At 33.1% G+C, this 63,700-nt stretch overlaps 1 protein-coding gene and 1 long non-coding RNA gene across 2 annotated transcripts; one reads left to right on the top strand and one right to left on the bottom strand.

Moving 5' to 3' along the window:
* The first annotated feature begins 3,033 nt into the window (after positions 1–3,033).
* On the top strand, positions 3,034–37,601 carry LOC148605976 (nitric oxide synthase 1-like). The gene is made up of 26 exons (XM_088544447.1): positions 3,034–3,378; positions 3,646–3,791; positions 5,609–5,771; positions 8,648–8,739; positions 9,517–9,658; positions 10,540–10,679; positions 11,817–11,991; positions 13,215–13,316; positions 13,496–13,690; positions 14,691–14,788; positions 16,408–16,552; positions 16,791–16,895; positions 18,407–18,447; positions 19,877–20,165; positions 20,381–20,525; positions 21,035–21,113; positions 24,034–24,230; positions 24,877–25,046; positions 26,310–26,520; positions 27,397–27,478; positions 31,696–31,829; positions 32,002–32,159; positions 32,436–32,627; positions 34,304–34,447; positions 34,970–34,990; positions 36,176–37,601. The coding sequence occupies exons 1-25, from the start codon at positions 3,274–3,276 to the stop codon at positions 34,970–34,972; spliced, it is 3,453 nt and encodes a 1,150-aa protein (XP_088400573.1). The 5' UTR covers positions 3,034–3,273; the 3' UTR covers positions 34,973–34,990; positions 36,176–37,601.
* Positions 20,400–26,375, bottom strand: LOC148605977 (uncharacterized). Its single transcript, XR_015915027.1, has 3 exons — positions 26,240–26,375; positions 24,132–25,005; positions 20,400–20,531 (listed from the first exon to the last, which is right to left on the bottom strand). It is a non-coding gene; the product is annotated as an uncharacterized LOC148605977 (long non-coding RNA).
* Positions 37,602–63,700: the final 26,099 nt, after the last annotated feature.

Raw genomic sequence — 63,700 nt, 5'->3', positions numbered from 1 at the left:
CTTTTTTTCAAAACTACTCAGATGAAATTAAAATTAAAATTGCAATTAACGAGTTTCAATGAAAGTAACAAACTCACTATACATGTTATAAAACATAAAATTATAGAAAATTCACGGGATGGGAATCCACAATTTGGGTTTGAAATTGAGTTCAAGGCTACCATATGATAATTTTTATTCACCTACGTTTTTTTTTTGTTGAATTTGTGCTGCTAGTCTCTTTTTTAATTTTGTACGTGCCAGAGCGTGTTTTGTTCTTGACAATTTATGTGTACCCGGTCGTGTTTTTGTCGATGTATATCCTATTTTCATGCCCCTTTTTAATGGCCCCTGGGTATTTTTGCTTTGCTTTCCATTTGATAATTTTTTTTAACAAAATTTAACTTGAATAAACAATATTTTCTATCAAAACCCAGGATCCCCTCCCCCGCAGCTGTGTTGTGGGTACAACATTTGTAGTCCGCCGTCACGTTAGTGCAAGGGAGTCTCTTCAGATCGATTCGATCGATAGTGGGCCATTCTACGACGCTTATGAATACCAAATTTCCTGATTACTGTACTTTTAATTTAATTTTAGGTCATTTGTTGAAAATATAAATTTTGTGAATAACGGAACTCCTAAGACTTCCTCGTTACATAAAAAAATAGGCGGAATAATCTGTCCGGACTTTGACCAATCCGATCAAAAAATATAGTTAAACTGGTTGATTTTTTACTATTACTTTTTTTCTAAGCTCTTCTCGCTTCTCGCCAAAATTCTTAAAATAGTTATTGTTCTTTATAACTAAATTTTTAGCGCCACCTGGTGGATAGAACTACTTTGATTCGTGTATGCCTACAATTCCTGCAAGTTTTTCATGAGGAAATTCTCCTTTCTGCATCCGAGGTTATTTTTTTAGTGTAACAGATATGGCCGAGTAGTTCGATTGTTTTGCGAATTGAAAAACTGGTGCCAATTGTATTGTAAGAATCATACAAAACAGTTTAAACGTCGATTCTTTGAAAATTTTAGAATTGAGATCGTTTTAGAAAGTTATCGAGTTTGTTCTGTTTTTTAAGTAAGACCCTAGTTTAATTAGTTTTGGCACATCACTGTAGGGTACAGAAAATAAACTCATCAAAAATAAGTTACTTTACAGCAGCCAGGAGTGGTTCTAATAAAAATCTAGGTAGACCACTTTAGAGCAGCCTGAATAGGAGTGGTTCCAATACAAATCTAGATAGACCACTGCTCTAGACATTTGCCATATGTAATAGCAATGTGTCCTACTTCATAACCACTGAACACCTGTGTAATTTTTTGGACGCTGTCTTTTATATTATGTTCGAATAGCTGTCAATGATTACCTTAACCTTTCCCTTTCCATCCACCAGCGTGTTTGAGTAGAGTCTACATTCAAGTGATTTACTTGTTTCTGATTTGATTATTTAAATTTAAGTATTCAAAATGGGTTGGAAAATTCCATTTTATGGAATGTGATACTTTGGACCTTTCTTTAGAAGAACCTTACGAAGAGATTCATTTATATGGTTTAAATTTCCCGTAATGATGTGACCGGAAAGACCATATTTGAATAGAGAGTTTTTACAAGGACAGTCAGGTGGTTTAACCTTGTAGTCCTCAATCTCCAGGTTCTGCAATAGCCTTTTATAATTGAAAATTTTGGATATATTAGGTGAAGTATAGTAATATGAAATAATCGGTATTGATTTGTCAGCGGAATTCGATTGTGACGTTTTTTTTGTGTTGGAGTATCTTAGCCAAATTCATTGCATCTATACTTTTGTTGACAAACGGTAGTGGAAGAAATGATCGTTTTTCTTCATTTTAACCTTAATCACAAACTGTTTTAAAGAGTTTGTGGAAACCAATGTCAAAAATGATAGTTAGTTAATTATCCACATGTTGAGCACTTTTGGTACATATGCACGTGTGTCATACCTGATAATAAGAATTTGTCCATTTAGTCTGGTTTTTACAATATCTAGTACATATAATTTACATACATGTATATGCAGTTGTTTATGGCATTAGATTAGAGATATTTTTGGTTGGGGGTGTACATGTTTTACGTTTACTACAAACTTTTGCAATAGCCTGTCAGCAAATGAAAATTACATATTCATTTTCTAGCAAGTGTGCTCGTGGTGATTGGGTTTGGTTTACGATTCAAACCTGACCACTTTTAATCAGCAAGTCTGTCTTAAGAAAAGATTATGATTCTAAATCTCTGTTTTACCTGACCTGGAGTTTGTTCTCTAAAGACAGATTTGATTGTATAAGAATTGCACATTTTGCTGACACGCAAATGTGTTATAGGGGTATATATTATAATGTGTTAACGGCTTTTATTATCATATTTTCACAATTACAATACCTGCCCAGCTTTTCAAACGTACATGAAAAGTCATTTAGATCTAGAAAATAATGTCAAAATACAAAATAATACCAAAAGTTTGTCTTGTGATTGCTTCAACGTGTCATAGATTTCCTTTCCCCTATCGTTTACCCCGGACTTGACTTTTTATAAGCAACTCGGCGGGTGTTTCTAGAAAAGCAGAGGACGCTTACCCCACCGATGCACCTAGTCAATGCTCCCAGTGTTTAGTGGAGTCCGAGTTGCTCACTTGCTTTTGTTACTTTGTATGTATGATTTTAGTTACTTCGTGTTCTTTGTTGTGTATGTCTGTTTTCCATGGCTGGTTTTTGTCCCTGGATTACATTCTTTTGATTACCGCTATAACCTTGGTTCCCTTGAGCCAATATTCTTCGGTTACACTAAACAAGTTATGCAATATGGATTTTTGACTGTATTTCTTAAAGCCACGTCCATAATCATCTAAAATTACTACAGATCGAGGAGTCCCCACGTATATGGAATCCCGAAATATGAAATCAACTATGGGGCACACAGTAAAGATAAATACAAAATGAACTTGTCAATATATCTACATTTTTTTTTTATAAAGGACAGTTTTATCCCTTTTTAATTGCAGGATATATTAACAGTACTAAGTTATCGAAAAATACAGATTGTATCTGCACTCGAAGCCTGGTATTTTACCCCATATCAAAACCTGATACACAACTCTTCCTTTTTGTCATAAACTGTTCGATTTCAAATTCAAGCTGAAAAGTTGACTTGGTTATGAAAATCCAACACAAAACATGCTCAGTTAAATGTGACATCACTCCCATATTCAATGGTGCAGAGAACGCAGTAGAAAAAGGCAGGGTTACCGAAAAGTCCTTCATTGGAACCGGATCGGAGCATGGCGCACAACTTAACTAGTCAGCAGAGGAAATACGTCAAACTCAGAAATGTTGCCGACAGCAAGCTGGTGTATACTGATACATTGCATTCTAAAGTCATCGAGGTTTGTTTTAGCATCATACTTTGAATACCATTATATACATTTTATAGAAAAGATGGGTTCTTTTCAACACAATCAAAAATGTAGCTTATGATAGAAGAAACACAAATTTTAAACTGTTTTAATCATATTCTTTATTATCCCCACTTATTTTGGCGTAATATGCACTTTCGAATATGTTAAATGTATAGTCGTAATATGATCTATTATGGAAATAAAATGGAGTTGAGCATGTCGTATTTATTGTGTATCGCGAACATTATTTTTAAGGCTTCACCCTGCAATAACAAGGCATGTTTGGGTTCATTAATGGGGACGAGTGTGGTTGGGCGAGAGCCCGGGACTTGCAGACCGAAAGACGAAATGATGACTCATGCCAAGGATTTCTTCGACCAATACTTTTCTAGTATCAAAAGGTAATTTCTATAGTTTTTAAACGATGTTGATGCATGGAATATATTTTTTTCTTATTATTGTGTAAATAGTTTTTTTAATGTATAGACATGCTTCTATCCTGAAGTTAAATTGTTACTACGGAATGGCCATTCATGTCGCATTGTTTTACCCGAGCGATAGCAAGGAGTTAAATAACGACAGCCCATGGTAAAACAATGATAAAATGGAGTTTCTGTGATTCATTTCGATTCTAATAGGACTGGTTTCTTCATATTTTAAATAGACACAGCCTTTGTGTTGCACGAAATACTGGTCATATGCTTTTAACTTTTTTTTTTCTAAAGAGCTTTGAAGCACATCATAATAGAATTCTTAATTTTATCTAAACAAGAATCAAGATGTACAAGCATGCGCTCTGTGTTTCTATCAATCGAACTTTTTATTTATTGTAAGTTTTGTAAGAATCAGGCAAAATATGAAAAATCAGAAACATGCATGTCAAAATCCCACCGATCTGACAATGTAAGGGTGCTTTCTCTATTTGAAAAGACCATTATTTGATCTCTGCATCACTGGATTTGATCAAATTTTTTTCGATAGAATGATAGAAATTGTGGTTTCTGTGTTAGAAATGTTCATTTTCAGTGCATTTCAATCAAATTATAACTGAATTTACTGAAGTGGTGTGGAAAATCTTGTTTTTATCCTTGATTCTAAAGGTCAAATAGTCAAATTAATCTTTCGGTATTTTTTTTTATACCAACCACTGCCTGATTTTTATAGACACTTAACGTTAAAGGGGACACAGCAGTTTGTTTATTTATCGACACTTTTTTTACCTTTTCAAAAATCATGTTTTTTTTAGCTAATTTTTACTACTATGCAAACTAATTGTATTGGATTTGAACGAGATATGTACGCATTTTCACCGCATTTTCACGACATGCAATTTTGTAGCTGAATGATTGAAGAGTATACAATTACAAAATTGAATCTAAATACGTATTTCCAAAGTAAAACATTACCGATATGATATTTTTAAAGTGAAAAAATGTCGATAAATTAACAGACTTATTTCACCTCTGTTTACTTCCCGTTTACTTCAAAGTTAAAAAAAAATAGCAAGGCGCGTTCGGTAAATTGTAGTGCATTGCGTTTCTTGCACTCCCTGAGAATATAATGATACATGAAATATACAGCTTTGTTGCTTTTTAGTAACTAAATCTTTCAATGAAAAGAATAACGACGGACAACCGTCGACAGTAGAAATGACTTGTCTACGATACAATTTGATTATGCTCACTTGTGGTTATCATTCCCTGATATACATCTATGGTACACGGTTGGGTAAATTGTTGTTCCTTATTTTGAATTCAAGAAAGTGGTAAAAGTAATTACTTCGCTTCATTTTTCATGGATATCAATACATACTAAAGTCTTGACGTTAAAAATGAGTAACTAGTAATGCATGTACATCGAACTTACAAGTTACATGTACAGTCACATATCCTTACCTAACAAAGTTTAAAATAAAGTGCATCGGATTTACAGTAAATCTCTCATCGCCTGACGATTTTTTCCCTTATGTAGGTGTTCAGTTTATACTCATCGACTGACGGTTATGTCCCGTTTATATAGGCTTTTTTGTTCCGATTATATATATGTAAGGAAAAGTACAGTTTATTCAGGTACGGTTTAAGGGAAAGTTCAGTTTTATTAATGGTGCGGTTTAGGTAAAGTTCAGTTAAATGTAGAGTACGGTTTTAGGAAAAGTTCCGTTTTAGTCAGGGTGGGTACTGTTTAGACAGTTGTTTTCCGTATTGTGCATACATTTCAGACAGAATACACCAGCTCACCAAACAAGATTAACGGAAGTGTACAACTCCATTGAAAATGCTGGTACATACGAACTTACCTTCAGTGAATTGACGTATGGAGCGAAGTTAGCATGGAGAAATGCCCCAAGATGTATTGGCAGGATACAGTGGTCAAAACTACAGGTAAGTGAAACATAGTTAAATTGTATCAGAATGAAATATATTCAAACGGCATAACAGGAACTCAGAACATATCTGATGGATTCATTGTGTGTGCTGAACATATGCAATTCTGGTAGCAACAAATGACCGAGAGGGACTCTATTGCACCCGTATATATATGCATTGCCGCGACTCATATTTTGCATAAAATTAATTCACTATGAATTTGACCCAGCTACCGATAAGCTATTGTTCTCGACAAGTTAAGTAAGTGTATTTTCAAAATTTTTAACAGAAAAGTATATAACTGTAAGACAGGGCCGAGCACCCATTAACGAAATGAGACAGTTACCTCACGAAAATTTTGAACAAATATGATTTTCATACTTCATAAGAATAAATTCAAACGAGTTCATGGAGTTAGAACTATACTTGACGAAAACTGTCTGATTTTTAATCGATCAATAAGTAAACGTTATTGAAACAATGCAGTAGTTAATTCTCCACATGGATTTTCCTCCACATCCGTTCTTGTATACAAAATACCCATGGATAAATATGGAAGATATGAAAAAAAATATGTGGACATGGTAAATGCAACTAATTAGCCATCAAATTAATACAAACTTGAGAAATATATTCATTAATGTTTTGGGAATGTTTGTATTTATCTTTTCTAAGCTGTGTGCAAGCATGGACAAATAGGGGAAAACCCGGTGTACTCCCCCATAAATTGGGAACAAAAGATTTGCACGAATCTTGATTTTTTACAAAGTCCCCCCAAAAAGAAATGTTTCTTACCTCGCTTCGCTCGGCATTTAATTCTAGTTACACCTTAGCATGTAATCCGCCGATGGCTTGACTTAAGCCAGTGGACCACATAAGATAGGCAAATTATACTTACTAAATACTAGTCACTAAGTCATTGAAATAAGGAAATAAGTTTTTTGTCATTGAAAATTGAAAAAAAAAATCATGCAAAAATGCCAGGACTTTCAAATTGAACTATACTAGGAAATGGCCAGAATGCAAGATTTTGCACCATTTAATTAAGAGCATATTGGGCTTTGTGCAGCCTCCAGACACTCTGCACATGCCGATTTTATTTTCATCTCGCTGCGCTCAGCATAGGTAGTTTGCCTCATTATATATAGGAAGGCCTTAGCTACCTCCATGTAAATTATTTATTAAGAAACAGTCCATGTAGGAACAGGCAGATCCTAAAATATGGGGACTACAAAGTAAATCTTAGCCCACCATTTTCTTTGTTCCACTTTAATATTAACTCCGTTAGTGTCGAAGTGAACAGGAATTTTCTGAATAAAAAGTGAATGACTTAGAATACGTTTTGAAAGTCCCCTGACAAATCAACTAAATTTTGAACGGATCAGAGAGTTATTTCCCTTTATGTTAATGATGTAAGTGGTTAATTTGTAATTCATTTCATTCTGATCATTTAAGTTAATTAAAATAACATTTATTAAAGTTATTATTTATAATCTCTAGCGGATGACAAACTTTCGGAACATTTGGCGTGTGCCACCCATAGACTGGGTTTTCTATGGACACCTTCTTAAGCAGCTGGAAAATTCATTACACAGATTCCCTTCAAAATATCTGTTTGTATCGATGAAAGTATGATTACAATATACGTGTATTGAATATTATGCCTTAATATGAAGAAACTACTGCGTTGTTAATTGTTCTTCTGAACTCTTATTTAACGACCAGCCCTAATAGTATGTTTTTTCATAAGAAACTCGTGTCCTAGCCAAACCGCACAAGAAAAAAAAATCTATATATTATACTGAAGTCAAAATGTAGCATGATGTGGCACCTTGGAGACGTTACTTTAGCTACAACATATTTAAAGTCAGTATGTTCCCGTAGTTATTTTAAATTTTATATTCAGTAGCTTTTCATTTCATACAGATTGTTGCCGGTATATTAGTAAGTAAATAATTTTATGGCCTTGAAGCAATGAGTTGAGCACATGGCCACAAAAGAAGTTGTTTGCTTAATTTTTTTTCTGAAACTGTTTACTTACAAATTTCAATATTGACACCATATGTGAGCGGCAATTTGGAAAAAAGCCTCCCGTTAAAGTTTTTAATGCACCTACCTAACATATGGCTAATTTTGGTATGGATTGAAAGAAAAGTCATCATAGGCGTAAGATTCGATTGGTTGTAAAAGTTTCCCATGGTTACGTTTCTTAAAAATCTCGCGGACGCAAGGACACAGGTACGGCGGGGCGGACAGATACTTGAACGGACCAAAACATCAAATATCCGTAACTTTTCGATGTACAATGTATATAATAAATCTTTAAAACCTTTTCCCGCTTTTTTTTTGCGTTTAAAAAAAAACAGCATTTCGAGCAATACAGGGAGAATCAACTACGATCTTAGGTTTACAAAAATAGATAAAATAAGTTTTTTTAACGTTTAATATGGAAAACCCCCAAAAGTTTTGTTTTTTTTACAAAATAATGCATTTTTCCCTAAATTCTAAAGAATTTCTAGAAGGTAAATTTAAAAATAAATAAAGCTAAGATTTAAATTGATTAAAAACCAATATTTATATAATTTTAAAATATGATTTATTTTTAAACGACGTTTTTATTTAAATGTTATATGATTTTGAAATACTCATTTTTCTGTTGTTTTTGCAGTATAAAAAATTGTGACTACTTCCCATTTTTACGACCAAGTAATTCTGAAAGTACGATAAAAGACCTTTCCAAAGATATATAATATCGCCGTGTGTTAGGTAGGTGCATTAAAAACCTCGAAATCCCCTGTTCGGTACTCGCCTACCGATTTTGACTTTGTTATTAGGAAAACAGCACAAGTCATCATTTGTTTCTACTGGAAAGCTTTATTATGATATTCCAGGTGTTTGATGCAAGACATATTACAACTGCAAGAGGGATGTTTGACGCCATCGTCAACCATATTAAATATGGCACAAACAAAGGCAACATAAGGTAATTTTAGAACTCAGCAGAGCCTAGAAGCTGGCTTATCCATGTTACGGAGATGTAGCCTGGGTCAATTTTAGGCGTGTTTTATTTTCTTGAAAGATTAACCTGATTCAACTAAGATTAATGTTTAGATGTATTTGTTTCTGCTCTCAACCATTAGGTTATTTGGTTAAATAAACCTTCAACCAGAGTTGAGAGCACCTTTCAGCCCTTTCAAAAATGGTAACTACATCTTTATTGCATATTTTATCTTGAAACATCATTTGTTTAGTGTTTAAAGTTCAAGATTTACCTTTTTGTTGGCTTTTCAAAACCTATAACATGTTTGAGGAAAATAAAACACGTCTTATGGATTATGAGTTTTTTTTACGGCGACAAAGTGATTCGTCAATGGGAGGTACATTTATATGGGTACATGGAAGTTATAATAAAGTTGTTGATTGGTTTGGGGGTTATCTCAGCCCATATACTACTTGCCCCTAAAGAGATTGTCTTCGTTTAAACAACAGGGCGACTCTCCGGGCATTAAGATCGAGTGTAGGCATTACCTGTTGCAGCATACGTGTTACATATATTGAAGAATAAATGCACTGGCTGTGATAAATCATAACCGAGATTTAGTTGAAGTTTCACATATGTAACGAAAAGACAAATAATTATGTAAATACATATTTAATGATGGATTTCAAAATTCGAACAATATTTGCTAGATGATATTGAACTAACTTAAAGGCTCAGACGACAATAAATCACAAGTGAATAATATTTTTTCCTTTTTAGGTCTGCAATTACAGTGTTTCCTCCACGAACAGATGGCAGACACGACTACAGAGTTTGGAACCCTCAACTGATAATGTATGCCGGGTATAGACAGCCAAACGGCTCTGTCATTGGTGACCCCTTAAGTATTGATTTTACTAATGTAAGCACAGTAATGCTAGGTCGGTATATATATATAGATCATCAAATTTAACGTTTTGCCCTCAATCTGTCTATACCGAACTTTGCATAAACTGTGCTGAAGCATATAGTGTATTATACACTTTTGTAACCAGTCCGAACAGGAGTCAAGTGAGATCGGTTTTCCGGTCATTTAAGAAATAAATCACGTAAACTCAACTTTATCATTGTTTTACCACGGGCTGATCATTTATGACAATCGGAACTCCTAAGACTTTCTAGTTACACAAAGAAAAACTAGGCGAATCTGTCCGGTATTTTGCCCAATCCGATTCTAAAATTATAGTTTTACTGGTTGAAATTTTTACCATTACGTTTTTCTTAGCTTCTGGCTTCGCACCAAATTTTTGACTGAGTTATTGGTCTTTATTTCTAGTGATAACTAACCCAATTTTCTAGCGCCACCTGGTAAATAGAACTACTTAGTCGCGTATTACTACAATTCTGGCATTTTTTCAAGAATAAATCCCCCTTTCTGCATCCGAGGTTATTTTTAAGTATAGCGGAAATGGCCGGTTTTAAACCTAATATAAAATCCTGGATCCCCCCGGATATAGAGTGAAGACAGGATAAGGCGATAAATAGTGATGTATCTGGCGCAAAGGCTGTTGCTTCTAGGTTACAACTGGACAATTATATCTTCTCGGTATTCAGACATATCTTTACCCAACATTAAGCCCAGAAGAAAATATAAAAACAAAAAAAAGTATCACCCTTTGTGCGCCTTCGGTGTTTTTAATTTCAAAATTTAAAAACTATAGGGTGTATTTTAGCAAAGCATGAAATACCTGTCATCGACCACAAACGATCAATCTTAAATGAAATGCTGAATTCACTTTTTAGTTATGCATAAAAATGGGATGGAAGCCGAAATATAGTACATTTGATGTCCTTCCACTTATTCTACAAGCCAATGGTATGGATCCCGAGTTATTTGAAATTCCTCCAGAACTAGTTCTAGAAGTCAACATTAAACACCCAAAGTATGTAACTAATTTGGTGTACCTAGGTTGGGGTACCCAGCTTAGTGTACCTAGTTTGGTGTAGGATTTTGTATTTGGAAAGTATTTTATATCATGAGAACGAGACTCAGATTTACATGCTGTAGCTGTTTAAAAAAAAATATTTTGTAGTTTTAATTCGTAGCAAAGACTTTAAAAATTGGTATTCACTGTTAGATAGATTTCTCGGCATGAGGACTGCGTAACGGGTGAAGAGAAACACAACTCAGTGACTACAAAAAAGTCGGGTTCATCTTGATAGCACGAAGTAGGATCAATCGTGAAAGACCTGCAAATTATAAAATTTCAATCAATCAACCAGTCTTATCAATCTTAGTTAAATGTCATTTACGTTGTAAAAGTCTCTTCCGCACGTCTATACTCGTTTATAGTTTTTCTCGTTTCAGCTGTTTATATGAATTCTGCAGAAAAAATAACAGATTTTTTCCCGTTTTTTGTAATGTCCATAAGTAAAAAAACTTGAAATGCTAATTAAAAGTGTAGTAAAAACTGTCAAAACTATTTTAAAGTCAATATATTTAAAAATAGGAGATGTGGTTTGATTGTCAATGAGACAATCATCAACCAAAAGCCAAGCAACGAACGATCAAACTTCTACAGGTCACCACGTGGTCTTTAGTGATGGACAACCAAATTTCTACAGGTCACCACGTGGTCTTTAGTGATGAGCAAAACCCATACTATAATGCAAGCTGTAAAAGACCCCAAAATTAATCAAATGAAACTAATAAAAAAAAAACGAAAATGTGTTAGTGAGTGCTCAACCCTCCCCTTACTTGGGGCATTGGTGGGAAAATACAATAATAAAACGAACTTCAAAATATCTGTCAGTTTCTATGCAGTACCTCAAACATTATTAAAAAGAAAGCTTAACACTTACATGAAATGGATACATTTTAGTATTTTCAACTAAATTTACGTTATTACATCTAAATTATCATTACATGCACTTACATTGTCATTACGTGTACCTACATTTTCATTACGTGTAATTACATTGTCATTACATGTGCCTTCATTGTCTGGTTAGTATGGTTTATGATTTTCATATTAATTCAAGCGTTTTTAAGACACCAAAATATCTTAATATACTTTCAGGTTCCCTAGTTTTGAAGAACTAGGTTTAAAATGGTTTGTACTACCTGCCGTTTCCTCTATGATGTTTGATTGTGGTGGTCTGGAGTTTACTGCCAGTCCGTTTAATGGATGGTACATGGGAACTGAGATAGCCTCAAGAGATTTTCTTGATGCCCACAGATATAATCTCATTGAGGTATATATTGTCATAATTGTTAGGTTTCTCTTCTGTCGTTCCGCAAATAATTTTAGAACAGTCGCATGCTCCTGTACACTTGAAACTGAATTGAATTCTGGAATAAAATAATATAAAGAAGTTTCATTGTCGGAATTTGTAAACAAATTTCCAAAAAAAATATTTGAATTGTAGAACATATGAAAATAATTAAGAAGGCAAACACGAGTGTTTAAATTAATTCATTGAAGTATAAATTTATAAAAAAAAATACCAGACCCATTATTTTTCTTTTTTTCTTTCTATCTAACAGGAAAGATAATGTTTAACGGCCTTAATTTTATGGGTTGGAAATACCCTAAGTTTTTCTTCATATATCTAAACGTTCCGATGAAAGTAGATAAGGTGTATACCGCCCGCTGTTTCAGAGCATTACTCGACATAGACTCGTGCTTAGGTTTTCGACGCAATTCGAAAAATTGTCTAGTGAACAAGAAAACGCAATTTAGACTATTCCCAAGAAAATCATGTCACATGAGATGATCCAGTAAACCTTGTGAACTTGCTGCGGACAATAACTTACTACATTACAGTACAAAGGGGAATAACTCAATACAACTCAATACAACTAAATCCAATAGTATATGTATGATAGTAACTAAATATGATTTGTACTCCATGAATTTTTCTTTCTGATACATGTTATACATGTTCTTTTCATGCACAGTTTTGACGAATGTCACCGTATATAAGTGTTTAATTGCTTATTTGCATAAAACGCTGTTGCAAGTGTGATAAATGTATCTGCTATCGTATTATCATATGTCTCATTCGTGCCACATCAATACGCTATCGTATTATCACCTGTCTCATTCATGCCACATCAATACGCTTTCGTATTATCACCAGCATCATTCATGCCACATCAATCTGCTATCGCATCATCACCGGTATTTTCCATGCCATACCTATCTGCTATCGTATTATCACCTGTCTCATTCATGACACACCTATCTGCTATCGTATTATCACCTGTCTCATTCATGACACACCTATCTGCTATCATATTATCACCTGTCTCATTCATGACACACCTATCTGCTATCATATTATCACCTGTCTCATTCATGACACACCTATCTGCTATCATATTATCACCTGCCTCATTTATGCCAATCTCATTGTCGAACGGCAGATATCAAGATTAAACAATGTACAAGTATATTTACCTATCTGATTTTCAGAAAATCGCAGATAAATTAGGTTTTGATACTAAGAAGAATTCTTCGCTATGGCGGGACAGGGTAGCCATTGAGACTAATATAGCTGTTCTACATAGTTTCCAGGTAAGATAACAAATGGAGATATTTTTGTAATAGGTAATTGTTCCTTCCAATTCTGTCATTAACCAAAACTTTATCGCAAGCCCTAATTTGTACTATGTCTCGTGTTTTTTTTTGCTTGAACATATACATGTTTTATACTTGTGATGTATACTTCTATAAACAATTGTAACATTTTTTAGTCTGCTTGTGTTACTATAATGGACCACCATGCTGCGTCTGAATCTTTTATGAAGTTCATGGAGAACGAATCTAAGCAGCGAGGAGGTTGTCCAAGTGATTGGGTTTGGGTTGTACCCCCTCTTAGTAGCAGTTTAACACCTGTATTTCATCAGGAAATGCTTCTCTACAAACTCAAACCTTCATATGAATATCAGGTATTTGTTTTTGGATATGAATCATATTAAACCAGGTACTTTGTTATTAACCAGTGAATTTGTTAGTAATCAGTTACTTTGTAATAACCAGGTACACATGTACTTTGTTATTAGCCAGTTACTTTGTTAGTAACCAGGTACACATGTACTTTGTTATTAGCCAGTTACTTTGTTAGTAACCAGGTACACATGTACTTTGTTATTAGCAAGTTACTTTGTTAGTAACCAGGTACTTTGTTAGGAACCAGTTACTTTGTTAGTAACCAGGTACTTTATTATTAGCCAGTTACTTAGTTAGTAAACAGGTACTTTTCTATGAACATGTAACTTTGTTAGTAATGAGGTACTGTGATGTAAACTAGGTTATTTGTTAGTAACAAGTTACTTTGTTAGTAACCAGGTACTTTGTTAGTAACCATTTACTATTACATTAACCAGAAACTTTGTTATGAACCAGGTATTTGTTTAGTAACCAAGTACTTCTGTTAGTAACCAGGTACTTTGTTTTAGTTGACAATACTTGACACATAAATCTGTTTTTTTCCAAAATTTACATCAAATACTAAAACAAAGTACCTGGTTACTAAACAAATACCTGGCTAATAACAAAGTTTCTGGTTAATTTTGTTTACATAAAACAATTATTCATTTGTTTCTCCCGTACGAAAAAATTTTTTTTTATGAATTGACCTAACAAAAGTTCTTAAATTGTAAATAGGTTAAGGCTCCAGTACAATAATGTATTTGGGTTTAAAAAATCCACAAAAAACTGTAAATACAAAATTTAATTTGAAAAGAGATTATAATACACTGATATATAGACGTGCTTTCGGTAAACATGTTTTTCCATTAGTCTTAGTAGACAAATTCGTCATGAGTTTTACACGTAATATTTCAGATAAGAAATCTAACTACTGGAATGTCATTCCAGAAAATTACAATTCCGGATCCTACATACTGATTATATATATTTGTGTTAATGTTGTACTTCATTTACTAGGACGAAATTTGGAGAACTTATGTTTGGAGGAAAGACCGAGAAAAGGGAAAGGGCATCAAAAAACATCGACGAAAATTTGGCTTTAAAGAACTAGCAAGGTAATTTTTTGTTCATTATTCATAATTTCCTTTTTTTCAGAAATGTACACGTTCTCGTTATTACGATTATTTGCCGAACTGATGTCGTATGCATTCTCGCTTTTGTTACCCACTTACTTATGCCTAAGTTTACGCAATGTCGCTTTCGCTACGCTCTTACCGATGACTTTGTGGATTATTTCGTACGATCATTGTCTCTTTTACTGCCACTTGCAGATGCCTTTGTGTACATGTACTCGATACTACTTCTTGAAACCATAGTTTACGTGCCATTGCTCATTCTACCACTTACTGAGGCCTTGGTATAGACGCTTTCGCTCTTGCTTCTTCTTACCGATGCCTTATTATAAGCGCTCTCGCTCTCGCTGATCACTTCCGGATAATTTGACGAACGTGTTGTACTTTCCAAATATCGATGCCTTGGATATGCGCTTTCGCTGGAGCTACCCACTCACTGATGCTTTGGTGTACGCATTCTCGTTCTGTCCACCTGTCACTGACAGAAGCCGTGATTACGCGTTCTCGCTATCCCTATCTCTTACTGGTTACTATATATATATGCCCTTTTGCTATCGTTACAACAAATCACGTTGTCGTTCTCGCCATCACATACCGGTGTCTTCTTGTGCGTGCTCTCAATATTGCTACCACTTATACCGATGATTTGTGTACGTGCTCTCGCTACCCACTGATCGATGTCTTGGTGTATGTGTTCTCATTGTTTCTGCTACCACTTATAATTACCGATGCCTAATAAATTACTATTGCTTTAGTGTACACAATATTGCTATCGCTACTACTTGACGATGCCTTGACGTATGAGCTCTCGATACCACTTATCGATGCCTTGGTTTAGGCGCTCCTGCTCTCGCTGCATACCGGTGCCTTAGTGTACGCGATGTCACTCTCGCTACCACTTGACGATGCCTTGACGTACGAGCTCCCCATACCACTTATCGGTGCCTTGGTTTAGGCGCTCCTGCTCTCGCTGCATACCGGTGCCTTAGAGTACGCGATGTCACTCTCGCTACCACTTGACGATGCCTTGACGTACGAGCTCCCCATACCACTTATCGGTGCCTTGGTTTAGGCGCTCCTGCTCTCGCTGCATACCGGTGCCTTAGTGTACGCGATGTCACTCTGACTACTACTTGACGATGCTATGGTGTAAGCACTCTGATTTTATCGATGACTTGGTATACGGGCTCGCTCTGACCAATTCCAGATGACTCAATGCTTTTTGTCTTGCTACAATGTATTGATGCCTTGGATACACATACTCGTCTAGGTACCCACTTACGGATGCCTTGGATACACACACTCGCTATAGCTACACACTAACGGATGCCTTGGGGTACACTATTTTGCTCTCGCTTCCACTTGATGATGCATCGATGTACATGCTCTCTCTCTTGTTACCACGTGTTGATGCTTAAATGTACGTGCTCTCACTTCCCTCCGATGACTTGATGCAGCTATTTTGCTCTGTCTAACACTTATGATGATTACTTTGTTAAACATGGGCGTCATACTGTATTAAATATAAGGTATTTAAAACACTTTCGTTTGAAAGTCGACGTAACTACTCTTTATATAGCATGCCTTTTCATTTTTTTCAGAGCTGTAAAGTTCAGTGCAAAGCTCATGGCCAAAGCCCTCTCAAACCGTGTTAAATGCACTATTCTGTATGCCACCGAAACAGGGAAATCCGAAAGATTTGCGAAGACGCTGTGTGAGATATTCAAACATGCTTTTGATGGAAAGGTATTCTTATTGGTTTCACAAGTCGCGACAGCATCAGTAAAACTCAGGCTTCAAATGTTTGTTCTTTTTATATTAAAATAATTAGTAATATTTGTATACATTGTAGGTAATATATATGAAGCCATTCCTGGTTTTGTATGTTACTTTAACATTACTTTCCATTCATTTTATTTGACCTCTAAATGAATTATTTGAATACTTTTCATTGGAGGATTCCATCTATTGTGATTATTTACAGGTAATGAATATGGAAGATTATGACACTACACAGTTAGAGCATGAAGCTTTAGTCTTATTTGTTACTAGTACTTTTGGTAATGGTGATTCACCGGAAAATGGAGAGGTACGTCGTCTAAAAGTACTCCGTCAAAAATACACAAGACTGAAAGAAGCTCCTTGCACAAAATCAGAATGTTTCTATTCCAAATGGAAAAAAAAAACATTTGAAAAAAATCAAAACATTAAAAAGCACAAATCTTCTGTAGTCGTTTGTTTGATATCGTTAAAAAAGACACATTAATATGAGTTACAACTTAAAGTTATCATAACTTATGTGGTAGAATACAAAAAGAATGGGAAGGTATTGTAATTTCATATTTAAGTAGGTTTTAAGTCCTTTAAGCGTTCATGGAAGCTTAATCAGTCAAAAACACAAAATTAGCGGAAACACTGTCCGCTATTCATGACGTATATTCTAAACGTTGTCAAAATGGTCCTCAATTTTATCACGATACGTTGTATTAATTGTATGCATTTTGTAAAATGATCTCTTAAAAACTCTCGAGATTATTATCCAGGTGTTGTAAATTGTAACACCTTCCATATGTCCAAACTCGATTCTACAAATTCATATCTGTGGTAAAAGATTCAGAAACATCTTAGATCATAGCTTTTCCGTGAAATGTAAACACCAAGATACAAATGTGCATTAATTTGCAGAATTCTTTTTTAATTTGGTGAACACGAGTTTTAAATCTCTTCTTCAATGAAGAAGATGTTATCGAAATTTAAGTTTGGGTCAAAATATTTGTTCTATGTGATTGGAATGGTTTTAGCAGACAGTTAGTATACAAATTAGACAAAATATGTCCCTTTGCTTGTTATAATTTTAATTTGTCCATTCATTCTTATCAGGCAAACGTTATATGCATGTAGTAGATCAAGTTTAAAAGAAAGAACGACACTTGACCAGGCAGTACACCGCAGGACCGTACCATCTGGTCATCATACACCGTATATCCTACCACTTTGTCGGTCCTGTTAATGCACCGTATGTCCTATCATCTTGTCGGTCCGGTAAATACACCGTATGTTTACCATCTGGTCGGTTCGGTGAACACACAGTATGTTCTACCACCTAGTCGGTCCTGTTAATACACCGTATGTCATACCACCTGATCGCTCCGATAAATACACCGTATGTCCTACCACATGGTCGGTCTGGTGAATATACCGCATGTCCTAACACTGGTCGGTCCTGATAATACACTGTATGTCCTACCACCTGGTCGGTCTGGTTAATACTCTGTATGTTCTACCACCCGGTCGGTCCGGTAAATACACCGTATATCATACCGTCTGGTCTGTTCCCTTATGTCGTACCAGTAGTCGATTCGATTAATACACCGTACGTTCTACCATTTGGTTGGTTCGGTCCTAGCTTGTTGCTCATCTATTCATTAGTTTTATGCATTTTATTTTACTTAGTAGTTAGTTTGTGTTATTCGTGGTGTTTCTTTTCTTATGGTATAGTTTTAAAAAGTTTTTAGAGAGCACAATACGTGCACAGTGTATTGAAACAAAACTAATATTTTGTTTTCTTTGACCAATAGTTATTTTTTTTTTCAATTTTAGGCATTTGCAAAGCGTTTACAGGATATTAAAAGCATCAAAAAGTAAGTACACAACATTCAGCCAATGGGATTCTCAATCTATGGAAAATTATTTTGTTTTCCTGTATTTCTCATCGAGGAACAGTTTTTCTTCTTACTGTATTACATGTATATAATATTCATTGTTGTAATATCTATCGAAAGAATGTCAGTGCTGAATCGTTAACCAAATTCAGGGGCATGATACTTTGTGAAGTAGTACGTGGGCTGAAATAACCTTCGTGTACCTTCCACTCAACAATCAAAATATGATTTTCTGGTATCCATATCCCATTTACGAATCATTTTATCGCAAAAAAAAATGCATATGTTATCCACTTTTAATACCTCGTTTATTTTTTTGTTTTTTATGCTTCTTACTTCTACTTTCTACAAAACAATGCAAATTAACAGATGTAGGTGTCATCAGTCAGCCAAGTATCCCAGCCTTCCAATGTTATGTGAAAAAATCGAAACAATTGCAGCAACATTTCTGTTTTGGAGTTAAAATGAAATATACACCCGCTTAAATTGAAATATTTTTTCTATGTCAAAACTCCTATTTATGCTTCAGTAAAAATGGGTTAATGTGGTATTTTTCTGTTTAGTATTATCAAAATAATGGCTTCTTGGGTTCCTTTGGTTTCCACAATGTTCATAGATAGAATTTATTAATAATTGCAAGAAAGGAATATTTTATTTTCCTAAAAATTGGCATAAATTCCCTTCAGTAAATTATTGCTTAACCAAAACGTCTTAAATGTGGTATCATTTGATAGATAATTCGATTTTCGACGTAATTAAACCACGACAAACTAATTTTCTTGAAAGAATGTTCCAAAATATTACCACTATTCTAGAAAACTGGTCTCAGAATCAAATAAATTTTCATTTATAGCATACCGACACTAAAATTTGTATCCATAATTAAGCAAGTGCCGTATTCAACGTATCTAATCGCACCAGGCGTTTAGATGTTCCTTTTGGGGTTACAGTTATGATAAATCTTAAAAAGAGGAATTTTCATAACTTCAGATTTATTTTTCTATTTCACCAGTTATTGTCATTTTTCAAATACCGTAGTCCAAACAAACTTTCGTATGATACTGTACATCTATATGGTATCTTGCATGTAACTGTCAAATGAGCAAAATTAATATATATTTGAACTTTACAAGTTTTTGCATATTCAAATACATTTATACGGCATCTTAGCTTTCTAATAACCGAAGTATTGCATACTTAAACTTACTCGAGGCCATTTAGGTGAAAGAATGATATCTATAACCCACTAAATTCTGATCCAATATGAAATAAAATGTTCTTTTACAGCATACACAACTGTAAACAATGTCCTGGTATTCATTATGAAGATAGTTTTGTATCAGTTACATACAATCGTTAAGAGAAGTGCACGTCACTGAAGGATGTAATTTCTGAATATTTGTTTCAGTGGAGATGAACTTTCAACGCAGTGTTTCAAAATTAGTAATAGAAATGATTCTGAAGATACCCATCAGGTAGCAGATAAAATACATGAGGAGGTTGGTCCGCTTAGTAACATCCGATATTCTGTTTTCGGACTTGGCTCACGTGCTTACCCGAATTTTTGTGCATTTGCTCACTACATTGATGATATGTTGAACAACTTGGGCGGTGAAAGAATTACTACAATGGGAGAAGGGGATGAACTATGCGGACAAGAGGAAGCATTTAAAAACTGGGCTAAAAACATATTTCAGGTAATAAAAGAGATTTGTTTTATTTTGGATACATGTTTCGAGAATATTCTCGCACCTAATATTGCAGGTTTTAACTAATGTTTGAAAAAGAGAAAACAGTTTTTTACCCATAAAAATAATTTAAGTAATTTAATTTTGCAATTGATAAAGTTTTGAAAAAGTTGTAGCCAGTTATACGAAATACATGTACGAAAGAACCCTAAATTTATTTTCAGGCTGCATGCGATACATTTTGTGTTGGAGATGAAAGCAGCATCCAGAACGCAACTGGGGCCCTGTCAAAGACAGATTATTTATGGTCTGCAGACAAATTCCGTCTGATCCCAACGATTAATGATACGCCACCAAACTTATGTGACGGTACTTCTGCAATAAAAAAAATAAAACTTAAAAAAATATATCTTGTGTTTATAAGACACATTTGACGCAATGTACCCTTGAATTATTTTCATTGATAAGTTCTTTGTCACGGCGATGATTACAAGTAATAGTTATCATAAATTTTTACTACCATTTATTATAAGACGGGTTATAATGTTTCAGGATAACATAACTGATACAAATTACGACCATCGCCCGGGGGATTATAGATAGAAGTAACGCCCGTGGGTGTTATCATAGATAAGGGCTTATACGTATTCTTGATATTTTTAAGGGTTTAAAGAAGATCTTAAGAATGAATTCTACTACTACAATATATTTAAATCTACAATGGGACCCACTTATACGTATAGGCTTTCCTTGTATCCAATATATTAAGTACAAGTATGTCCATATATACCAAATCTAATAAAAATGTTTTTTTTTATAATATACATCTGAAAATATGTTGAATTGAACCGTGTAATTAGTATTTATAATTATTACAGCCTTAAGCAAATTGCACAACAAGACAGTTCTGTCATGTAGTCTATCAGAAAGATTACAGTTACAACACACAGACTCTGAGTAAGACTTAAGTAACTGCCAACCTTTAATTCAAACGAGGGCATAATTATGTGTCGAGGAATTGCATAGTTTTACTTTGATTATTCCTTTTATATGCGTAAAAGTTATCCAGTGGTCTAGTTAAAGTTATGTGTTGATGGAGGGATAAATTTATAAAAGAGTAATCCATGGAATCAAGATTCTAGCTGAAATCAAAAGAATGTAATTCACGGATAAAGATCAGACATGGAAAACAGATAAACACAACAAAGAACATACGTAACTGAAATAATACGTACAAAGTGGCAAAAACAAATGAGTAACTCGGACTCCACTAAAAACTGGGAGCATGGACCAGCCCGCCGAGTTGCTTATAAAAAGTCCGGATAGACGAAAAAGGAAAGGAAAACTATGACACGTTGAACAAATCAATTCTCATTACACCGTAACGATCCACGAGTTCATAATGACGACCATAAAACATCTGTAGTGTTGACTTCAATCTTGTAGCAACATAACTCAGTTCCATAACCTAAATGTAAGTAGTATAGCGCGGTACACAACGTCTGCGTAGACTTAACGTATGAGTTGTGATATGAAAACTCCATATGCAGATGCTGAAGGGATGTTGCCACAGATAAAAGAAGAGTTGACAATTTTGAATGAAAAGTCATCACGTTTGTCGTAAAGTTTAGTCAATGTTTATTCTTTACCTTTAGCACTAAGTGTAGGTCAAGGTATGAGGCTGACTTCACAGTGTCTGTAGTATCCTTCATCTTAATCTCTTTGGGGGTAGATGCGGTGTATAAAATCCCCGAAAGTAGGATTTTTAACGATAATACATTATAACTTTTATAATATCTGTGCTCCTCTACTTGCTGACCTATTCCTTCACTGAGGCTGACTTTACAGCTGATCTGATCAGAAAGAAAGAACATCGTTTACAAATGTAGCTTGATCATTTGATCTCAGTTTCCGCTATATAGATGACGTATTATCGTTAAACAATCCTAGTTTCGGGAATTTGATACATTGCATCTACCCCTAAAGAACTTGAAATAAAGGATACTACAGGCACTGCGAAGTCCGCCTTGTATCTTGACCTGCACTTATAGATCGATGGTAAAAGAAAACTATTGACCAAACTTAACGACAACGTAATGACTTATCATTAAGAATCGTCAATTTTCTTTTCATCCCTTCGGCACATGCGCATGAAGTTTCATATCACAACTCATTCGTTATGCCAGAGCTTGCCGTTACTACGCAGACTTTTTTTTATCGCCCTAGACTTCTTACAATTACGCTTCTGGAACAGAGGTATGTTGCTTAGAGATTGAAGGAGTAATCAAGGGAACCAAGGTTATAGCGGTAATCAAAAGAATGTAATCCAGGGACAAAGACCAGACATGGAAAACAGACATACACAACAAAGAACATAAAGTAACTAAAATCATACATACAAAGTAACAAAAGTAAATGAGCAACTCGGACTCCACTAATAACTGGGAGCATGGACCAGGTGCACCGGTAGGGTAAGCGTCCTCTGCTTTTCTAGAAACACCCGCCGAGTTGCTCATAAAAAGTCAAGTCCAGGATAGACAAACGAGGGAAGGAAAACTATGACCCGTTGAATAAATCAGTTCTCATGGTGCTGATTGGTACACCATAACGATCCACGAGTTCATGATAACGACCATAAAACTTCTGTAGTGATGACTTCAATCTTGTAGCAACATACCCCTGCTCCAGAAGCCTATTTGTTAGAGTTCTAGCGCGATACAAAAAGTCTGCGTAGTTTCGGCAAGCTCTGGCATAACGTATGAGTTGTGATATGAACACTCCATACACAGGAGCCGAAGGGATGTTGCCACAGATGAAAGGAAAGTTGACAATTCTGAATGAAAAGTCATCACGTTTATCGTAAAGTTTGGTCAATAGTTTTCCTTTACCATCGATTTCTAAGTGTAGGTCAAGATATCACTACAGAAGTTTTATGGTCGTCACTATTATGAACTTGTGGATCGTTATAGTGTATCTATCTGAACCATGAAAACTGATTTGTTCAACGTGTCAGAGTTTTCCTCTCCTCTCCTCTTTCGTCTACCCCGGTCTTTGACTTTTTATGAGCAACTCAGCTGGTGTTTCTAGAAAAGCAGAGGACGCTTACCCTACTTGTGCACCTGGTTCATTCTCCCAGTGTTTAGTGGAGTCCGAGTTGTTCATTTATTTTTGTTACTTAGTATGTATGATTTTAGTTACTTAATGTTCTTTGTTGTGTTGTCTGTTTTTCTTGTCTGGCCTTTGTCCCTGGATTACATTCTTTGATTTCCACTTGAATCTTGGTTCCCTTGATTACTCTTTGTTATGGTATATCTGAAAGATGATGAACGGATTTAAATATTCAAGTAAAAGCAAAATCATTTATAATTTTCACCGTATCACTTCATAGGAAAGTTTCATGTAAAACAGCCTCCATTTCAATTGATGTTAACTATAAATAAAAATTACTGAAATATTTAAACAGAAGGACATTTTAGCGTGTCAACTTTCATGTGTACGGAAAAAACGTGAAAACAGGGAACAGGGACAATGACATTATTTTATGGTTTTCTGTAGTATTGTTTCGTCTGTCAAAGCCGATCTTTGATTTTGTTACATATACTCCTCTTACTCATTTGTTTCTTTACTTCTGTAAAATGAAACTTATGTAAACCAATGAAACGCAAGGTTTCACAACCGTTAAATTTTAATTTCTGCTGACTGTATTTATAGATGATATATCTTCTGTAAATTACCGTAGATTTATCTCGTGTATCCCCAAGAACGTTTTCTTTTCCTTTTTATTTCCTTGGAACTGTTTTGTCCTCGGAATTCTGCAGTGTAGTCTTCCTTTTTCTCTCTCATTACACCAAACAATTGTAACTATTGTATCTTGTAGACGGAAGACATATTTTGCAAAGATAGATATGGAAGGAAACTCTGCAGATATGAATTACAGCCCTGGTGATCATGTTGCACTATTCCCATTAAACTCACAGGAACTTGTAAATGGAGTTCTTGCTAGACTGCACAATTGCCCTCAGCCTGATCAACTTATAAAACTGGAACACCTTGAAGAAACAAGTACTTCAAAGGGTTTGTCTTTGATAGCATTAAGTTTAACTACTTTATTAATTGAAAATATGCACAATTAATAAGAAAAATGAATTGTTATTCTTTTAAAACGCACTTTTTTAATTGTATAGCGACACCCTTGTTGTCCTAAGTAGACATTTGAATTACAGATAAAAACTGTTGGCCCATCTCATCTCATACGGTGCCGTCTGTCATCGGCTTTCGTCGTTTATTGGAAACATATTTATATATATAAATCACCAACATATGCTTTGTAGGTTATGATTAAATATGATAAGTATGATAAATGATACACTTTTTACGTGGCTCAGACAATGAAAGTGTCCAATGAAACGATATTACGGGTACTAAAATCAGTGTTCATGTAGTTTGATACTAGTGTATAGATAGCCTGTGGTAAGTATGCTCCTTCAATATAAATAAGTTATTTTTCAAAATACACGTAAATTGAAAACTCTTGATAAGAATGCACTAAATAACCCAATGGTAATCTATGTGTACACTCCAGTACATACTCGAATACGACTCTCTGAAACAATCATTCAAGCATTATTAGATGTGTTCTTGTTTTCGATACGTTTGTTCTTTTCCCGTGTACTAGTATTTTGTTGCCGTTAATTTGAACAAATACAGTGTTTGTGTACAGGTACTCGAAAGATTTGGAAGCAGTTCGAAAGAATTCCAGTAGCAACTCTAAAGACTATGTTCTCACGATTTTTGGATATCATTACTCCACCGTCACAAGAACTTCTGAAGCAACTAGCCACTCAGGCCACTAATAAAAATGATAAAATCAAGATTGACAATCTTGTAAATGTACGTAGTTGGTAGTTTAAAAATTTGATTTTGATATATCAATTACATTCAAAATGATTATGCAATATCAAAGTTATAACAGTATCATTGATTAACTAAGGTACATGTACTCTGTTATAACAGTATCATTGATTAACTAAGGTACATGTACTCTGTTATAACAGTATCATTGATTAACTAAGGTACATGTACTCTGTTATAACAGTATCATTGATTAAATAAGGTACATGTACTCTGTTATAACAGTATCTTTAATTAAATAAGGTACATGTACTCTGTTATAACAGTATCTTTAATTAAATAAGGTACATGTACTCATGTATCATAGATTAACTATTGTACTCTGTTATAACAGTACTGTATCATTGATTAATTAGGGTACTCTGTTATAACAGTACTGTATCATTGATTAACTAGGGTACTCTTTTATAACAGTATCATTGATTAACTAGGGTACTATGTTATAACAGTACTGTTTTATTAATTAACCATGGAACTCTGCCATAACAGTATTGTATCATTGATTAACTAGGGTACTCTGTCTTGACAGTACTGTATCATTACTTAACTAAGTTATCATTAATTAACTAGTGTACTCTGTTATAACAGTACTGTATCATTGATTAACTAATGTACTCGGTTATAAGAGTACTGTATCATTTATTAACTATGGTACTGTTATAAGAGTACTGTATCATTGATTAACTATGGCACTAATATAACAGTACTGTATCATTGATTAAATAAAATACATTGTTATAACAGTACTGTATCACTGATTAAGTATGATACACTGTTATAACAGTATCATTGATGAACTAGGGTACTCTGTTATAACAGTACTGTATCATTGATTAACTAAGGTACTGTATAAGAAAATGAAGGTTCTAAATATAACTTTTTCGTTAAAACGAATTATAATAGAATGCCGTAATAAATTGTTACTCAGACACCAAGACAATAAGCCAAACTAGCGTGAATGAATAAAAAAATATATCCCACCAGATTATCTTAATCCAAACAACGATATTAGTAGTTAATTTCACCTTCTACATGTAACCCTGTTAACATTTTTATAAAATGTTTTACACATTTTTTGGCTGAACTTTAGGAGAAATCATACTTAAAGAGGTAGGATATTTCATCTTTAGCGAATATTTTGTGCGTGTTGTTATCTCCTTATTATTACATACACATTAGTTCGTGGTTGATCTTTATACGTTTCAATATACGTATTACATCACGTGATTTAATATTTCATAGGACATAAATGCATACGAGGACTGGCGTTACGAAAATATGCCAAACCTTCTTGAGGTTTTGGATGAGTTTCCTTCACTGAAAGTAAATCCGTCTTTGTTGGTATCTCAGCTTCCACTTCTACAACAAAGATACTACAGTATCAGTTCATCACAAAATGCTTCTCCAGGTGAAGTACATGTCACCATAGGGTTACTTCAGTACAATACACTTGGTGAGTAGATGTCACCTTATGGTTACTTCAGTACATGACATTTTGTAAGTTCGTGTCACCGTAGGATTAAATCAGATCCAGGCACTTGGTAAGTACATGTCATCTTAGGATATATCATTTCAGATACTTGGTGTGTACATGTCACAACACCAAAAGATTACTTCAGTACAATATACGTGGTTAGTGTAAGTCATTATAGGATTACGTCAGTACTTGATACTTGGTGAGTGCATGTCACCATAGGAAAACTTCAGTACAAGGCACTTGGTGAGTATATTAAAAGGGTAAAGGGTTGTTGCTCAGTTGGTTGAGTACAACTTATGCACATTTCAAAAACATCAATATGATCCAAGTTGTTTGCTGTTATAAGTACATACATATACGTATAAAGGGAAACCATAGATCGATGTTTGAACATGATATGTAATATGCCTTAAACATTGTATTCAACGTCAATTGTAAGTACAACTGTAAGTACAGCGACATGATAGGACATTTAACAAGATGTTTCAATTTCAATTTAAGAAGGTAAAATTTCCTTGATTTAAGCTTTAAACTTTTAAAGAGCTTTAAAGTAAATACTTATAATAATTTTGTGATATTACTTTGAAAATTTGAATAAGCTAGTCTCGTTTGATATTCACCTATTCTTATCCTTAGTACCTCCGTGCATAACTACATTGTGTCGCAGTCTTTATTGAAATGATATTGATAATAAGTCAAGCTAGTGTGGATGAACTTCATTAAGAATTAATTCCCATCAGTATTTGTTTGAGTTACTGTTATACTATTTACAATGGAATGTTCGCACTCAACATTCACAAGATAATGTGTTCATTTGTTTACTAATCACATGTGTATTTATTCTGTTGTCAGGTGGTGTACAACATCAAGGTGTTTGCTCTAGTTGGTTGAATACGTGTAACATTGGTGATGAAATACCATGTGTCATGAGAATGTAAGTGTCGTCTACTAATTCAACGTTACTCTTTTATACTGAAGTTTAGTTAGACATTAAACAACCTTACGAAACATTCATCACATGATTGATTTATCTTATTTGATTGGTATTACTATTTTAATATGATTTTTTGGTTCAAATGAAAGGAACTAATGAAAAATAGTTTGTTATTTGTAATAAAATAAAATTTTAAGATTTAAATAAAAATATTTGTCCAATGCTAACCAAGTCTTTTCTTATATATAAGATAATTGTTTTGATATTTTTTATATCATTAGATATTGTATTGCATGATCTTTTGAGTTAAGACAGAAAATGGAAGTGAAATAACTTTTTTTTTTGTACAGAAATGAATACTTTAGACACCCTCTGTACTTGTATGGATAACATACTTTATTTAACAAGGTCATGTTAAACTAGTTCTAAAGCATTCAGGTCTTTGGTGCAACGTCGTGGATCGTTATGGTGTATCCATCAGCACCATGAAAACTGATTTATTCAACGGGTCATAGATTTCCTTCCCTCGTTTTTCTACCCCGGACTTGACTTTTTATGAGCAACTCTGTGGGTGCTTCTAGAAAAGCAGAGGACGCTTACCCTACCGGTTCACCTGGTCCATGCACCCATTTTTTAGTGGAGTCCGAGTTGCTCATTTACTTTTGTTACTTTGTATGTATGATTTTAGTTACTTTATGTTCTTTGTTGTGTATGTCTTTTTTCCATGTCTGGTCTTTGCCCCTGGATTACATTCTTTTCAGTACCACTATAACCTTGGTTCCCTTGATTACTCCTTCACATCCTAAATACTGCATGAATGATCGACTTAAATCTATATTTAAAGACGTAGAAGCTGCAAAATGTCTCTGCTTTCTTCATGATAAATATATTGTTGTCCATGCTGACAACGCAAGCATCTAACAACATTGTTTTCGTATGTAAACTTATTAATACGAATACATAATTAAAAAACTGGGAATAAAAGAGAATTTGTGTAATCCTATATACAAACGCAGTACGTTCAACATGAATATACTTTGTGGCCTCATTTAATATTCTTTAGGCGAAAAGTCGGGAGACTTGCCTTATTTGTATTGGATTCCAAAACAGCATCAAAATCCACACAAGCAAAGGTACATAGCAGGATGATCTACTTATTGAACAGAAAAGCTGTCTGTTATGTCTCACCAATTTTTCCCACAGGAAGGTCAACAAAATACCGTGAAATTTTTTATTCCCGTAGTGGTATTAATCATATGTGGATTCTGTAAAACTCTATATATCTTTTGGATTTTATCAGTTCGGTAATTACCCTTCATGGATATTTATCTAAACCACACATATTGTAGAAAATCAGTTTCAGGAACAAAAATAAAATGCAATTTGGAATGATCGATATCAATCAATTGCATTTACACTTGACAACAGTGCTATGATATTTTAATCAGTAAAAGAACGCATCGGTTCTTTTCCGAAATAATATTTTAGTGTCCGTACAAAAAAAAATAAAGTACGTGGTCGTTTTATCTTACTTTGTAATGAAATAATAAGCAAAATTACTTGCATATATTAGTTTATGCAAAATTTTTTTTATGTGACTTTGGTTATTTGCAATTATTTCAATATAAATTGTTTTTATGCAAATATGGTAGTAGTGTTGTTTCAAGATAATATAACCGCAATAAATAAAGTATTTTGATAATATCTTAACTATACAGGAATGACCCTGTGTCTGGTTACATATAATCGCAACTCCTCCGAAACCCCTTTGTAAAATACTTTTTATGATTTGTTTAGAAATGTAAATTATTATATATACAGATTGGACTCCAAAGCGAGACAATCTAACATAAGGGTTTGATATGTTAAACCTACTAAGTGAAACTTCTCCTGAATCGCTATTTTAATTTAATAAATGTAGGATGGAGATAAAATGTACATGAACAAATAGGAATTCAATCATTGTAGATGTATTATAAAGGCAAAAGCTAAGAGTGGCGATTCATGTCACAATAAGAATATTTCTATCATGGTAGAAAAAAACATCATCATATTAATATCCTTATTATAATACTTGCGAGAAACATCCTTTTACTTATAAAAATAACTCCATTTGCCCAAATTATTGTGATACTTTAAACAAGTATTATGATACTAGTATGGAGTATAATGATATATACTTGAATTATCATTATACTAACTGGACGTATCATTATACTTGTTTAAAGTAGCACGGTACTTTTGGGGAATGGTGTAATTTTTTTTATAAAGAAAAGCATGTTTGTCGCAAGTATCATGATACTTGTTAATACTTGTAGTGTAATGATACTTGTTGAAAGTATAATGATACCTCTTGTAAGTATAATGATACTTATTGAATGTAGAATTATACTTCTAAGAAGTGTAATGATATACGTTGAATTATAATTATACTTGTTAAATATATTATGATTTTATATAAAAAAAATTCTTAAATGTTTTGAAAATTGGAAATAATAAAAATTATCATGATACTTTCAATAAGTATCATTATTCTTACAAGAAGTATCATTATACTTTCAACAATTACCATTACACTATTAATAAGTATAATTATACATTCAACATATATATCATTATACTTCTTGGAAGTATTATTATACTTTGAACAAGTATCACTAAATTTACAAGAAATATCAGTATACTTTCAACAATTATCATTATACTATTAACAAGTATCATGGTACTTACGAGAAACATCCTTTTACTTATAAAAATAACTCCATTTGCCCAAAGTATCGTGATATAAACAAGTATAATGATACATCCAGTTAATATAATGATAATTCTAGGAAGTATTATTATACTCCCTACTAGTATCATGATACAAGTTTAAACCATCATGATGGAACAAAGCATCATTATAGAAATATCCTTATTGTGACATGAATCGCCATTCATAAAACTTTAGGGCTTTACATTTTAAAACCTGGCAAGAACAACTCCTCCTGAACAACTTAAAGAATAATGATGAAATTTATCGGAAAGAGTAATTAAGGGAACCAAGGTTATATCGGTAATCAAAAGAATGTAATCCAGGGACAAAGACCAGATATAGAAAACAGGCATACACAAAAAATAACACAAAGTAACTACGATCTTACATACAAAGTAACAAAAGCAAATGAGCAACTCGGACTCCACTTTCAACTGGGAGCATAGACCAGGTGCACCGGTAGGGTAAGCGTCCTTTGCTTTTCTAGAAACACCCACCAAGTTGCTCATAAAAAGTCAAGTCCCAAGCCAAATAGACAAACGAGGAAAGGAAAACTATGACCCGTTGAATAAATCAGTTTTCATGGTGCAGATGGATACACCATAATGATCCACGAGTTCACAATGATGACCATAAAACTTCTGTAGTGATGACTTCAATCTTGTAGCAGCATAACACTGTTCCAGAAGCCTATTTGTTAGTGTTCTAGCGCGATACAAAACGTCTGCGTAGTTTCGGCAAGCTCTGGCATAACGTATGAGTTGTGATATGAACACTTCATACGCAGGTGCTGGAGGGATGTTGCCACAGGTGAAAGGAAAGTTGACAATTCTAAATGAAAAGTCATCATCACGTTTGTTTGGAAGATTAGGTATCATATGTAGATGTGCAGGATTGAATATTATCATTGTTTGAGGACTAAATGAAAATAGGCTTTAACAATAAGCATTTAACTCCATTTTAAACGCTTAGTTTGACACTTTCCTTTTGAGCTTCCCCGCATTTGTCTCAATTTTAAACATTGTAGCATACTTTAACTGCATTGTTGTTAAAGTCACAATGAAGAAATTCTATTAAAAGATTTATAAATCAAGATATAATGTATCTCCTATTACATAATGCTGTTGAGATATTTATAGAACTAAAATTTCTGTTGACACCACAAATTCAATAACAACTAACTTTGCACATCGAATAAGATATTCGTGTTTTCAAGTGATATGTCCCATAAGTATATCTATAATGGAAAACATTTGAATTTTAAAAACTCAGATTAGTTTGATCTCGGTGTAACATTAGTTAACAAGACGCAGTGGCAAAATTATTTAAACACAAATAAGTGTGTGATTATTGTTTAATTCTAATGTTTTTAATGCTGTCAAGTGAGAATGAGGGTAAAAAGCACTATCATAAGGCTAATGTATACAATGTGCATACTGTTGTATGAATACCATCCTTATAGGGCCCCACTGTTCCATTTACCCGAGGATCCTACACTTCCGTTGATAATGGTTGGTCCTGGGACAGGTATAGCACCATTCAGAAGCTTCTGGCAGCAACGAAAGATTGACAAAGAAATGTTACCTACACCAAAACGTATGTACACTTTACTACACAAATTATGTACAGTTTTTGTACGGCATATCAATAGTTTAGAAGAACATTGCAAATTGTAGTAAATACAACTACAAGTCAGTTAGCCTGTTACAGTCATTTTTTGTTTTTTTTTGTTTTTGATAATTCATAACAAGTTATTTCCCTTTTTTAGACGAAGATAAGACAGGTTGGGGAGATATGTATTTGTATTTCGGATGTAGGAAGTCTACCGTTGACTATATCTATAAGGATGAAATCGAGCACGCAAAACAAGATGGAGTTCTGACGAATGTATACACTGCATTCTCCCGTGAGCCTGGACAACAGAAGGTAACTTTGACTCTATTGTTTTAATAATTGTAGAATAAAACTAAAATGCATACGAGTAATTAAAAACAAAGTGAATGAATCATAACATCCTTTTTAATTTAAGGTTTTTGGTAATGAAGATGGGGCAATATATAGCTACATAAAATTAAACAAACTATATTTCTGGTAAATTGTTTAAAATCAAACTATTGAAGTAATTGGCCAAATTCCTCCATTGGAAGATTTAATGTATACATGCTACATGTATGTGATACTTGATTGTATTTTACTTTACAGACATACGTACAAGATCTTATTCGGAAGAATGCCAAGGAAGTATTTGACATTATGATGAAAAAAGGAGGACATTTTTACGTCTGTGGTGACGTACAGATGGCGTCTGATGTCACAGAAACATTAAGCAAAATAGTTCAAGAAAGAGCAAACATGTCTAAAGATGATGCACAAGCATTCATGCTGAAATTAAAGGTATATGAAATATCAAGGAATAGTTTCAGTCATAAAAAATCTTCAAAACTCGACAAACTAGCTTTACTATGTGTCATTGTTATTTGATAACGTGTGTATGATTAATTAATAAACGTGTCATAGTTTCCCTTTCATCTACCACGGACTTAAATTTTATGTACAACTCGGCGGTTGTTTCTAGAAAGAGTAATCAAGGGAACCAAGGTTAAAGCAGTAATTAGAAGAATGTAATCCAGGGACAAAGACCAGACATGGAAAACAGACATACACAACAAAGAACATAAAGTAACTAAAATCATACATATAGAGTAACAAAAGCAAATGAGCTTTTCGGACTCAACTAAAACTGGAGGATGGACCATTACAAGGGAAACTATGACACGTTGAAAAAATAAGTTTTCATGACGCAGATGGATACACCGTAACGATACACGAGTTCATATGTTGAAGTTTCATAAATATTTATTTCATTGTTTTTGAAACAAAAGGGAAAATAGATTTCTTACTATTACTTTAATGAACCACCTTTATATATAAAGGAAAAAAAACATAAGACCATAAAACGTTTGTAGTGATGACTTCAATCTTGTTGCAACATAACCCTGTTCCAGAAGCCTATTTCTTAGAATTCTAGGGCGATACAAAAAGCAGTGGACGCTTAACCTACTGGTGCACCTGGTCATTTTCTAAGTTTTCTTTCAGCGGAGTCCGAGTTGTTCATTTACTTTTGTTGCTTTATGCGTTTACTTTTGTTTTTTATGTTCTTTGTTGTGTGATTCTGTTTTCCATGTCTGGTTTTTGTCCCTGGATTAATTTTTTGGTTTTCTGCTCGAATCCTTTTTGTCTCCCTCACGAGAGATAGCGCTATCGTAACAGCTAAATTAGATGTATGTAGTCTGAAGTACGCATTATGTTTGTTTGTTTGTTTGTTGGGGTTTAACGTCCGAGCAGCAATATTTCCGCTATATTCAGACGATGAACATGAAATTGATAAATGAACATGAAATGATGATGGAATGAAAGAGGGATGGGACACAAGGACAATGGGGTCGACAAATTTTGATTGCCATTGGAAATAGGGAGAGGTGGGTAGGGTCGGGCAATTTAGCCTCCTGTGGCGGAGCCCTATGGTTCCTACTCCGGGAGAATACCACAGTAGGGTTCTTTAACGTGCGAGGAACGTAGCATTTTTCCCAACACGGGGCACCACTATGGTTTGCGGTCAGGTTTTCCGTATTATAGCCTGACAACCCCAGCATGTAACACGCCAGGGGTACCCCATTCCACTACCTGGGGCATATATCCCAGTTGCTCTGTGGGTAGAACGCCCTAGCCCCTGGCTAGGGTTCTGAACAGTATTTAGTCGCCTTTTACGAAAAGCTTAGCGCTGCTGCAGGCCTATTCTTTTAACACCCGGACCTGCACGGGGCGAAGTACTCATTATGAACTGTTTGTTGATGCATGGTGACTTAAAGTCTTAAGCAATAAAATTAGTTTAGATTCCTTTTGATGAAAGTTAACATTTAAAAATAATATCACAAGTAACTTTTGTATTTAAAGTCTAAATATCTTTCTAGGACTTATAGAAAACATAACATATACGTTATTGAATAACAGAACGTAAATCAGTTCTATTACTCGAACAAATAATTGTTTATATCTTCATCTTCTTTAAGGAGGCAAATAGGTTTCATGAAGATATATTTGGTGTATCACCAAAATCAGAACTTACAGACAAAGCACGTGACCAGGCTAAGCAAGCTTTGAAGAACACAAATATTGAAGAACGTAATAACAACGAAACAATTATTTCCTTGACGGTAAGGTTATGTTTTTGGTTATGTTAATTTGAATTAATGTTCATGGACGACAAATGACTGGTACAAAAACTTTAGAAATACATGTTTTCTTTTACTATATATTTTGCATTATCATCAAAATTTATAAAAACAATAATTATACAGTGTCTGCTGTGTGTGTTTTATACTTATAATAAGTGAATATATATCGAACGACATAACAGAGTGCCATATTTATTTTTATTATAACCTTCATCAAATAGCAATAAAGATTTGTATGAATTAATAACTAGCTGTATGTTTTAGTTTTTACGGTCAGGTTTCTAATAAACTTTCGATATCAGTTAATGAAATATACATTTTATATCATCGTGTTTACAAGGCAGTCATATTCTTGTCATACATTGCATTGAAATATGTTTATGTCATTGCTACTTTATAATGAGATGATACGGTCTTGTTTTGTTTACTTAACACTTATAGAAGTAAATGAGATTAACATTATCCAATTTACATAGCGTTTGATCTTATGTTTTATTTCAGTGAGGTAGCAAAAATATATAGGTATGTAGAAATTCGTATTTAATTATCATTTTGACAATTGTCTCTAACTGAGGAGCCGAGATAAATCAAGTCGTTTTATGCTTGAAATAGATCCAATTAACGATGACTACAAAAATGAGAAGAAAGAGAAGATTAAATTAAAGTTACTTTTGATATGTTCTAGATCTTTTGCACTTGCCCGAAGTATCTTTGCTTTAGTTATCAGCCGTTCCGATCCACACAGAAGCTTTTGTATCAATGCAATATATTAAGATAGTGGACGGAGGAGCATATTTAATGCATTTTTAGGCAAACAAACCACTCGCAAACTTCTTAGTTTCTTTAGAAATCATTGAAAATGGAATGGTAATAATTTTGAGACATTTCTCATTTTGGACAAATAAATGATTTAACAGCTTGAGAAACTTGTGTTGAGATAGAGTAATATTTCTAACATCAATGCATAATTACTTTTCCAAGGCGAAAGATCGCCTTCCTTGATTCTGTCATTGATTTCAAAATTAGTTTCAAAATGAGTGAAAGAATAACTTCACGAAAGAAAATTAATAGGGAAGTAAAATGATTTGTGACGAAAAAAATATCCCTTGTGTATTTTATAGAAACGAAAATAGATTTACTAATTGCAAATGTTAATTGGTAAAAAAACAGACAGGAAATACCAAACACAAGAATATAAGGAAACAATGAAACAATATTTTGTCAATTTAAATGCAACGGTCAAGAGGTAGACATCGTCTTAATGGCGTTTGATCCGTAGAACAACAGTGGCATAGCCAAAAAGCAATTTATACATCTTAATGACTTACTGCATCTTTTTTGAAACTACAAGGAAATCAAATCCTTATTATCAAAACTATACACATGTTGCTAAATTTCTTATTAAAAAAAAACGAAACAAAAACTAATGTTAAGATGTAAGTTGTGTGCGATACTGAATGAGAAACTCTATTCATCCCTGTAAAATAAATCTTTCTTAATTTTTTTAATGTTGTTATGGAAATAATGCTTATCCATTAAAAATATTTCTATTTAGATATGATTGAATGATACAAAACATTAAAAGCTCTAAGGAGATTTGTTGTTCGTTCTGTTAATACATAAATTAGTAACAGTTAATACAGCGTCACATTAGATTGTGATTTTGGCATGGTTACAAACATAATACTGATGCATATATCATTACAGGAGCTGCTGGTTCCACGTGGAAATCCAAAATCACTCGACTTGGAACAAATGTCGTCCTATATAACCTGAACATGATGTTTTTTTTATTATAACATATACCTGTGAGAATAGGGTAGTGTTTCATATTTTAGCTTTTTCTGTATGTGTAATGGTTATGTGGTGTGAAGTTGAATCTCTCACTGATATAACTCGTCGGTGTTTATTTAATTTCAATAATAGTGATTTACTAATTTTCTACCGGAGTCTTTACACAAGCTTGACAATGATGTCGAATGTCATGGGAATGTAAACATCAGAATCGTTTGAAATTGGAAAACCGCTGTATCTCTATAACACGTTTACAAATAATTCACGCTGGAAATCAGTGATGAACAGTTATAATTACTATTCCCTTCTTTTTGTTACTTCTGCCAATAATGAGTAGTCCTGCCTATTATGATCAATCTTGCCTGCTAAGTACACATCTGCTCCACTATGATAATTCTTTCCTGTTATTTACGCATTAACTTTATTATGATCTATCTTGCCTGTTATTTACACACCTGCTCTATCCTGATATATCATGTCTGTTATGTACACCATTGCCTATAATTATAAATCTTGCCTGTTATGTACACACCTGCTCTATTATGGTAAATATTACCTGTTATGTACACAACTGCATATTATGATGAAACTTGCCTATTATGTTCACCAGCTGTATGATGATAAATCTTGCTTGTTATGTACACACCTGCTCTATGATGATACATCTTGTCTGTTACGTACACTCGTGCATATCATGATAAAACTTGCCTATTATGATAAATTTGTCTGTTACGTACACTCTTGCCTAAAATAATACATTTTGAACGTTACGCACACCCGTACTTATTTTGACAACTTTTCCAAGGTATGTAGTACCGCTTTGTATGACTTGTTATCGTGTAATGTATATCCTAGCTTATTCTGATGATTACTCGGACCTATTCTCATTATTTCTTTATTTCTGTTTATCTGTTTATGATGAATACTCTTGTCAAATATTTTTCTTGTTTTTATTCTAATGAAATATCACTAAATTTAAATATAGAATAATACACAGTAGTTTTCTATCACTTTGAATAAATTGATAAACCTTGAATGGTTGTTACCAGGGATGAACAAAATTGTATGTATGAAAAACAAAATTTATTTATTACACAAAAGAAAAAGCTTAAACACTGAATTGCTGAACGCAAGCCATGATTAATTGTTTTCTTATACAACATCTCATGATCTTCCCTATATATTTTTACGTTTCATTCCTAACAGTGGACACGTGAAGTGCTGTTGCCCAATCTGTGCAATTCATTTCTAGTGATCACCAAGGCAAACCCCACAGATAAAAAAAAAACCAACCCCTCCAAACAAAAAGAAAAAAAAACAATTACAGACAGTTGATGAAGCTTTGTATTTGTGTTTTAAAATTAAAGATGCTAACAAAACGTTCCACTTTCCACTCTCTGTGGAATTTTGATTTATTGGTATTATCGTGCATCATGTTCTTGCCCAATAGCTATGTTGACAGACAAACTAACATAGCAAGAATATCATTGGAAAACTGCTGGGAATGATTTCGGATAGCAATATAGCAATAACAATAGCAACGTTCGGTTAAACAGTCCGATTAAATCATAAAAGAGACAGAAAATTTAAAGTCTCCATAATGTACATGGTGTTTGTAAATTTAAGAATCTTTAGAGTCTTGGTTCCCCTAATTACTTTTACATAAAGAAAATAAAGCAAAGACTCTTGACTACAGCACTTAAAACAAAAGCAGCAACTAAACCTAAAAACAAAACATCTAATATATGACAAACGAATAAGAAATTCTAGAACTATGCAATACAAGTTTATACAGAAAAGCTGAAGAAAAAAATGAGCAAATAATAGGATAACTAATTGGAAAGAGTGAATTATAAAAATATTATTTACGAGTGCCGAAGAACTTGTTCCGCGCACGAGTTAAATCTTCAAGAGTTCTTGGTACGAGTGGTCATATTTTGTTATACGCAATAACCAATTGATTATCCTATTTATTATATAGATTATCTGCATGATTTATCGTTATTTTCAACATAAATTTCAAATTCTTTGATTGGCAAATTGATATTAAAGTTATCACAATTTGGCGGAAGAAAATCCGAGAGTGAAATTACCAAATTGATTTCACAGTGTGAATGATCGAAATTTATTACACTGGGAAATTCGGTAAAACACTGCTATCTATATGATAAGATAAATATCTGAAGAAAATAAGATTGAAGATGGCCTGCCTTGGTACATGCATTTTAAATGAAATGGTGGGTTTAATCTAGGTTTTACAACGCACCAAACCCCTTCTTCCATTGTGGCATGAAAATACCTATGGTATACTTAAAGTATAGATATATATGGCAAGCCGTTGTGGAATTTATTACCTATTTATTAATATCATTAAATCATTTATGAATCATTGATATTAAGGATTATTTATTGATATGAATAAGTTGTCATTTATTGATATCAATAAAGATAACATATTTATTAACACGTAAATAAATAAATATTGATATCAATAAATGATTTATCCGAGTTGCTCATTTGTTTTTGTTACTTTGTATGTATTATTGTGGTTGTTTAATGTTTTTTTTGCCGCGTTTTGTGTTTCCATATGGTCTTTGTCCCTGGAATACATTCTTTTGATTACCGCTATAACCTTGGTTCCCTTGAATACTCTTGCATTCCATTCCCGCTAAAATCTTTGTTCCTTTGATAACTCTTTCAGCAATGAGAATAATGATATCTTAATTGGTTAATTGGTTATATAGATTAGGCAGCTGACAGATTGATTGATTGGCTTATAAAGATTTTTATGACCATGGCCATATCATGTCTCGGATTACCACATAACACCCTGCATTATTTATGTTAGAAATTATTTTAAAAAAAATGTTACAAATTCTACCCCTACCCTTGAAAACTGTTCTGAGTATAAAACAGAATTCTCATTCACAGCATACTGACATTGTAGAATTGAAATTTTAGGCATTCATAAATAAGTTAATGATGTACCTAACATATCTTGTCAATTCAGATGCTTAGAATTTCTTTTTGGGGTGACAATTAATACAAATTTGGAAAAAGGTGAATTTTCAGAATTTTAGAATTTTTTCTATATCACCCCTTATTTCCCTTTTCTCAAAATACCGTAGATCAATCAAGCTTGTATGATACAGTACATTCATATAGTGTCTTAGCTTCAAAATGAGCCCAAGTAATCAATATATGAACTTTTTAAAATCAAGTTAGGTGAAAAATTACTACCCATACCAATGAACAAAAATGCATCAACATAAACCCAAATGTTAATAATTAATATATAAACGGTGTACAATAGACATGTTGGGTACCATTGTTTTAATTATCGACGTATTCAACATATCTTTTCATTTCAGGGGCGTATTTTTCAGTTTCAATGTGACAATAATGAATTTTCCATAAAAAGCGGAATTTTCAGAATTGCATATTTTCTTTCATTTGAATACTATAATTGGCATTTTGTTCAAATACCGTACTTCAAATAAGCTTTTGTATATTGAAATACAATTATATAGTGTTTTAGTTTTGTAATGAGCCCATGTAATTTCCCACCTATTTGGACTTGGAAAAGTTCAAATATTTATTACTTGGGTTCTTTACAAAGCTAAGACTCTATATAATTCTATTTGAGTATACAAAAGCTTGTTTGAAGTACGGTATTTGAAATAAATTGCCAATTATAGGTGAAATTGAAGAAAATATGAAATTGCAAAAGTTTCCCTTTTATGAAAAACTCATTATTGTCACATTAAAACTGAAAAATACGCAACTGAAATGAGCAAGCATGTTGTAAACAATAGTACCCAAAATGTCTATTGTATACAGTTTATATGTCAAAAATTAACATTTTAGTTCATGTTGAGCCATTATGTTTTTCATGGGTATGGGTGGCAAGTTACCACCTAACATGACGTACAAAAGTTCGTTCAAATATTGATCACTTGGGCTCATTTTGACGCTAAGACATTGTATTATTAACAATGTCGGGTGTTTTTATAGAAAATTCTAAAATTCTAAAATTCTGAAAATTCCCCTTTTCCCAAATTTATAGTAATTGTCACCCCAGTCACCCCAAAAGGAAAATATAAGAATTTGATGTTAGATACATCATTGTTTTTATAATGAATGCCTAAAATATGAGTTCTTCAATGTCAGTATGTTGAGAGTGAGAATAATGTTTGATACTGAGACCAGTTTTCTAGGGGTATGGGTAGTATTTTAAACATTTTTGAAAATCCATTCTTGATAATTAGTTTTTCGTGATTCATGTATGTAGACAATTAATTTATCTATCGAATGATGTCAAATATGAAACGTTTTACCTGAGTAATAACTTGTACAGTCGAATTTTTGTGACTTTTTACAAAAAAAATCGAAAATCCCATTTTTGGCATTTTTTGATAAATTCTGACTACGAAAATCGCCAAAATTAATCAAAAGAACCCCAGAAGTATAAATTGTGATAATACAAAACAGAAAATACCAAATAAGCCACTTTCTTTCTGAAGCATTAGTACTCTAGGTGTTTTGACATTGAAAAATATGTCACTTTATGTGATTTTTCGGCGGGGTAAGGGTATATTTTTTTCATTTACTGCAAAACCCTAAGTGTTACCGCAACTTTCTTGGTAATACTGTAAAGTTAAGACGTTGGGCTATACGATGATACCTAAATTTGTTTAGTGTTTTTTACACGTGCTATCCCAGGAAGGCCAAGACTCGCAAACATTTAAGTCATACAAATCTTGGCTTTTTGACCGAGTGGGGAACAAATATAGGCTTATACTAAAAAAGAATCCAAAATATATTCTTTGGCGACAAATTGACTCGGTAATGGGAGGTATATAGGTACCTAAAAAGTGGGGTTGGGGGTTGGGTGCTCGGTGGACCCTCCCAGCCCATGGACTACTATGAGTTTATCATTCATTAGATGTTACTTTTGAACTTTAAAGATTACAACACCTTTTCTTGTTTGTCACGCGAGTTCGCATTTGTTAAGTGAGATAAGAAATTCACACATCTTGAAGAACAAAGAAATATTTCGCAAATGACTAATAATACACTTTATCATTTACAGTGAATTGTGTTTGTCTATTTTTTTGGAAAGCTTCTAGTTATCACACTTGTTATATGAACTGTCCTGAATTGCAACAGTGAAGTTGCAACTGGTCTAAGCTAGATTTTTCTATGTATCTTTTTTAAACTTAGTACCATAACTCATAATTTAATTTATGTTGCATACAATACCAGATATTGGGAATCGATTTCTAATCAATATATTGTTATTTTTGGGATTGTGAAAACCAACCGACATTACAGTACCATATAAGCTGATATAAAATAACCTGATTTGCTCATAGTTTATTGTTGGTATTTTATTGGGCATAATATTTCTTTCAGTTCGGTTATTTTATGTTTTTGACAACTGATCCGACCTTCATTATAATGACATGACTAAGGCGATCTCCGACGAGCCCTTGTATCATTAATGTTAAGGACCACACACACACACACATACACACACACATACAAACACACGTCCGCGCGCAAGCGCAACATTAGATACATATCATCTCTTTGTTTTGTTTATTTTTGTTTATTACTGTTTATTTCTGTTTTACCTTTCGTCGATAATTTTACAGTGTTCTTTTTCTTAGCTTGCTACATATATGTTGGAATTTGATAACCAAGATAGATTTTCATACTTCTTGGCAACAAATTTGTTTCGATAATTGTGCCTCTAATTTACTACGAGGTAAACGTCCCTCATCATTTTTATTTCCTGTTGCCCCATTGTTCATTCTTAATAACCCTTTTGCCGATCCCGATTTGTATCATGCAACAACACCCTAAACGTCACAATCATGGTTTGAGCAAATCTGCTGAATTTAACTGATTGTTGTTTTACATAATAGACATTTTTCATTAATTTTACCAAGCTTTGTACATTTCACATCCCTCATTTCACGCCTCAATAAAGAGAAGTCGACTCTATTACATGTAAGCTTTTGCTAATGTAGATTTCAAATGGTCTTGTACAAAAATATTTTTTTTCTCTGTTTTTTTTTTTATAGCCGTGTGTTTTTTACAGGTAAAAATAACGTCTGTTTTGGTATGTCTTTTTAGATTTAGTTAGATTTGTTGTTGTTTGTATTCTTGAATCCATTCCTATTTGGAGATTCAAAAACCTGAAAAAAAAATTATCATATTGTTAAATCCAAATTATTCAAATTGATAAAATTCACAAACATATAATAACATCGTTTTTGGATTTAATGTGAAATCTGAGATAATGATAGCAGGAAAAAATAAGTTGTTTTAGTTTTGTTGTTACATTTTCTACGTTAACTCTGACGATAAATTACTAATGTTTGTTTCAATAAGGTAATGTCATTTTCAACTTTGGTACGTTTGGTGGGTTATTATGATTATATTGGCCATTTCATGAACAAAATGGACAATGGTTGATCCACTTGTTTTGTTTTCATGGGAATAGCTTGTGATTGACTGTTGACGTCACTAAGTAGATTTGGTACTGATACAAGTACTGCAAATACTATTTAAGCAAAGAATATTATGTAAATATTTTTACGATCCTGTTTATCTAATCACCAAAACATGTTGTCTTGTCAAGAGTACGATTGCACGAATGATAAAAGAAAAATATTCCATAAGTTTTTTGACCGGCCACACGAATATTCTTTGGAAGTAGCCAAAACATTTTCCTCATACATACTTGGCTGCAAATTCCGTTGTTCTTCAATGTTGGCTGACATTTGCTTACATGTTGTGCTTCAATCTCTTTTTCTGTTTATTTTGGCCCCGTGCAGGTCCGGGTGTTAAAAGAATAGGCCTGCAGCAGCGCTAAGCTTGTCGTAAAAGGCGACTAAATAGTGCTCAGAAACCTAGCCCGGGGTTAGACGCTCTGCCAACAGAGCATCTGGGATGTGTGCCCCAGGTGGTGGAATGGGGTACCCCTGGCATGTGTTACATGCTGGTGTTGTCAGGCTATTATACGGAAAACCTTACCGCAAACCATAGTGGTGCAGCGTGTTGGGAAAGATGACACGTTCCCTGCACGTTAAAGAACCCTGTTGTGATACTCAATAGGAGTAGGAACCTTTGCGCTCCGCCACAGGAGGCTAAATTGCCCGACCTTACCCACCTTTCCTTGTTTCCAGTGGCAATCAAAATTTGTCGACCTCATTATCCTTGTCCCATCCCGTTTTTCATTTCATCATCATTTCATGTTCATTTTATCATCCACTTCATGTTCATCGCCTGAATATGGCTGAAATATTGCTGCTCGAGCGTTAAACCCCAACAATCAATCAATCAATCTGTTTATTTTGGGTTATTATAGGGGAAAAGTACTAAATTTGCCATTTCTGTGGACATCGTAATCAATTACCTATTTACGTTCACTTTGCAAACCCACTTCGTGACGTCACAACTCATGGCGGCGCTCTTTGACGCGGGAAATTCAAATTCTTTAATTATAAATCGCGATTATTTGGTCTTTGTCCCTGGATTACATTCTTATGATTACCGCTATAACCTTGGTTCCCTTGATTACTCTTTCATGTCTCTGACATTATAGATTTTTTTATTAATATAATTTTGAGTCTATCGTTTTGGTCAAACATTTACTCGTTTTCTTTTAAATTCTTCTTTCTAAATTTATCTTAAAATTGTTTCTATTTTTATTCAGTCGTCTTTTCTTTTTTATAAAATTTTATTTCTTTATCTTTATTTCATTATTGATTTTTTTACATTTGAATTCTTCGTTTGAATTAAGATTTTTAAAATTTTCATTTTTTTGACGTGGTATGATTTTTTCGTTATCATTTGTTGTTAATTTCATTAAACCAGTAATAAATTCTTTTTATCTCAGTTATACATATTGTCCTTTCTTCTATTTGTAATTCCGTACTTTTAAAACGCCCTATATATCTGAATCAATTCGTAGATATTTATGTGATGTTCAATTTTTGTGTTTATATTACAATCCATGATGTGTAGTAAAGATAAATAGTCATTTAAAACATATTTTTCGTCTAACAGCGATTTATGATAAAAAAAAACAGAAAGAAAAAAAATCATCACTTAACTTACTATTTTAAGGTTATAATTTAATGTGAATGTCGTATTATAAAGTGGCAAACTTGGCAACACTAAATTTCCATACTTATCTTTAATTATTTTATCTGTGTCTTGTTGTCAGTTTATATTATAACTACACAGTATTTCTCTGTATTTGTGACTCTGAAAGAAGACCATTTTATAGGTAATTATTGAAAAGGTTAACTGTGTGATATGTCACTCTTTTGGTTAGATCGTCAGTGCATTTTTATTGTTGAAAGTATTATATATTTTCGTTACTAATTGATGAGTGTTATTACTTATAACAGTCCATGCTTCTTGTTTAAACGAAAATCAGAAGGATCATAGAAGATTTTGCAAACGAGCTATTCAAATAGAAATTTTACTAAACATTATTTCTAAGCAAGTACTAACTACTCTGATTTCCTTGAACGCCATAAATATCTGTGTAACAGACTCCTGAATCAGGGGGTATGAGGAAATGCGTCTTAAAAGGTCACCAACAAAATTGTATTTTAGATATCAGTCCTTAGTTAAAAAATACTCAGTTTCTTCTGAAACAAAGAGTAATGATTATTTTTTAAAAATGTTCTTTGTGCTGATGTGACCGAATTATCGATTTATTGATTATAACAAAAGCATACACATGCTGAAATGGAAGTGGGAGGTTTAGCGAGCTGTAAAACCTAGATTTTACCCACCATTTCGTCTGAAGTGCCTGTACCAAGTCAGGACCATTACGGTACCAGCTGCTTCCGTGGTGTGATATCTATTTTGCCAGATTTATTTTGAATTTGACTTGATTATGAATCGGATTAGTGTTTGGTTATTTTGTTGTTATCCTTATTTGGCACGTACTTTGACATGTCACAAGAGCAAAGCCACGTCATTCATTTTTATAGCTAACGTATTTAGTTATTGTACATGGATTTTGCTATAAAAGTAAAATCATATGCCATAAACACTGACTCAAACACTGTACATATATACTTTTTGCAAAAATAATGAAGAAGATCTATATAATAAATAGGAAAATCAATTGATTATCGTGAATAACCAACATATAATCACCCGTGCCATGAATGCATATATGGCGCATTACTCGTTCGCGATACAAGTTCCGCATGCTCGTTAAATCTAGGCTTTCTTCGACACTTATGATCATATTTTGGTTATACACTCTTTCCAATTAATTATCCTATTAATATTGGTGTCCTGTAAAATTCATGTTTTTAGTATTGTGTTTTGTAACTTTGTAGAACATCTAGAAAAATACCCTTCTATTGTAGCAAATACAACTTTACAAAGTAACAATCAATGTATTTACATATATTTTATTCTATAACTAATCAACTATAATTCTTATTTACTAAGGTAATACGTACCTGTTATACTTCTGGTAATTTTGATAAATTAGAAAATCCTTTATTTGTTTCTTTTTCCACCAATACATAAAAAATACTTCAAAAGTACCTATCAGTGATGATGATATTTCTTTTGTTTCGGAATATGCGAATTCCATATTTAACACAACCTCTCAAGAACACAGAACTGCTACACATATATTGTTGATAACAAACTTTAGCTTCCTTATCCCATTTGACATTGAACGAGAAAAAACACTATAAAATTTTGACACTAACAGAGCAGCAACAAAACGCACAACACTTATTGATTCGAACGCACTCTTTGTTAAGCTCTATTACGATAAACAAGAAAAACACACATGGCGCCGGCATCTCTAATAATGATACAACTGTAACGGATGACAAATTTACAAATTTCTAGTGAACCATACATTCATGTTTTCACGTTTTCTGTGGAATTCCTATTGCCCTGAAAAAAAAAAAAACAAACAAAAAAAAAAAAAAAAAAAAAAAACAAACAAACCTTTTTTTTTTCAATTCTCAAAGAAAACTTCAGGTCATTTGATCCTTTAAGTCGAAAACAAACATTGGACAAATGTGATTTATACTCGAAATTTATTAGAGATAAAATACAGTTTGTATAATTACCTTAATTAAAAAAAATTATATGAAAACTGCATACCATCTGAGCTCCTGAAATATATATGTTTTTAATTTTCATGATTAATATAAATATTGATCTGTATAATGAAAATTAGCTAATATGGTGATGCCAAAATTAAAAATAACACCCATCATCAGTGTTTGTTACATAAATTTGAAGATTAATTCCGGCTGTGTCAAATCAATAACGATGACAAATGTTTTATGGTGAATTTTATTACCTTAATCAAGTTTTGTCAATTTTCCATTTTTTCCCGCAGTTTCCAAGTTATTTACTACGTTAACATCATAATACGTAGTTGAAATGAATGCTTTCGCCCTAGAATGAAGAGTGTTTGATACGTGTCGCAGAACTACATTATTGTTGTTAGAAAATCATCAGATTATTTTTAGTTGACGGATACCCATGACTACATGTTTACACTTTTGGAGCGCCTGATGTCACTCGTTTTTTACCTTGAGTTAATATTCTTTAAGTGATTCATTTTAGGAGATATCTTGTTTGCCCATATTTTCAGTTGTTGTTCGCTACATGGTGGTTATAGATCGTCCTTGTTTCATGTGTTCATATTTAAGCCATTATTTGTAAATTGACGAATCTTTGCACTGCTGACATTTCGGTATTTTAATGCCGATATATTACACGTATAATGTGCCCAAAGAATAAGCATAGAAAATGATAATATCTAAAATTGATCTTCAAGCCGACCAATTTTATATATATACTTAATTCTGTTTCATCAATATAGTTAAAAAAATAAATGATGTTAATATCGAGTACAGATAAAACTTTGTTGTTTAAATAAAATAACAACAAATAGAGACTATCTAGGCACAGAGTATTTTAAACGACCTTAATAATAAAGCTTACCGCCGTCATTGAATTTCACTGAGTTACAATTACTAACCGTCCAAGCCTTCATATTAAACACAGAAACTATACAGCAATAAAACTCAACGAATCTGTTCTGACCACCTGCACATAATGTTCAGTAAACATTCTCAAAATACAATTTATCACTCGTCAAACATCATTGTTTAATTCTCGACGATGCAACGGTCACGAAATTAGTCTTAATAGTCCTTGAAAGGCTATAAATTAAAATTATACACATAAAGGAATATCTTCACTTCAATGAAACACCCATTTTTCATTAGTTTATTAGCATATGTAAACATCAAAAGTTGATCATGGTTTATAACAGTAACCTGAAGATAATAGTCAAGTGTTTTACAAACATCCGGCCTCCTTGCACCTGCTCCCAGTTCATGCAGGTTTTAGTGGAGTTCGAGTTGCTCATTTACTTTTGTGACTTTGTATGTATTATTTTGTTTATTTCATATTCTTTGTTGTGTGTTTCTGTTTTCCATGTCAGGTCCCTTAAGTACATTCTTTTGATTTCCGATAGAATTTTGTTTCCCTTGATTACACTTTCGTGTAATAAACTGCATTGATTTATTTGATTTCAGTTAATACAGACAATGTATCAAAACATTGTATTTTTTTGATACTATAACATAAATAATTTCACAAAACACAGCTGATAAAGAAGCGATATTAAACAGGTACAATGCACACTCCATAGTAGTACCTGTAGAAGAGTTGGATTTGGCGCCCTATTTTGAAAGTGTTTCGAAAAACCTCTTGTTGTTTTTGGATAGATAAACTGTATATATTTGGTTCTTTTTCTGCTGAGTAGAGATTACTCCTTTGACATGTGTATAGGACACAAGAATTTGCAATATTTGAGTTATTAAAAAAAAACTCGAAAGTTCGGAAACATTTAGGTTACGTTCCTTGTATTGCAGTTGATTAAGCTTCCTTTTCGATGGTTTGGTTTTGAGTAAATCTTATGTACAAAGTTTGTTTTAATGAAGATATTCGTTTACACTGAATTCTAATGCTGTCGGTTACAGATTACTCCTTGAAACTCGTGTACAGCATATCTTTCTTTGCAATATTAACGTGAGTGGTATTTGTATTTTACATTACTTTTACAATTAACTTGAACACTCATCCAGCTTCTTGATCAAAGAAATTGATGGGACAATCATCTGAAAATATAAGCATTTGTCTTATATTTATGTTCCCTTTTTATATCTAACATACTTTATAGTTTATTTTTAAATTTTCCAAAGTTGGGGTGCCTCCTCGTGTCCACTATATATCAAAATGCATTTTACCATACCACACATTGAAACCAAATTATCAATGCTGGCTACACAACTACAACTCTAAACCATACGAAATTCCGCCTTTTGTATACATGTAAAAGAAAATTAAGTGAGAACTATTTTTTTGCTGTTTTATATTAGTTACAACTGCTAAATTGCGAACGGTTTATTATATCAAAGTGTTTTAATAAATGACACAGTGTTTGTGCCGCATTTTTTTTGTGTCTATCCAAATTCAAGAATTGCTGGCCTCTGTATATCTTGTTGATTTCACTTGCGATTAGTTTATATTTTTCTGGAGTATATAAGGCAACCTTTGTGACATGCTTGTGTGTAATTTTTTTTGGGCCATCTGCAGCCTGCCCGTTTGTGTGAGGGTGTCGTACATTGAAGACCCATGGATGACCTTGAGCTTACAATTTTCATCCCGAGTAAATAAAAAAAAAAAAAACCCAAAAAACATTGTCTTAGTTATCTATAAATGTAAAAAGTAATATACACCATATATAAATATTTTTATCATATTTCTTATCTTCTATTATTAGTATAAACTCACGTGTGATACTTTTGGTAATTTTAATAAATTACAAAAATCCTGTATTCATTTCTTTTCCATTCATTTATTGATAAACCACTTCATTAACACGTATCGGTTATGATCACTTTTCTTTTGTTTCCAAATAAGCAATTCCATACCTATTACATCTTGTAACAAACCTTTGCTATCTGAGCTCAGGTGGAATTGAATAACGCGAAATGAGAACATACTTTAAGACTCTGACACGAAAACAGCAGCAACGCAACGCAACGCAAAATACTTATCTATTTGAATGCACTCAATTTAGGTGAACAAGAAAAACAAATATAGCGACGGTATCCTTAATAACGATACAGTATAAGCGGATGAAGGACTTTACGGAGAGTTTCGTTTTCTATGATGTTAACATCTCCTGGAATGATATGACCGGAATGACCATACTTAAATGGAGTTTTTGCAAGAACATTCAGGTGGTTTTTAGTGAACGAAATGCAATATAAGAGAAGATATCTTTTTTGTGAGATAGAAACTAATACATTAGACCAAATAATTTATGATGACTACATCGAAACTGTTTCGTTTTGTATTGAAACAGAGATATCAAATAGATTTTTAATCTTTTTGACGGAAATAACATCCGATTACAAATCCAATATTTTTATTTGTGCCCAACAAATGTCCATATTACTATCAATTATAGTTCCAATACCTTAAATAAAACTACGGGAAGTAAAACAATATTTATTCAAATTGAAACTTATTGTAAAAGTGTCATAAGTTAAGTTATACATATCACAAATACGAAAAAATGGAAGACATGCTGCCATTATAATAGTGAACATTGTAAATTATAATAAGGAATGGAAGAAGAAAATAAATTTTCAAAACCTTATTTGGATACAAAACGACTTGAATCATACACTCACTTTAAATAATCTTAAAAAACCGTGCTCTATCTTAAACATGAAGAGGTTATCTGATATGTAACTGCATAAATAAAGCACTAAGTTAGAATATTCAACCTTGAGGAACATAATTCTTAAAATTAATATATTATGTGTAATGTGTATACGCGAAAAAAAAGACGGTTTCCTGTTAAGAATGATGATATTAAAGATGGTCGTAAGGGTTGCCAATATAGGTAAAATTGAAGAAAATATGATATTGCGAAAATTTCCCTTTTTATGAAAAACTGATTATTGTCACTTTAAAACTGAAAAATGCGGAACTAAAATGAGCAGGTATGTTGAATACATAGATAATGTAAACAATAGTACTCAAAATGTCTATTGTATACAGTTTATATGCCACAAATTAACATTTTATTTCATGTTGAGGAATTTTTTTCTTGGGAATGGGTGGCAATTTTCCACCTTACATGACATTCACAAATCTTGAAGGTCAAAGACATATTTCGCAACTGACTAATAATACACTTGATCATATAGAGTGAACTGTGTTTGTCTATTTTTTGGAAAGTTTCTTGTTATATGAACTTTCCTGAATTGCAATAGTGAAGTTTCAACTGGCCTTAACTAGATTTTTCTACATAGCTTTTTTAAACTCAGTACCATAACTCATAATTTAATTTATGTTACATACAATACCAGATATTGGGAATCAATTTGTAATCAATATATTATTATTTTTGGGGTTGTGGAAACCACGGACACCACAGTACCATATAAGCTGATATAAAATAACCTGATTTGCAATGTGTATTTTGAATGAAACAATTGAAAAAAACTATTTTTTCTCTAAACGAATCATTTGTAGTTAGTTCCTGTGAATGTAAAAGTAACAAAAATTTCATTAGGTAAATTACTGACTGTTCTTGAGTGTTCTTGCAAAACCTCTCCATTCAAATATGGTCCTTCTGGTAACGTCGTTACGGGAGATTTAACCATTATCGAAAACGAATCTCTGCGTAATATCCTTTCTAAAGGTCCCAAGTACCGTGAACCACGCTCCATAAATTGGAATTATAACTTTAAAGCTCTTATGGATGCCATCGAGGACTATGCAAGAAAATGGATAAAACGAGAACAAGAAGACATTGATTCTCTGTCAGAGTGGTTGAAGGCCGTGAGGTCCTTAATTTTGAAACGAATGAAAGTTTTAAGTAGGCCAATGAGTGTCAAGGCTACATCAGTTTTCAAAGACCCCGATGTAGCAAAAACATTGTCTACTATACATGACAAATATGTTGTCGTACCAGCAGACAAAGCCCAAAACAACATTGTTTTTGTCTGCCAAACGTTTTATATCCAATGTTTATTATCAGAGGTAGACGTAGAAAATAATAGCAGTGATAAGACATACACTGTTACCACTCTCTCCAAAGAAGAGATTGTGGAAAACCATAAATCTGTGCTATCCTCTTTTGGTCTCTCTACCAAGGACGATGATTGTGATTTACCGTCTATGTACTGGATTTCTAAACTTCACAAGAATCCATACAAACAACGTTTCATAGCTGAATCTGCAAAATGTACCACCAAACCTCTTTCAAAACTTTTAACTTCTATGTTCACAATTGTCAAAGAGGGTCTACAGTCCTACCACAACACTTGTTACTCCCGTAGTAGTATTAATTCAATGTGGATCCTGAAAATTCGAAAGATCTTTTGGAGACAATCAGTTCAAGACTATTATCTGAATATAATAGCATTAAAACCTATGATTTTTCAACACTGTATACTTCTATTCCCCATACTCAGTTAAAATCCCGATTTAAAAACATTATACATCGTTGTTTTTTTCCAAACAAATGGTACACCTAGATACAAGTATATAGTTCTTGGTAGAGATTCCTCATACTTTGTAAGAAATAATTCCAAATCATCTTCCAAATATACAAAGGAAGATGTTTACAAAATGTTGGAATTTTTAATAGACAACATATTTGTCCAGTGTGGTGGACGTGTTTTTCAACAAACGGTCGGCATTCCAATGGGAACAAATTGTGCTCCTTTACTTGCAGACCTATTCCTTTACTCTTATGAGGCTGACTTTATAGCTGATCTGATCAGAAAGAAAGAATATTGTTTGGCTAGATCCTTCAATCTCAGTTTCCGCTATATAGATGACGTATTATCTTTAAACAACCCTAATTTCGGGGATTTGATACATCGCATCTAACCAAAAGAACTTGAGATAAAGGATACTACAGACACTGTGAACTCAGCCTCATATCTTGACCTACACTTAGAAATCGATGGTAAAGGAAAACTATTGATCAAACTTTACGACACACGTGATGACTTTTCATTCAGAATTGTCAACTTTCCTTTCATCTGTGGCAACATCCCTTCGGCTCCTGCGTATGGAGTGTTCATATCACAACTCAATACGTTATGCCAAAGCTTGCCGAAAATACGTAGACTTCTTGTATCGCGCTAGAACTCTAACAAATAGGCTTCTGGAACAGGGTTATGTTGCTACAAGATTGAAGTCATCACTACAGAAGTTTTATGGTCGTCATCATGAACTCGTGGATCGTCATGGTGTATCCATCAGCACCATGAAAACTGATTTATTCAACGGGTCATAGTTTTCCTTTCCTTGTTTGTCTACCCCGGACTTGACTTTTTATGAGCAACTCGGCGGGTGTTTCTAGAAATGCAGAGGACGCTTACCCTACCGGTGCACCTGGTCCATGCTCCCAGTTTTTATTGGAGTCGGAGTTGCTCATTTACTTTTGTTACTTTGTATGTATGATTTTAGTTACTTTATGTTCTTTGTTGCGTATGTCTGTTTTCCATGTCTGGTCTTTGTCCCTGGATTACATTCTTTTGATTACCGCTATAACCTTGGTTCCCTTGATTACTCTTTCTTAAGATCCTGTTATTTTATCAATTACTCCACGATACTAGGCATTAGTGTGTTTATTGATGGTATTTTATTGGCATAGTTCGTTTATTTTATATTTTTGACAACTGATCCAACATTCGTAATAATGACATTACTAAGGCGATTTCCGACGAGCCCTTTTATCACTTATGTTAAGAAGAACAACAGACAGACAGACACACACACACACGCGCGCAACATTAGATACCTATCATCTCTGTTTTGTTTATTTTTGTTTATTTCTGTTAATTTCTGTTATACCACTCGTCGATAATTTTACAGTGTCCTTTTTCTTAGTTTGCTGCATATATGTTGGAATTTGATAACCAAATTAAATATTCATACTTCTTCGCAACAGATTTGTTTTGATAATTGTGCCTTTAATTTACTACGAGTTAAACGTCCCTCAGCATTTTTATTTCCTGTTGCCCCATTTTTCATTCTTAATTACCCTTATCCCGATCCCGATTTGTATCATGCAACAACACTTTAAACGTCACAATGATGGTTTGTTTGTTTATTTGTTTGTTGGGGTTTAACGTCCGAGCAGCAATATTTCAGCTATATTCAGACGATGAACATGAAATTGATGATAAAATGAACATGAAATGAAAAAGGGATGGGACACAAGGACAATGGGGTCGACAAATTTTGATTGCCACTGGAAATAGGAAGAGGTGGGTAGGGTCGGGCAATTTAGCCTCCTGCGGCGGAGCCCTATAGTTCCTACTCCGGGAGAATACCAAAATAGGGTTCTTTAATGTGCGAGGAACGTGGCATCTTTCCCAACACGGTGCACCACTGCGGTTTGCTGTCAGGTTTTCCGTATTATAGACTGACAACCCCAGCATGTAACACGCCAGGGGTACCCCATTCCACCACCTGGGGCACACATCCCAGTTGCTCTGTGGATAGAGCGCCGTAGCCCCCAGCTAGGGTTCTGAGCACTATTAAGTCGCCTTTTACGACAAGCTTAGTGCTGCTGCAGGCCCATTCTTTTAACACCCGGACCTGCACGGGGCCAATCATGGTTTGAGCAAATCTGCTGAATTTAACTGATTGTTGTTTTACATAATAGACATTTTTCATTAATTTTACCAAGCTTTGTACATTTCACATCCCTCATTTCACTACTCCTCAATAACGAGAAGTCGACTCTATTACATGTAAGCTTTTGCTAATGTAGATTTCAAATGGTCTTGTAAAAAAATCTATTTTTTTTCTATGTTTTTGTTTATAGCCGTGTGTTTTTTACAGGTAAAAATAAAGTCTGTTTTGGTATGTCTTTTTTAGATTTAGTTAGATTTGTTGTTGTTTGTATTCTTGAATCCATTCCTATTTGGAGATTCAAAAACCTGAAAAAAAATTATCATATTGTTAAATCCAAATTATTCAAATTGATAAAATTCACAAACATATAATAACATCGTTTTTGGATTTAATGTGAAATCTGATATAATGATAGCAGGAAATAATAAGTTGTTTAAGTTTTGTTGTTACATTTTCTACGTTAAATTTGACGATAAATTACTAATGTTTGTTTCAATAAGGTAATGTCATTTCCAACTTAGGTACGTTATGGTGGGTTATTATGATTATATTGGCCATTTCATGACCAAATGAACAATATTCGATCCACTTGTTTTGTTTCAAAGGGAAAGGCCACCTTTGCATTAAGTTAGGCTCTTATGATAAATCATACCCACGTAAACAAAAAATAAATAACCTTTAATGCAAAATGCGCTTTTATAAAATGATAAAGGCTATGCAAAGTTCGAAGTCTTTGAAATATTTGTAGATAGCCATTTTGCAGAACTCTCCTATCGGAAAGAAGATCATAAGCATATTGATTTTTACCGATAGCTTGCGATTGGCTCGTGACCTCACTATGTCGATTTGGTACTAATACAAGTACTGCAAATAATATTTAAACAAAGAATATTATGTAAATATTTCTACAATCCCGTTTATCTAATCACCACCAAAACAAGCGTACGATTGCACAAATGATAAAAGAGAAATATTCTATAAGTTTATTGAACGACCACACGAACATTCTTCGGAAGTAGCCATTAGATTTTCTTCATGCATACTTGGCTGCAAATTCCGTTGTTCTTCAATGTTGGCTGACATTTGCTTACATGTTGTGCTTCAATCTCTTTTTCTGTTTATTTTGGCCCCGTGCAGGTCCGGGTGTTAAAAGAATAGGCCTGCAGCAGCGCTAAGCTTGTCGTAAAAGGCGACTAAATAGTGCTCAGAAACTTATCCCTGGGTTAGACGCTCTGCCTACAGAGCAACTGGGATGTGTGCCCCAGGTGGTGGAATGGGGTACCCCTGGCATGTGTTACATGCTGGTGTTGTCAGGCTATTATACGGAAAACCTTACCGCAAACCATAGTGGTGCAGCGTGTTGGGAAAGTTGACACGTTCCATGTACGTTAAAGAACCCTGTTGTGATATTCAATAGGAGTAGGAACCTTTGCGCTCCGCCACAGGAGGCTTAATTGCCCGACCCTACCCACCTTTCCTTATTTCCAGTGGCAATCAAAATTTGTCGACCTCATTATCCTTGTCCCATCCCGTTTTTCATTTCATCATCATTTCATGTTCATTTGATCATCCACTTCATGTTCATCGCCTGAATATGGCTGAAATATTGCTGCTCGAGCGTTAAACCCCAACAATCAATCAATCAATTTGTTTATTTTGGGTTATTATAGGGGAAAAGTACTAAATTTGCCATTTCTGTGGACATTGTAATCAATTACCTATTTACGTTCACTTTACAAACCAACTTCGTGACGTCACAGCTCATGGGGGGGAGCTCATAGGCGCGGGAAATTCAAATTCTTTAATTATAAATCGCGATTGTTTGGTTGAGAGGGAATCTATTTTTTTTTTCAATTTAATTTTCATGAACATTAAACAGATCAATTTCTATATTTATAACTTGCACAATAACATAGTCTTCTCCTATCATAAAGGAGGTATCATGATATGTATATTCGTTTTAAATTAAAGTCTACAACAATATCATTATTTTATTTATGTTTATTTTTCTTTTTCATGATTGGATGATTATTTTTTGATCGGTTTTAATTGTGCTTTTTCTATAACTCAAAGTTACTTTTGTAATTACTATTATCATATAGTCTTTAACTTGTATGTCTATATTGTTACTGTTGAGTCCATGGTTACCATAATTTCATGTCTGACATTATTGCTATTTTTATTAATATAATTTTGAGTCTATGGTTTTGGTCAAACATTTACTCGTTTTTTTCTTAAGTTCTTTTATCTAAATTTATCTTTAAATTGTTTCTATTTTTATTCAGTCGTCCTTTTGTTTTTTTTTGTTTTTTTTTATAAAACTTTATTTCATTATTTTTATTTTTTTATTGATGTAGATTTGAATTCTTCGTTTGAATTAAGATTTTAAGAATTTTCTTTTTTTGACGTCGTATGATTCTTTTTTTCTTGATCATTTGTTGTTTTAACAAATTTTAGCCTCCTTAGCTCATTTGACAATGAACGAGAAAAATACTATAAAATTTTGACACTTACAGATCAGCAACAAAACGCACAACACTTATTGATTCGAATGCAGTCTTTGTTAAGCTGTATTTTGATAAACAAGAAAACAAACATGGCACCGGCATCTCTAATAATGATACAACTGTAACGGATGACGATTGTATAAATTTCTAGTTAATCATACACTTATGTTTTCATGTTTTCAGTGCGATTCCTATTGTCCTGAAAATAGAAAACAACGGAAAACAAAGGCAAAAAGACAGAACAAACTTTTCTTGATATAATTCTCAAAGAAAACGAGAGGTCGTTAAATTCAACAACAAACACTGGTCAGATGTGATGTATACTTGATATTTATTAGAGATAAAATAAAGTTTCTGTAAATACCTAAATTAAAAAAAATAATATAACTGCATGAGATCTTAGCACTTTGTCGTGAACTATATGTGTTTATAAATATCATGATTAATATATGAATTGGTCTGTATAACTAAACTTAGCAATTAGGGTGATGTCAAAATTAAAAATAATAATCATCATCAGTGTTTGTTATATAAATTTCAAGATCAAATTCTGGCTGTTTCAAATTAATAATGATGGCGAGTGTTTTATGATGAATTTTATTGCCTTAATCTTGTTTTGTCAAATTCCCTTTTTGTCCCGCAATTTCCATGTTATGAAGGGCGTTTACATCATAATACTTATATAGTTGAAATGAATTATTTCGCCCTAGATTGAGGAGTGTTTTATACTTATCGCGGAGCTGCATTATTGCTGCTAGATGGTTACAAAATTATATTTACTTGCAATATGACGGATACCCAGAACAACATGCTTATCCTTTTGGAGCACCTTATGTCACTCGTTTTTTGCTTCCGTTATAATTGCTGAAGTGATTCTGTTTTTTATTTTATGCGATATCTTTTTTGCGCCTATGTTCAGTTGTTGTTCGCTACATGGTGCTTATAGATCGTCCTTGTTTCATGTATTCAGATTTAGACCATTTTTTATTTGTAAATTGACGAAAACTGTTTGAATCTTCGCACTGCTGACTCGTCGGTATTTTAATGCCGTAAAATTGCACATTTTTTTCACGTATAATGTGCCCAAAGAAGAAACTTGGAAAATGATAATGTCTAAAATTGGTCTTTAAGTCGATCAATTTAATATGTATACTTAATTCTCTTTCATCAATATATTAAAATAAAATGAAATAATGTTAATATCGAATGCAAATAAGTTATATTCATACTGATAAAACTTTGTTGTTTTAATAAAATAACAACAAATAGATACTATCCAGGCACCGAGTATTTTATTAAACCTTAATAATATAGCTTACCGTCATTGAATTTCACTGAGTTACAATTCCTAACTGTCCTAGCCTTCATATTAAACACAGAAACTATACAGCTATAAAACACAACGAATCTGTTCTGACCACCTGCACATAATGTTCAGTAAACATTCGCAAATAAAATTTATCACTCGTCAAACATCATTGTTGAATTTTCGACGATGCAACAGTCACGAAATTACCTCAATAGTCCTTGAAAGGCTATGAATTAAAATTATACACAAAAAGGAATATTATCACTTCAATGAAACACCCATTTTTATTAGTTTATTAGCATATGTAAACATTTAAAGTTGATCATGGTTAATAACAGTTACCTGAAGATCATAGTCAAGTGTTTTACAAACATCCGGCCTCTTTGCACATGGTCTATGCTCCCAGCTTATGCAGTTTTTAGTGGATTTCGAGTTGCTCATTTACTTTTGTGAAAGAGTAATCAAGGGAACCAAGGTTATAGCGGTAATCAAAAGAATGTAATCCAGGGACAAAAACCAGACATGGAAAACAGACATACACAAAAAGGAACACGAAGTAACTAAAATCATACATACAAAGTACCAAAAGCAAATGAGCAACTCGGACTCCACTTAAAACTTCATTTTAAACGCTTAGTATGACACTTTCCTTTTGAGCTTCCCCGCATTTGTCTCAATGTTGAACATTGTAGCATACTTTAATTGCTTAGTGTTTTAGTCACGATGAAGAAATTCTATCAAAGGAGTAATCAAAAGAATGTAATCCAGGGACAAAGACCAGACATTGAAAACAAACATACACAACAAAGAACATTAAGTAACTAACATCATACCTGCAAAGTAGCAAAAGCAAATGAGCTATTCGGACTCCACTAAAAACTGGGAGCATGGACCGTTACAAGGAAAACTATGACACATTAAAGACGTAACGATCCACGAGTTCATGATGACGACCATAAACCTTTTGTAGTGATGACTTCAATATAACATAACCCTGTCCCAGAAGCCTATTTGTTAGAATTCTAGCGCGATACAAAAAGCAGTGGACGCTTAACCTACTGGTGCACCTGGTCACTTTCTAAGTTTTCTTATAGCGGAGTCCGAGTTGTTCATTTAGTTTTGTTGCTTTATCAGTTTATGCATTTACTATTGTTTTTTGTTCTTTGTTGTGTGATTCTGTTTTCCATGTCTGGTTTTTGTCCCTGGATTAACTTTTTTGGTTTCCGCTCGTATCGTTGTTCCCTTGATTACTCTTTAATTTAACCGAGTAAAGAGAAGAAAAAATTCTGCACCAGCTTTTGTCACTACAAATCGGTAATTTATTATAAAATGAACTTGTTGAATCATGAAGGAAATATTTTGAATCGTTCTCATATAACTAACGGCAATGGGTACACATATCACTTTACACTCACTGCTATGTTTTCTTCCTTTTTATATAAAGGTGGTTCATTAAAGTAATAGTAAGAAATCGATATTCCCTTTTGTTTGAAAAACAATGAAATAAATATTAATGAAACTTCAACATAGGGAAGGGTATACAATTATTCTTATAACGAACGATGCTTTTCTCCCTAACGAGAGATAACGCTATCTTAACAGCTAAATTAGAGGTATGTAGTCTGCAGTAATCGTTATGAACTGTTTGTTGATGCATGGTGACTTTAAGTCTTAAACAATAAGATTAGCTTAGCTTCCTTTTGATGTAAGTTAACATTTAAAAAAAATATCACATTTAACTTTTGTATTTTAAGTCTAAATAATTCTAGGACTAATAGAAAACATAACATATATGTTATTGAATAACGGAACGTAAATCAGTTCTGTTACTCGAACAAATAATTGTTTATACCTTCATCTTCTTTAAGGAGGCAAATATATTTCATGAAGATATATTTGGTGTATCACCGAAATCAGAACTTACAGACAAATCACGTAATCAGGCCAAGCGAGCTTTGAAGAACACAAATATTGAAGAACGTAATAACAACGAAACAGTTATTTCCTTGAAGGTAAGGTTATGGTTTTGGTTATTCACACAAATATGTTAATTTGAATTGATGTTCATCGACGACGAATGACTGGTATAAAAACTTTAGAAATGCATGTTTTCTTTTACTATATATTTTGCATTATCATCAAAATTTATAAAAACAATAATTATACAGTGTCTGCTGTGTGTTATATACTTATAATAAGTGAATATATATCGAACGACATAACTGAGAGTCATATTTATTATTATTATTATAACCTTCATCAACTAGCAATAAAGATTTATATGAAATAATAACTAGCTGTATTTTTTAGTCTTGGCGGTCAGGTTTCTAATGAACGTTCCATATCAGTTAATGAAGTATACATTTTGTATCATCTTTTACAAGGCAGTCATATTTTTTTATGTCATTGCTACTTTATTATGAGATGATACGGTCTTGTTTTGTTTACTCAACACTTATAGAAGTAAATGAGATTAACATTATCCAATTTACATAGCCTTTGATCTTATTTTTAATTTCAGTGTGGTAGCAACAGAAACAAGAAAAAGGTATGTTGTAATTCATATCGAATTATCATTCTGACAATTGTCTCTAACTGAGGAGCCGAGATAAATCAAGTTGTTTTATTCTTAAAATTAACGATGTCTACAAACATGAGAAGAAAGAGATTAAATTAAAATTACTTTTAATATGTTCTAGATCTTTTGCACTTGCTCGAAGTATTTTTGTTTTAGTTTTCAGCCGTTCCGATCCAAACACAAAAGCTTTCGGACAAATGAATGATTTGGGAAAAGTGTGTCGAGATAGAGTAATATTTCTAACATCAATGCATAATTACTTTTCAAAGAGTTTCCAATGTTATAGCGGTAATCAAAAGAATGTAATCCAGGGACAAAGACAAGACAAGGCTAAACTTGATTGCAGTTCATGACAAGACTGGAAGCTAGCACATTGAATAAGACATTTCATTTGATATAGATTTATGGCGAAAGATCGCCTTCCATGATTCTGTCATTTATTTCAAATATGCTTGGTTTACATACAGATTCTAAATTAGTTCCAAAATGAGTGAATGAATAACTTCACGAAAGAAAATTAATAGGGAAGTAAAATGATTTGGGAAGAAAAAAGATCACTTGTGTACTTTATAGAAACGAAAATAGATTTACTAATTGCAAATGTTAAATGGTAAAAAAAAACAGACAGGAAATACCAAACACAAAAAATATAAGGAAACAATGAAACAATATTTAGGTAAATTTAAATGCAACGATCAAGAGGTAGACATCGTCTTAATTGCGTTTGATTAAAATTTAAAAACAAAAGTTACGTTTTTGTTCTGTTAATACATAAATTAGTAACAGTTAATACAGCTGTAGTGTTTCATATTTTACCTTTTTCTGTATGTGTAATGGTTATGTGGTGTAAAGTCGAATCTCTGACTGATATAACTCGTCGGTGTTTATTTAATTTCAATAATAATGATTTACTAATTCTTTACCTGAGTCTTTACACAAGATTGACAATGATGTCAAATGTCATAGGAATGTAAAGCATCAGAGTCGTTTGAAATTGAAAAAAAAAACACTGTATCTCTATAACACGTTTACAAATCATTCACGCTGGAAATAAGTGATGAACACTTATAATTACTATTCTCTTCCTTTTATTACTTCTGCCAATAATGAGTAGTCCTGCCTATTATGACTAATCTTGCCTGCTAAGTACACATCTGCTCCATTATGATAATTCTTTCCTGTTATGCACGCATTTACTTTATTATGATCTATCTTGTCTGTTATTTACACACCTGCTCTATCATGATATATCATGTCTGTTATGTACACCATTGCCTATAATGATAAATCTTGCCTGTTATGTACACACCTGCTCTATTATGGTAAATCTTACTTGTTATGCACACACCTGCTCTATGATGATACACATTGGCTGTTACGTACACTCGTGCATATTATGATAAAACGTGCCTGTTATGTACAACCTTGCCTATTATGATAATTTGTCTGTTACGTACACTCTTGCCTATAATAATACATTTTGAACGTTATGCACACCTGTACTTATTTTGACAACTTTTCCAGGTTATGTAGTACTGCTTTGTATGACTTGTTATCCTGTTATGTATATTCTTGCTTATTGCGATGATTACTCGGACTATTTCTCATTATTTCTTTATTTTTTGATGATGATTACTCTTGCCAAATATTTTTCTTGTTTGTATGCTAAAGAAATATCACTAAATTTAAATATAGAATAATACACGGTAGTTTTCTATCACTTTGAATAAATTAATAAGCCTTGAATGGTTGTTACCAGGGATGAACAATATTGTATGAATGAAAAAGATATTTTTTTACTGCACAAAAGAAAAGGCTTAAACATTGAATTGCTGAACGCAAGCCATGATCAATAGATTAATTGTTGTCTTACACAACATCTCATGATCTTCCCTATATATTTTTTACGCTTCATTATTAACAGTGGACACATAAAAAGCTGTTGCCCAATCTTCCAGTGATCACTAAGGTAAATTAACCTGTTTCCTCACAGATAAAAAAAAAACAAAAAACAGAAAAAAACAAAAAAAAACAAAAAAAACAAAAACAAAAACAAAAAAAACAAAACAAAAAATAAAACAAAAAACAAAATAAAAAAAAACAAAAAAAAAACAAAAAACAAAAAAAAAAAACAATTACAGACTGTTGATGAAGCTTTGTTAAAATGTATTTGTGTTTTTAAATTAAAAATTCTAACAAAACATTCCACTTTCCACTCTCTTTGGAATTTTGATTTATTGGTATCATCGTGCATCATGTTCTTGCCCAATAGTTATATATACAAAAAAATTAACATAGCAAGACTATCATTGGAAAACTGTTAGGAATTAGTTCGGATAGAAATATAGCAATAACAATAGAAACGTTCTGGTGAAAAAGTCCGATTAAGTCATAAAAGAGACAGAAAGTCTCCATGATTTACATGACATGGTGTTTGTAAATTTAAGAATCTTTAGAGTCTTGGTTCCCTTAATTACTTTTACATAAAGAAAATAAATCAAAGACTCCAGACTACAGCACTTAAAACAAAAGCAGTAATTAAACCTAAAAACAGAACATCTAATATATGACAAAAGAGTAAGAATTTCCTATTTATTATATAGATTATCTGCATAATTTATCGATATTTTCAACATAAATTTCGAATTCTGTGATTGGCAAATTGATATTAAAGTTGTGACGATTTGGCAGAAGAAGGTCCGAGAGCGAAATTACCAAATTGATTTCACAGTGTGAATGATCGAAATTTATTACACTGGGAAATTCGGTAAAACACTACTATCTATGTAATAAGATAAATATCTGAAGAAACTAAGATTGAAGAAATAACAAAATATATAGAAAATCAATTTAGGAAAAAAAGTGGCAAATAATCCAGACAAAACGTGTACACACATAAATAAAAAATACAATGAAGACAATTATAGAACCTAGCCATCTAGCTTATGGGAAACAAAATTAAAAGAAATTTTTATTAACATATAACAATATTTAAAACAGTGATAGAAAATCTAATTGATCAACGACAACATTAAAATATCTTAATTTAGAGTAACAACAAAACATAGTCCGCTCTATAATCAAGTCAAATCCAAGATAAATCTGACAAAAAAGATATTACATCACCGGAGATGTAGGTACCGCAATGGCCTGCCTTGGTACATGCATTTTAAATGAAATGGTGGGTTTCTACCCCTAGTAAACCGGTCTCAGTATCAAACAGAATTCTCATTCACAGCATACTCACATTGTAGAACTTATATTTTAGGCATTCATAAATA

The sequence above is a fragment of the Perna viridis genome, chromosome 9 (assembly GCF_037379345.1).
Source record: "Perna viridis isolate PV_CMFRI_1.1 ecotype Kerala chromosome 9, ASM3737934v1, whole genome shotgun sequence".
In the NCBI taxonomy this organism is placed as follows: Eukaryota; Metazoa; Mollusca; class Bivalvia; order Mytilida; family Mytilidae; genus Perna; species Perna viridis.
Note: the sequence above shows the minus strand (reverse complement) of the source record. Positions and strands in the feature narration are given on the sequence as shown.

Excerpts from the sequence above, each read along its gene's own strand:
- LOC148605976 (XM_088544447.1), top strand. The coding sequence starts at position 3,274 with ATGGCGCACAACTTAACTAGTCAGCAGAGGAAATACGTCAAACTCAGA. Across the intron at positions 21,114-24,033 it reads TTACAACACACAGACTCTGA|ACGGAAGACATATTTTGCAA; the intron begins GTAAGACTTAAG and ends TGTATCTTGTAG. Across the intron at positions 26,521-27,396 it reads ACTTCAGTACAATACACTTG|GTGGTGTACAACATCAAGGT; the intron begins GTGAGTAGATGT and ends TTCTGTTGTCAG.